This window comes from Pseudoliparis swirei, chromosome 22, assembly GCF_029220125.1.
Source record: "Pseudoliparis swirei isolate HS2019 ecotype Mariana Trench chromosome 22, NWPU_hadal_v1, whole genome shotgun sequence".
Classification (NCBI taxonomy): Eukaryota; Metazoa; Chordata; class Actinopteri; order Perciformes; family Liparidae; genus Pseudoliparis; species Pseudoliparis swirei.
Window position 1 is genome coordinate 19,930,880 of NC_079409.1, and position 72,089 is coordinate 20,002,968.

Below are 72,089 nucleotides of genomic sequence, written 5' to 3' on the forward strand. Positions count from 1 at the left end.
TGCCTCACACTTAAACTTGGAAAACAATATTAATTCTAATAATTTTCTGGAGGTTTTAATTGCTGGCGTCAAATTGAACCCAAAGGGTAAAATATGTTAGTAAATATAAAGGTAACAGGAGGGTGAAACATTGAATCGGGTCAAAATGACCCAAAGGCGGGGGGAGGGTATAATATTGATTCGGGTCAAAATGACCCGAAGGCAACACAAGGGTTAAGCACGATTCAAACGTCTCTTCTGGAAATGAAACTTTTGTTGTTGTTGCGTCTCTTTTAGGCCTTAAGGATTATGGACATTTTGTACACACAATATACTTTGGTTGAACTTTGTTGTGGGCATTCGTGGAGCTAAGAGGGTAAACCACGATGACCCTGGCCTAAACTTCTGACGACATGCTTCTTAACGGGCCTGGATGAGGTTCACTGAACACTTCTCATGCTCCCCAAAAAAACTCAGCCCCGTTTGGGGATGAGCCAACTTGTGGACCAGGGACGTCTATGTGTACAGATTGTAGCAAATTTGTAATATTGGGCTTTACAAAATAAACTGAATTGAAAAATGTATCCGGAATGAGTTGAAACCTCCTTTGTACACAAGTGATTGTCCAGCCGTACGGACTCGCCCAGGAGCAAGAGTCCTTTAGGATTGAGGTCGGCATGATTTCACTCATGACACAAACTCTGAATGGCAGAGCAGTATCATTTCTTGCCGTCGTCGTCGATAAGATAATAGTTTAGCAATGACTCACGACTTCTCAAACGCGCGTTAGAAGGACACGAAGGTCCAACAATAATCATGATCCGACGATTTGATTCCACACCAAACTTTTAGATGGTAAGCGATGAGCAGGACCTTTCAGGGAAGACACTTTTCTCACTGATATGAAATATGGAAAAGTATTAAAACGTTACAGCAGAACAAAAGTGTGCACAGTGGCCATGATGCAACAGTTGATTTACACCATTTTAAATCAAAGCGCTACTATAACTCTGAAGTGTTGCGTCTGTTTTGCCTAAACATCTTAACTATAATGCAAAAAATATGTTCAACGAGTTGTAAAATAAAAGCAGGCCTTGTTAAATTCCCAGACTTCATTAAATGTGACGACTGATTCTGTCATGTTTTTTTAGCCACAGTGACCAGTGAAGGAAAGGTCACTTTAAAATCTGAAGTGACGCAAATCAACAAACCTAAATGTTTTTACCAAATCGGATTACTTTATTTTCCTTAAAAACCAGAGATCAACTATATTAATACAATATGGGTTAGTGAAGGGCAAACTAAACACAGATTAGAGTAGAGCTAGACACATTGGATTAAAAAAATGTAACAGCACAGAAAGGCAAATGCAATAAAGTCAATCAAACACGCTGACAGTTCTTTTCCCCCCACCGCATCCAACACTTATTAAACAGGAAGTCAAATGATGTGCACGCCGTCGGGTGGGCCATGGAGAGCGGATCAGAGGCGCCGTAACAGTCTTTGCGCTGGAAGACACTGCGGGACATGGAGCCCATCTGGATACTGCTTCTTGATTGGATGGTCAACGACGTGTCTTTTCCTGGCTGCTCTCCGCCGATTTGATAAATGAAGAAGAGGAGCGAGAGCGTGGAGTTCAGGGACGCCAGAGGTTGGCTCTGGAGGAGGAGAGAGGTTCAGTAAGTGGAAGGGAACAACTTGGCAGTCCACAGTGGACGAGGAGGGAGAAGGAGAGCTGGATGGAGATGCAGGGAGGATGAGATTTAATTAAATATTTGATTCAAGCCTCCTTCCATCTTATTATACCATAACATATCTCCAGTGCCAGAGAGCACCATGTGGTTATGCTATTAAATTGGGCCTATCCATGACATGTCGGCCCTGTGAACACAACAGTCAGTCGTTGGTGGTCTGATTACAGGTCAGCGGCTCTAACCACAGGTGTAAATACACCAGAAGCAGATGCTTCAGCCTGCTGAGGCTTGACGTTGGGTGCCAGTTGGTCTCTCCTGCTGTGCCAGCGGGCATCTGAACTAAAAGGGTTGTTGGCGCTAGAAGAGTCAGACGAGGCCTGTTTTGTATAAACGCTCAAAATTATTGATGTGCTTCTGAATCCATAATCGCAAGGCTTAGGCTTACAACCAACAATTTATATATATATATATATATATATAATACATTTAAAACAAATATATATAAAAATAATATATATATATATTAAAAATCTATATATATTTATAAAACTCGATATAAAAATAAAAATCTATATACATTTATAATTTTTTTAAATAAAAATACACATACAAAAATACAAATTCACTTAGTCTATAAAGTCAAAAACATTGGAAATGGCCATTCTATTTTCTAAAGCACCGGGTTGACACATTTATACAGAAACAATGATTGATTTGCGTTTCTTTCTTTATACTTCTGTATATTATTACCGGCAGGAGAAACAGAACGTTGCCCCACATGATTCCAATATGTAGAATTAATAAGTTTTGAAGCAACAGTTTTCATTGTTGTTGTAGCTTCTACGCAAATTGCTCCTGTAATCTTTTTCAGCTCTATGATGAAGTGCAAATGTGCATCTCAAATAAAACCCCACGCGGTTATATATATATATGTCTAGCATATATTACATTAGACAGCTAGGTAAGTAAAAGAGTGTGTCGGAAAAAAGATATGAAATGCAATTTAATTTTCTCTGTAATGATGGTTATTGCTCATGGCAGGTCATTAATTGTTTCCATCTCTTCATAACTACATTACTGTAATATGTAATGCAGATGATATGGTTATGGTTGACAGGCCCTAATATACATTAAGTGTTGGAAAATTACTTAATTCCTCTCTTCAAAAGGAGGTTGTCAGATCTTTCCTACCCGACAAGGTTCAGTAGTTGATCATCTTCTTAATCGCATCAAAGCACTTCCACTTGTCTGGGATGTAGAAGGGCTCAAAGATGTGGGGGAAGGGGGTGTCGTACCCACAGACCCGGCTGATGGGAGCCTCCAGGTTCAGGAAGCACTGCTCCTGCAGGGAGGAAACAAACAGATGAGGACAAATACTCCCATCACTGGTCGACTGCCGTCATATCCAACCACTATCAGTAAAAAAAAAAAGAAAGAAAAAGAAGGTATAAGAGATATTGATTGGGAGAAAACAAATGCAATAGTTACTTCAGAACTTATCAAATTATTTTGTATTGCCGTATCTGACTTGTATGCTTCAAGTCAGAAGGGTTCATTCGGGCTCCTCGGAGCAGACCAGCGCTCCGGCAAAAACAAGCCACGACTCGTGTCTCTCTATTGACCTTTGACCTCTCCCCGTGGAGACGCAGCCGAACCACTCAAACTGGGACAAACCCCCTAATGAGTTAAATGGACGCACTTGAGCTGAAGTACCCTCTCAGAGGAAACTGACCTGCAACCAGACCGAAAGCATCGGAGGCGACTCAGAGGACGTTACGCGGCTCTTTCTTCGCCGGTCGGTCTCGTTTGCTGCGACACCGACGGCATCACACACACACACACACACACACGCACACTCGGCCGCTCGTGAAATCCCACATTACAAACCCAGCAGAAACGCTGCCATGGACTCCGTTTGGCGTCGCGGGAAACGCATGGGTCACACTGCGCGTTTCATGTCTTACGCAACACCCGGCAGAATCCAGGGGCATGTCAAACTTGACGGGGAGCTTTTGGTTTCCAGTCTGTAAAAATACAACAAATCAAGAGAGAGAGAGAGGGAGAGAGAGAGAGAGAGAGAGATATGGAGGGAAGGAGAGAGAGACGGAGGGAGGGAAAGAGAGAAAGGGAGAGAGAATGAAAGAAGAGAGGGAGGGATAGAGAAAGGGATAGAGAGAAAGAAAGCAAAAGAGAGAGAGAGAGGGAAAGAGAGATATGGAGGGAGGGAGAGAGAGAAAGGGAGAGAGAAAGAAAGAAGAGAGAGAGAGGGATAGAGAGAGAAAGAGATTGGGAGCGAGAGAGAGAGAGAGGGAGGGAGGGAGAGAGAGCAAAATAGAGAGAGAGAGGGAGATATGGAGGGAGGGAGAGAGACGGAGGGAGGGAAAGAGAGAAAGGGAGAGAGAAAGAAAGAAGAGAGAAAGGGATGGGGAGGGAGAGAGAGAAAGAGGGAGGGAGAGAGAGCAAAAGAGAGAGAGAGGGAAGAGAAAGAAAGGGAGATTGAAAGAGGGAGAGAAAAAGAGAGAGGAAAGAGAGAGGAAGGGAGAGAGGGAAGGATAGAGAAAGAGATAGGGAGCGAGAGAGAGAGAGGGAGGGAGGGAGATATGGAGGGAGGGAAAGAGAGAAAGAAAGAAGAGGGAGAAAGGGATGGGGAGGGAGAGAGAGAAAGAGGGAGGGAGGGAGAGAGAGTAAAAGAGAGAGAGAGAGGGAAAGAGAAAGAAAGGGAGATTGAAAGAGGGAGAGGAGAGAGGAAAGAGAGAGAGGGAAGGAGAGAGAAAGGGGGAGGGAGCGAGAGATAAATAAATAGAGGGTGGGAGAGAGGGAGGTAGAGAGAGAAAGAGAGAGGGAGAGAGGGAAAGAGAAAGAGAGAGAGGGAGGGAGTCGACATGGTCCTGTAAGAACTTTCCCGCCTGGTCTCGAGTTCGATGATTGAATTCAACGGATTCCCAGATCCACAATGATCAGGTCTGGATTCAGGAATCAATGACTTCATGAAACGGGAACCAGGCTAAGAGTCCAGAGCCATGCTGGTGGCTCCATGAGGCCGAATGAAGGTTACATTCATACAGGTGGGGGGTTTCTTGTCTATGAAAGTTGCTCAGTGGCGCACAGTTATTAAAATTGTTGATGGAAAAAAAAATCACTCAAAACCACGAATGTCAAACTCATGGGACCGCAAGACGAGAAGCAAAGGATAAAGTATTCATCATCTGGGAGCCATGACTTATGCCACATCGTATGACAATGCATTCAATAGATCTGGAGTAGAACATTGGTGATATATGAAGCAACCAACCATCATAGAGTTAAAATCACGTCTGTAATGCTTCGTCCTGGTCACATTCAATTCAATTCAGTTTATTTGTATAGCCCAATTTCACAAATTACAAATTTGTCTCGGAGTGCTTTACAATCTGTACACATAGACATCCCTGCCCCAAAACCTCACATCGGACCAGGAAAAACTCCCAAATAACCCTTCAGGGGGGAAAAAGGGAAGAAACCTGGAGGAGAGCAACAGAGGAGGATCCCTCTCCAGGATGGACAGAACAATAGATGTAATGTGTACAGAAGGACAGATTTAGAGTTAAAATACATTCAATGAATATGACAGAGTGTATGAATAGTTCATAGTAGGCATATTCCACGATGGAGACCTCCACGATCCATCAGGCAGATGGCGGTGGGGATGAGTGGGCGGAGTCTCAACAGTGGGCGGAGTCTGAACAGGACAGTGGCGTAGTCATGAGCAGGAATTCCACGACCCAGACGATCCATCAGGCAGATAGGATCTATGCCGTCTCATAGGGTCCGATGACCCCATGAGACGTGAAGTCAAAAGGACTCCGGGAGAAAGCAGAGTTAGTAAGGTGTGATTGAGAGATGAAAATTCATCCTTAAGGAGAGAAAAAGAGGAGATAGGTACTCAGTGCATCCTAAAACGTCCCCCGGCAGCTATAAGCCTATAGCAGCATATCAAGGGGCTGGACCAGGGCAAATCTGATTCAGCCCTAACTATAAGCTCTGTCAAAGAGGAAGGTCTTAAGTCTACTCTTAAACGAGGTGACTGTGTCTGCCTCCCGGACTGAAATTGGAAGCTGGTTCCATAAAAGAGGAGCTTGATAACTAAAGGCTCTGGCTCCCATTCTACTTTTTAAGATTCTAGGAACTACAAGTAGTCCCGCATTTAGTGAGCGTAGCTCTCTAGTGGGGCAATATGGTACTACAAGCTCCTTAAGATATGATGGTGCATCACCAATCAAGGCTTTGTAGGTTAAGAGAAGGATTTTAAAAGTGATTCTTGATTTTACTGGGAGCCAGTGCAGAGCAGCTAGTGCAGGAGTGATGTGATCTCTTTTCTTAGTTTTAGTGAGAACACGAGCTGCAGCATTCTGGATCAACTGGAGGGACCTAAGAGATTTATTAGAGCAGCCTGATAATAAGGAGTTGCAGTAATCCAGTCTCAAGTAACGAACGTGACCCAATTTCTCTGCATCTTTGTGAGACAAGATGTGCCTGATTTTTGAAATATTACGTAGATGAAAGAATGCAGTCCTTGAGATTTGCTTTACGTGGGAGTTAAAGGACAAGTCCCGATCAAAGATAACGCCAAGATTCTTTACAGTGGTGTTGGATGCCAGGGCAATGCCATCTATAGAATCCACATCACCAGATAATTGATCTCTGAGGTGCTCAGGGCCGATTAAAATTACTTCGGTTTTGTCTGAGTTTAACATCAAGAAGTTGCAGGTCATCCATGTTTTTATGTCTTTAAGACATGCTTGAATTTTACAGAGTTGGTTGCTCTCCTCTGGTTTTATCGATAAATATAGTTGAGTATCATCTGCATAACAATGAAAGTTTATGGAGTGTTTCCTGATAATATTGCCCAATATTGCATGTATAAGGTAAATAAAATTGGTCCAAGCACAGAACCTTGTGGAACTCCGTGCTTAACGTTGGTGGTTATCGAGGCGTCATCGTTTACAAATACAAACTGAGATCGATCTGATAAATAGGATTTAAACCAAATTAGTGCTGTGCCTGAAATGCCAATCGACTGCTCCAGTCTCTGTAACAGGATGTCATGGTCAATGGTGTCGAATGCAGCACTAAGGTCTAACAAGACCAGGACAGAGAGGAGTCCTTTATCTGCTGCCATTAAGAGGTCATTTGTAATTTTCACCAGTGCTGTCTCGGTGCTGTGGTGTTTTCTAAATCCTGATTGAAATTTCTCAAATAAACTATTATGATGTAGAAAGTCGCACAACTGATTTGCGACCACTTTCTCAAGGATCTTGGAGAGGAAGGGGAGGTTAGAGATCGGTCTGTAGTTAGCCAACACATGACTTCTATTCTTCCGTCCTTCCTGGAGAGGGATCCTCACTTTTTCCCCCCTGAAAGGGTTTTTTTCTATTTTCTGGGAGAGTTGTTTCTGATCCGATGTGAGGTCAAAGGTCAGGAATGTCGTATGGGAAGAGATTGTAAAGCCCTCTGAGGAAAATTCATAATTTGTGATATTGGACTAAATTAAATAAAATGAACTGAATTCAAATAGATAATTTGACATGCTCAAAGCGTGTGAACAGAAGCCCTCACCGGCGTCATCGGGTCGGTTCCGATGGACTCTGGCACTCTGGGAACTTTACAGTCAGCTTTACAGAATGCACCCTGAAGGAGACGAGTAGTTCAACCAACCCTCCTTTTCCTCTTCATTGCTCCGTTCCCTCCTTCCTTTGGGATTCTCTCCGACAGCAACCGACAACAACCGCTGTTCCGTTTATCCGTCATATCGACCTTGTGTCAAACCGTGTGCCTTTTAAATTAAGTTAATACGTTAAGTGAATAAGCCACTTAAGAAAAAAGGAGAAACGAGGTCCTGGCCTCCTGTCATATTGCACAAGTGGCCTCCGGGCAAAGCAATTATAACAGGGATTAACTATCCCGGTTTTGACATGCAGCGGATGAGCAAGGTATTTTTGACGTGGTCAACGTTGCTCCTCCCACTAGCCCAAAATAAAACAAGCTACGTTGTTGCAGTTTATTGACGATAATTGCCAATAAGAGGATCCTTGTCCGTCGAGATGACCGACATCATCTGCCCGTCTACAGACGACGAGTCAGACGGCACCTCCCTGGTGTGTCCTGTTGTCTGGGTCACATCTGTAATCTCCTCTAAATGCATCCACTGTGAAGTGGGAGGAAAGTACAGGAGTCCGACTGCCGGCCACCACAGCTGGACAGAGGACGGCCAGACAACTCAGATTCCACTCAAAATCGGTGTTTATCTTTTGGGGAAGTGCATCATTATACGTATTATACTTAAATGTCAGAATCAAAATATGTCAACCTGGCAGTGCCAAGGCGCTTTAAAAAAAATACTTCTGCAGCGGGGGCTTGAGTTGCCGTGTCTCTTGTCACGCAACAAATCACAGCTGGTCAGAAACAGCCACAGGTTTGGGGCTACAGGAAGTGACCCTTCCTATACCGGCTCAGAACGTCAGCGCATCCAAACAGCCCGACTTCAACCGAGACCAGTCTGAAGCCTACTATTTTCTTTTTTTGTACCTCTCTAAATGAAGATCACACGACACTCGTCACTTCTGAGAGTGAAGATAAGATATATTGGTGTGCCATTCCAATGCACACTAATATATCTTTTCCTATCTTCATAAATTATTCTAGATTATACTAAATTTCTTTCCCCCCGGGCACCCGCTGGTGCGATGTTGGACTTTTCATTTGCTGTATATATGCATCTATTAATGTATTATTAACTCGGTTCACTCTGTTTTCCTGCCGGTATCACTTATTTATATATAGATTTTAAAGCCCTCAGAGGAAGATTTAAGGATATTGGGTTATATAAAATATACTGAATTTTAAAAATAAATCATATTTTGTTACATTTGTTTCATGAAATAAAACTAATAAGTGAATCCCTTGCGTGCTGAGGTTTTAGAGACGGACTTAAACTCTACAAGTTATTTCATCCCTCACGTTTTTTCTTCTTCTTGCTGGTCTTCTTTAGCTTTACCATCTTTTATTCAAATCATTTGAATACTGGCTTTTTTTTGTGGAGACTTACATTAACAGAGTAACACAGCTATACCATATTCACCGCGGTGCCGTTTTAAGTTTCTCGATAGAAGCGTCTTACTAAAAAGTAGGGCTGTCAATCGATTAAAAAAAATTAACTAATTAATCGCACATTTTGAAATTCATTAATCGCGATTAAATTTTTTTCTTCTTCTTATCTTCTAAATGAACGAGTAATCCCTTCAGACAGCGTGCATTTTAGACACTTGTTTAATTGTATTCTTTTTTAAAGACCAAACTTCACACAGAGCTGTGTTTTCAAAGAGGCTCCTACCTATAAAGTGCCAGCGAGGTATTTAATATCGTGGATGATAAATTGTTTCTTCAGTGAAACATCAGATTAGTAAGAAAAGGTGTATTTGAGACACCATTGGTTCTGTCATCTTTAACATTGAACAGCAGCAGAACCAGTGGCCTTGGTAAACTGACTGACATTCAAATATGTAATGTTAACCCTCTGGAGGCTGGGGGCATGTTCTCGATTTTACAAAACAATGTAAATTCACCATTTAAAGTCTTTTGCATGCGACACATCCCAGTGTTTCCCCCACCATTCTATCAGGGTGAGGCCCCGCCCCCCTGTAATGTTCTCTATAGCGCCAGATTACAGCAGAAGTAATGTAAGGTTCTTTTCTTCAAGACGTCTTTGTTCTTTTATTAAACTAAACGTCTGTTGTTGGTCGTCTCTACAGCAGCATGTCATTCTGTCTCGACGTGTCGGTCACTCTTCTCGGCTCTCCGTCTCGCGCTCCGCAGAGCTCCATGCCGGCGTGTCTGCGCGCGCATCGGGGCGGCGCAACAACAAAAAAGTAACCTGCACCTTCCGCCCCGCGTCACCAACACGTCGCCCTCTGTTTCTCTGTGAATATCGAGGAGCAGACGGGAGGAAGGAGGCGGACTGCCGCGGCTTGACACTCAGAGGAGTGCAACAACTTCAACGCACACCGGAAGTAAACAAAGTTGCGTTAATTGCGCTAAAATATTTTAGTGCGTTAATCGCGGACAAATTAATCGCATAGATTAACGCGTTAACGCTGACAGCCCTACTAAAAAGCAATCCAATAAAAGTGAGGCAATAAAATGGCATTACAGAGAAGCCTTGTGTCGTATGCGAGCCATTTAAATTCAGCGCGGGAATAAAAGCCACTTGAGGGGTGATTAATGCTATTGCGGAAAACATGCCAAACCTAATTTGTATTTTTCTTTAGGGTTTAATATCATGAAATTCTGAAGGAATATAACAACGATCTCTCTCAACCAGGCCTTTATCTTCATAGCTCCATTTCCTCCTACCTTGTGGACTTCAGTCCAACCAAAGGGTGATTTTCTCCAACGGACACTGTACCAATGAAATTAAAGCCAAAAGTTTGACTTTTCCAATGTTCTCCAATCATTTCATGTGCTGACAATGGCCCGGGGGTCTATGAGGTGCAGTCAAAGTCAGTCGTCTTATTAAAAGTTGTTTTTAAAAGCTAGAGTGTCTGTGTCAAGAAAGGTTCCTTTGAGACGTACTGTAGCGTCACCCTTCAGTGAGCCTCGCGCTTTCAAACATGTTCTGCGTTTGAGCTCACGTAGCCTCCAGCAGGCAACAACGTGGCGACGATGTCATAGGTTCCCTTTGGTCATGATTCTGAGAAGAGGATATTAAATTAACTAAAAAGGGTCAGATTCCTTTCACATGAACTCACTAAAACAGTGCAGTCCTGTTCAAAAGATAATTTAAATATGTATGGCATGCTCTAACGAAAAGGAACAGGTGAGTTCAGTGTGGAGGCAAAAACACTTGGGAATGTTTAGGTTGAACAGGAGTGTGCTTGAATAGAGTGGGCCTGGAGCTAATCTGAACATCATCTTCATTTGAATGTATGGCAGGTCCACGCAACAATACATATTTCAAGGGTTCGTCTTATCAGATCAAGATCAACACATTCCTGTGATTTTGCTTGGGTGCAGGCTTGACTTAATGAGTTATGGGACTGTTTAACTGGCCCCTGGGTATTAGTCTAGGGTATACATGTAATAGTGGACATTTCTGATGGAAACTGAAGAGAAAAATGTATATATTCTGTAGTGTGATGAGCCTCCATCGGGGTACTAGTGCAGGTCGATTCTCAGTCTTCATTCAGAACACATTGGAGTGACATACAAGTAAGAAAAGGCTGAGTGAATGGAGCTTTAGGCTACTGGCAACTGATGGATTGAGCAGCAGCAGCAGACCCCATTATATAATAAAAATAATAATAATACTTAAAAATTTGTATTGCGCCTTTCTTAACACTCAAAGACGCTTTCCATTAGGCATAGACAAACAGAACTAAATAAAAAGACGAGGAGCAAACAAAACAAACAGAACATTTTGGGTAAAAAGAAGAAGAAATAAACTGGAGAAGCTATGTGGAATGAGTCATGTCGGCAAGGGTAGGGTTCAGGGTGAAGGCGAGTTTGAAGAGACGGATTTTGAGGGCTTGCTTGAATGATGATAGGGTGGGAGCATGACGGATGTGGATGGGCAGGGCATTCCAGAGTGGGGGGTGCAGCAGCTGAGAAGGCCCCGTCACCCCAGGTCCGGCACTTGGTCCTGATGGTCTTCAGAGAGTGTTTGTACTGGCGGGCCTGAGGCAACGGGTTGGGGCTTGGAGGGGGAGGAGGTCTGAAAGGTAGGGAGGAGCCAGGTGGTTTAGGGCTTTGTCCATCCTGAATTGGACTGCGATCCAGTGAAGGCTGCGTAGGACCGGGGTGATGTGTTTATAGCGGCGGGTGGAGGTGAGCGGCAGAGTTCTGAACATACTGAAGTTTGAGGATTTTTGGAAGGGGGTGACTATGTAGCCATCAATGCCGAGAGGGAAGGTCTGGGCTGAGCAAGTGAGGGAGTTAGGTCCGATGAGTATTTCAGATTTATTGCAGTAGAGTTTGATAAAATTCAGTTGCATCCATAATTTTACATCAGTGAGACAGGTGGTGAGAGTGGAGTGGGTGACTGAGGTGATGGTAGAGTCAGGTGTCGTCAGCGTAGCAGCGAAAGTCAAGACCATGGCGACGGATGATTTGTCCAAGGGGAAGGATGTAAATGATGAAGAGTAGGGGACCAAGCACAGAACCTTGGGGGACACCGTGGGTGACTGGGGAGGTGGAGGATTTACAGTTGTTTAAGGCAATGAATTGATGTCGGTCTGAGAGATAGGTGAACCAGGAAAGGGCTGTGCGAGTTACGCCAAGGGAGAACTGGAGACGTGAGAGGAGGGTGGAGTGGTTGATAAAGTCGAAGGCGGCACTGAGGTCAAGGAGGATGAGGATGGTGAGGAAGCCAGAGTCAGCAGAGCGAAGTATGCCGTTTGTGATTTTCAGTAGGGCGGTTTCTGCACCGTTTTGAACGGAAGCCGGATCGGAAGGGTTCTGAACACCCCCCTGTGTGATCCTCCTGTGTGCTTGGATCCTGACTCCCGACCCGCCAGGCCAGGTGGTCAGGTGTGGGACACCTCCAATCCCTCTCCCTCACCCAGAACACAGGATCCCCAGGGTTGCGCCTCCCTCCCCCTACTGTACACACATGTGTGTGTGTGGGTGTGTTCAGCTCAATCACCCAATCAATGACATTGATGACATGGTGGTGTGGGGCCTGATCTCCACGGGCGAGAAGGCCACTGGCTGGTGCCGGGACAACAGCCCATCATGAATGTCACCAAACTAAGGAGCTGTTAGGAAGGTACAACAACAGAGGACGACTCACACTGGATTAACGGGACTACTGTGGAGAGAGGGTGAGAGTAAATACCTAAGGGTCCACACACGGAGGATCTGGTGAGAAAGGCAAGGCAGCGCCTCTACACCTCAGGGCAGCTGAGAAATTTTAAAGGTTTCCAGAGGATCCTTCAGTTCTAGCTGTAGAGTAGAGACCTGACCTGGTTTGGCAACTGCTCCGCTCAGGACAGGAAAGGCTTGCAGAGTAGTGTGCGTTGGCTAAGCACTATTGGAACTACACTCCCACCCTGCAGGACTTGTACACAGGGAGGTGCAGACAGAGCCGCAGGATGGATCATGGGAGGATCCACCCCAACAACAGACTGTTTCAGCTGCTGCGGTCAGGCAGGCGCCTCCGTAGTCACGCTGCAGAACAGAAGAGAGAGCGGGAGTTTTTTTCTTTCCATCAGGATTGAACTCCGACTCACCTCACCAGGACCCCCACCCCACACACTGCCTCTCTTTCTAGGCAATCGTCTAGTTTATGGAGATTGGAGGTGGGACTTGAGTTGTGATGCCACAGCTCTCTCAAGGACTTTGGACAGGAAGGGGAAGTTGGAGATGGGCTGGTAGTTGTTGGGGTTGTCAGGGACAACACCAGTTTTTTTTCAGCATGGGGGTGACATCAGCGAGCTGGAGTGTGGTGGTATGAGACCAGAAGACAGTGTGGAGTTGATCTTTGTGATGAGAGGGGAGAATGAGGGCATGCAGGCCTTGACTAAGGAAGACGGAAGGGGGTATGGAGGAGAGGTCAGTTTCCGTGATTGAATTGAAGGATGTGAGTGAGTGGATTGGACGTAAGGGAGGATCATGTTGAGGGCTGGGGGGTGGTAGTAGAGGAGGAGGGGGCAGCCAGCTGGTTGTGTAGTGCAATTATTTTGTTGTGGTGAAGGAGGTGGAGATTGTGTCAATGGGCTTGAGGAGTTTGTTGATGGTGGATAAAAGCATTATGGGGTTGTTGGAGCCAGATTGGATAATGGAGGAGCAGTGAGAGGAGCGAGCGGTGTTGAGGGAATCTCTATATTGCCGTTGGTGCAGTTCGAAGGCATCAAGAAAAACAGTGAGTCCAGTTTTCTTTGCAAGACGTTCAGGTTGACAGCCCTGCACTTTGAGGTGGTGAAGTTGGTCAGTGTACCAGGCGGCGGAATGGGTGAAGACCAGTTTGGATTTTATGGGGGCGAAGATGTCAAGACAGGAGTGCATCATAGTAATTGACCAGGGCCGTGGGGGAGGCAGAGAGGGTGGCAGCCAAGGTAGAGGAGAACGAGGGGGGGGGTTGATGGACTTGATGTTCCAGAATGTTATGGTGCAACTCTGCTCAACATGGGGGGGGGGGGGATGTCTATACCCAAGGTGATAGCCAGGTGGTCAGAGATGTTGAGGTCGATACTGGTTCAATGGCTGATGGTAATGCCAGAGGTGCAGACGAGGTCAAGTGCGTGTCCTTTTTTATGATTGGGAAAGTCGACATGTTGGGTGACGTTTGAAGTGGTCAAAGATGTCCAGGAGTTCTGATGAGTGGACGTGGATGTTGAAGTCACAGAGCAGCAGCTTGGATGGAGAGATGGCGCAGAGTTGTGTGAGAAATTCAAACAGATCATCCGTCTGTTTCTCAGAAGGGTTTATTGTGATCTGTAGGTCCAGGGGTAGGCGGTTGTCTTCAAAGCTATCGGTTTTAATAGGTTGCAATGGCTTTGGCAATACAAAAATATAAGCTCTTTATTATCCGTGAAGGCATTTAAGCCAGAGAACATCTTCAGCGAACAGAAACTGTAGAAAAGTACCACGACTCAGCGGGGCGTGCTGGGTTGGATGTCGGACTCTGTCGTTTTAAATTAAACTCAAATGACGGAAAGCGATTGCAGTGGATTTAGAGCCAGCCGATCCAAGAGCTTCACAGGATCCTCAGAGACAATGCCATATGATTAAATGCAATATAATATTTACATAAACTGTTTTTCCTTAGCTAGCAAACTACCATCTTCAGTATATTTTATTGTACACTCATTGTGCCATTTGCACTTTGAAAAACGACTGTTCAAAGCAGCTAAAACCTTCTTGTAATGTAACACCCTATAGTTGCAATTGCACAGCAGTTCATTATTACTTTGACAACCAATGACTTGTTCTTCTTTCTTTTTTTGAAAGCCAAGTGATCAGCCAAAGTGCGAAACTGAATATACTGGAGTTGGGTCTCTCGTTGTTTGGAGTTCAGAGAAGGAGGGTGAGTCACCATTTCTGTCTGTTCATCCCTAAGGTCCATGAAAGCATTATTATCTTTCACCACGTCTCGTCCATTCTCCGTCGGGACATCCGCCAAACACTCAGGACAGGGCTAGCTAATGACACATTATTATATCACTCACACTGAAGCCAGAGCAAACTTGCCAAGCCCAACTAAACTCCCTTATGCTCTTCATAGAAAAGAAAAGAAACTACCATGACTGAATCTCCCAGGGAAGAGCCTGAGGTGATTAGCGAGTAGGTAAAGCCACTCTCTCTCAAATGAATAGACTGGAGCGCTCAGACAACTGTGCCTCGACGATACGGGTTTACTGACAACACGTTTCTCTTTTTGGGAGACTGTACTCGTAAACAAGGAGGCGTGGTAAAAGTCAGACTAATTCAGCAGTGGTTGTTAAAAGCTCTCTCACTCTCTGTGCATGCTCGAAGCAACATTTTGACGAGCTGATATTTTGAACTACTCCTTTAGGTAATCTTTTTTGTCAAATTGCTGCAAATTATCGAAATTAAAAGTGCCATTTTGTATTAAGCCAAAAAGTAATCTCATTCATGCCAGATTTAGAATGTCATTGTTCAATTGTTGTGCATTTCAATCACGTAAAAAAAAAAACTGCAACATTTACATTAACTGTGTTTTATGTTGCACGTTATTACCTAATGAAAGATTCCCAGATTAAAAAACGGCGTTAAATATGCAGTTTTTTCCCGCAGCTGTTGACATGATAACTGGGTCAGTTGTCATGGTAATGCAACTCACTTTCTGGCTCAGTCAGTCAGACTCTGCTCTTGACAGTCTGAAAAGACTGCAGAGTTGACCAGAGCACACCCATTAGCTTACGGCTTGAAGGACAGGGTTCGGCTGCTTACGGAAGATGGATATCCATCACTGACCGATGGCACTTACACTGTGGTATGTTGCTGTTGTCTGAAAAAAAAAAAATGGGTCATAAAGGTTATACCATTTGAAGATTTAATAGAGGGAGACTCAAAAAAGCCAGGTCTCTTGTTGCACATTTTTGTTTCAATAAATAGAATAAGTTAGAGTTTTGTCCTCAATTCAATTCAGTTTATTTTGTATAGCCCAATATCAAAAATTACAAATCATCCTCAGTGGGCTTTACAATATGTACACGACATCCCTGACCTTTGACCTCACATCAGATCAGGAAAAACTCCCAAGAAATAGAAAAAAATCCTTTCGGGGGGGAAAAAAAGGGAAGAAACCTTCAGGAGAGCAACAGAGGAGGAGGATCCCTCTCCAGGATCCTCTTCATCTCTTATTAGACAATAACAGCAATGGTACAGTATTAGTAAGTAATGGCTGCAGGTATGAGGGATGACTTCTTAGATCGGTTTCTCTGACCCAGAGGAAAGGGTGAGAGGCGACTGATGTTCTCTGTGTGTGTGTTTGTGTACATAGTACAGCCCTTGGTCCTTTTTGCACTTTGTGGTGGCTGCTTGGTTTGACCGCGATAACAATAGATTCCAAGTTTCTTGGCGCTGTACGTCTGTTTAAGGCGGTCACTCGTCAACCTTTCATGCCACATGCATGCGAGAAGGCTTCGGGGTTCAGCCGTCAACTTCAGAGGAGAACGAGGCTCTGAGAATACCAGGTGTGTTCATCTGGACAGCATTGGCACAATGATATTGACTGATATGATTAATGATATTAAATGATCCCAGATGGCTTATTGATAAGTAATGATGTAGTCCCATGAGCTGGTAACTTGCTGCCATAAAGCATTTATAACCGTTAATGGCACTAAACACATCACTTAAGAGGGAATTACAGGCTACCGTCACACTCTGCATTGAGTGAGCAAACCAGAACAAGCATATTCCTTCACCGTTGACATCTGTAATATAACGTAGGGTTTAATAGTGCGACCGAGGCCTTGCAGGTCAAGCTGCATCCTTTTAAAAACACACAACTATGAACCAGTCGGGAGGTTTTTCTTTGCAGAGAGTATATCCACATCCCCTGAGGCCATGTGAAAAACTGCAGATCAAGGGAACCAGTGAGCACACCAACGACTTACATCACCCGTACACAATGTGGAAACATGGAGATGAGGGAGATGAGTCACTGATCCTTTAAGACCTCACTGACGGGGGAGAGAGAGCAACATCTGACTGCCAGTAGACGTGGAGCGGGTCAGTGGACTTCACCTCTTCAACTCGAGTACATGAACATAAACAAGGACACCGCTCCAGGTAACACACAGTGGATTCAATTAGTCCGGTGACGGGTATAAAAAGAGGTTGGAGAGACGTGCAGGAACCCCCCCCCCCCTACATAGTGAAGCCTAGTATGTCACCAAGCAAAAACAAGATATAATTAAGATGATGGGAAGAGGAAGACTTTTCATTAAGTCATGCATCACATTTGGCTCAGAATTTGTCGTCATCAGCGGTCTCTGGCATGTGTTGCTTACAGTGGCCAATATTTCGTAAACCTTATATGGATGGTTAAGACCCGCTGTATCAACACTCTCATATGAGAAGTATAAACTCACAAAGGTTCCTCTGTGCAGCTAAGTGGACCAGTCACACTCCTCTAGTGTACGGTCATCTTTTTGGATCGTTAGCTTTTTTGCTGACTTCTTTTTCACTCCATTATCGCCGATGGCTGCGGACCAGCAAGTAGCAAAGAGCCTCTCCTGCTCCGGGGCAGGAGTCGATATGACATAGTAAGACACATCACCCTCAGATAGACATGAGAGAGGACTGCATGTTGTTGCAATGGAATCAGTTGGACTGCTGAGTCCCATTTTAATGTCGTCTTTTTTAAATTGGTACCATTCAAAATGATGCAGTTACCTACTTTTCACCAAATTTCCATGAAACATTTAGTGAAATCTGCGTATAGACGAGTTTATTAATGCCACAAATGAATGAGACAATAGTTTGATGAAAATACAAATTTATATCAATGTTTATTCTTTTAATCAAACTGCGTAAATGAAAATATGAATATAACAAATGTCGATGACTTTTCCAGAACTTTGGGAAATTTAAATTGTTTTAAGGACTTTTCTAGTCATGACTTTTCCAGGTTTTCCATGACTGTACAAACTCTGCTAGAAGCATGTGCATCATGTCTATGGGTTCAGATTTGATGGAGTTACAACTCTAAGAATTATGATTACTTTTATTTTTATTTTTTTAATACTGCCTTTCCCATGTCCCTTTCGACTCACTAAGAATCTCCCGCTGTGCCTCCCTACCCCAGGGAGACGCACCTCGCCGTTTTAAAGCTTTGGGGCACTCGGTGCAAGGCTCTGAGAAGCTTTATTACAAAGTGAGACTTTTATTGCTAAAACTATTGCAACCATTTAAGACCGATAGCTTTGAAGACAACCGCCTCCCCCTTGGGGAGCAACAGATCCCAATAAACCCTCGTGAAACCGTGTGTTCCGAGACAGACGGCCCGCACTTACCTGCACTGAAGAGCTGATTTCAGCAGCGAAGCCTCCGGTTATTGGCGCTTCGTGGCTGATGAGCAAGCGTCCGGTTTTTACCACCGACTGAAAAACAAAGACACAGCGATGATTAAAGAAAAGTTCGGCGTTCCCACATTTTTCATTGCTTCAAAGCAGCAGCACCTATAAATCATGTGGCTGACATTATCCGCACAAAAATAAAAACAGGGCAAGTGGGCCAATTCATGCACATCAAAAGTTCAGACACGAAATTGTTGGCGGCGCCTGCACCGCTCAGACGAGTGTCACTCAAATGTATTCTCATATTCTGACAGCTACCTGGGACCGGTTGCCCAATAAGAACGGCTGCTGTGTTATTATGCTATATCTGCATGCTACCCTCAGGCTGCATGCATGTCTGGCTGTGTCGCTGTGTGTGTGTGTGTTGTGTGTGTGCATTTATAAAACGGATCCTAAGAGTATGAGTTGGAGAGCTGATGTCGGCTGGTCCGCGGCGCCAACGGGACAATCATGGACATTAGAGGTCTCAACCTCCCAGGCATTTTGCGTTTGGCTTTTCTGCAACGTGCCATTACGGCAGGAGGATGCCTCTCGCTGCTCCGCCCGTTATCTACCGCAGCATGAAACCAATACTGGACTATAATCTCATCCACTTGCCACTGGTCCAGACCAAGGCTATGTCTGGTCTGTCCAACTCCAGCAAGCCTCTCCTCTGGTCAGTTGTTGGATTTCCATTTGTTCCCGGCAATAAATTGGGTAAACACCTCGGGAACTCAAATTAGAATTATTACCGATAGCGATGTACTTACGATGTAATTCCGTGGCCTATGTTTAATTTGCGTTCGTCTCCCACTGAAATAACGGCACTAAAGCATACGGTCTTCATGCGCACACAGCGGGGTAAACATCGGGTAGCTGTCCATGCACTCAAGCCACCTAACCCACTGAAAACACGCATCACATGGCAATATGACACTGGAAATCCGGCCAGACATCGTCTCTGCCTCCAACGGGACCACATGGAACGTGTTGACATTGCTGAGGTTCCCGGGTTTGGCCGAGAGGCACAACATACAAGCTCTACACACCACGATCACACATCGAGTCGGCACCGTGTCACTCCAGGGAACCAATACGTGATGCAATGAAAGCACGTTGTTTGGCTGTGTCTGACATGGATGGTTTTTTTAATAACTTTTTATTTCACACACACACACACACACACACACACACACACACACACACACACACACACACACACACACACACACACACACACACACACACACACACACACACACACACACACACACACACACACACACACACACACACACACACACACACTTAAAGGGTTTTTCCATGAAACATTATTACTTGTGTCCGTATGCAGGAGCTGACCAGTTGAGGTGAATGAGTTCAGTGTGCAAAAAAAAAAGAGAGGAAAAAAAAGAGAAAATCACTGATTACATGACACCTTCAGGAATGTGGATGTTAACATCAACACTGGAAGACAACAGCAGCGGTTGACACTCGGCAAGGAGTGAGGAGGAATCAAGCGAGGGGTTGAGAGCAGGGCGATGTCTTGATACGACATGTTGCCACAGCGCCATGACTCATACAGGTGGGGTGCTGGCCAATCCTCACCCGGCCCCGATGCTGAACTCAGTCCTCATCGTACAGACGCTCTCCCCGCCAAAGACTGTCAACATGACTTCCAGCATCACCCTGACGTCCCTGTGGGTCATCTCCCTCAGGGGAGACCCATCGCACTACTCTCTGCATCAGGGTCGCATTCTTTAGAAGCTTGACACACAAGGAGCCCGCCATCGTTTGGCCAATACTGTGCGGGTAGAATTTCAGACTCTTTGAGGCCTGGGGAAAGCTTGTGAACCAGTTAATGGACTTGACCCAAAACCCAGCTGCTTAAACCAAAGTGACAGTCTCTGGCACCAGTAAGTAGGCTCAGTAGTGAACTTTAAAGAGTCTGTACATGCACGTCCTTTCGCATAACTCAAGATATTCTGGGGGGCTTAAGGACGTGCAGTGGAACGTTTGATGCACTGTGGAAATGTTCAATTAAAAAAAAAGACATTTCCTCACTCTTATAATGAAATCCAATGCATTGAATTGATTGCTACGGTAAACATGCTGTGTTCAACTACACGCAAGAAACAAAAGAAACTAGAATGGGCACTCGGTAGAGCGCATACCTTCGCATATCACAAGATTGGGCATTGAATTATGAACATTTTGGCATTATTTGCATGCCAATTGGATATAAATTGACCACGCTATGGTAAAAAGAAGATGTTGACCTTTTCATGACCTTGACCTTTGACCCAATCGATCCCAAAATCTAATCAAATGGTCCCCGGATAATAACCAATCATCCCACCAAATTTCATGCGATTCAGTTTAATACTTTTTTACTTATGCGAATAACACGCATTCAAATAAATAAATAAATGGCGATCAAAACATTACCTTCCGCATTTTCAATGCGAAGGTAAAGATGCACTCGCACAAGACTTTTTGCATCTCTGACAAGAGACGAACTTCTACATGTTCAAATGTGGCTGCACTCTTAAACACAGTCGCCTCAGGTTGACGGAACCATCCCCCTCATTGTTCGGTCTGAACCTTTATTCGGGACTCAGAACAGGGACCAAGAAGTTACTGAGCGACGGAGCCAACACAAGTACATTGGTCGCCGTACGGAGATGATCCATTAGATGCATCCAAGGAGAGAAATGATGCGTCTCGAGGGAGAACAGAAGAATTACAGATGTCGTGAATCTTCCAATGCAACCTTGTATACAAAAAAGTAGATGAGTCGATTATTTTTCTGGAGGAAACTTCGATCCTTCGATGTGTGCAGCAAGATGTTGGAGATGTTCTACCAGTCTGTTGGACCAGTGCTCTGAGATGTTGGAGATGTTCTACCAGTCTGTTGGACCAGTGCTCTAAGATGTTGGAGATGTTCTACCAGTCTGTTGTGACCAGTGCTCTGAGATGTTGGAGATGTTCTACCAGTCTGTTGGACCAGTGCTCTGAGATGTTCTACCAGTCATACATCCAAACGTCATGAGCAACATGGAGCTCGTCCTCCTGCACTCACTACCTGTCCTCACCCACTTCAGATTGGTCTCGTCCACCATCAGGCTCCTTCTGTCCTGTTCTTCGTGACTCCGATCGTTGCTCCATGCTGTGCTTCGTCTCATCATCATCATCAACATCAACAATCGTTCCTCCCTTTGCTCCTCCCTCCATCCATCCATTCCTACATTTGACCCTTCTATGCTCCCCACTACGCATCCTCACCACTCAAGAGGCCAGCGGCCGATGACCTTGCATGACCTCAGGGGCTGAGCCGTCACTCGCCCAAGGCATACACACTCTCAAGTGCAGATGTGCACGCAGCCACACATGCACGCATATGCGTTCTCGAGAGCAGACCCACAATGCCTTTCATACATGGCGCGCTGGGGATTGATTGATTTACATTTTCGGATGGTGACAGCGAGTTACTTTCACAGGTCGCTCCCTGCTGCTGATGTTCTTTTGGTATTTTGGCATTGAAGTGTCATCTTAGCAAAAAAAGGAAGACGCACACATGTAGAGCAAAAAAGACAAAACAAGTATAGAACATAGAAAACACTAATTCATTGTAGAGTGTACGGACTGCGGGGATGAGAAGTGAATAAAAACAGTCCATAATTCAGGCTAAACTGGGCTGCGGTGCCGAGTCCCATAATGTCCTTTAAAAAAACAAACGCACACACAGGACTCTTTCCAGGATAAGTTGCCAACACTTATTTGTTGGAGATGTATTTTTACGACACCAAATTAAAAATAGCGGTGATGACGAAATCTAAATCTGCTCGTACCGTGAAGGTGCACACACACATGCATAGTGTAGCTATGCAAGGCCGTAAGTGCCTTCCCATATCGTATCCGGGGCCGTCCATCAAAACTCAACACGGGGAGGAAGTTTAAGCTCTGCGCCGCCACCGAGGAGTCGTCCTCGCCGCTGGATCCGCCGCCGTTGCTCCCTTTTCTGCCGACCCTGTAATTGCGCGGTCGCCACAGGGTCCCGACACCATGTGATCACCGTGACAAATGAGAGCCGGGATGGGCCTCGACGACTTGCTGGGGCCTTTTTTTTATTTTTTTAAAGTGGCACTCTGCGATTAGCGGAGAGGGGAGGGGGGTGAGTAATCGGCCAACCGTAGGCCCGGTGAAAATCACAGTGCTGCGAGGGAAGCGGGAGGAAACACAAACACTCACTGCCATACAATCACTCGCTCTCTCCCACGACAGAGGGAAGGAAAGTGAGAACCAGTGACCGAAAAAAAGAGGATGAAAGAGCAGAGGGGAGCAGTAAGGGTAGAACAGCCTGGGCTCTGGGCGGAGGGCCAAGTCCTCCCCCAGAGGAGCCGGGACGCCAGAGGAGACCTCAGACAGAAATAACTCCCAACATCCCATAAAGTCCCATTAAAACCAATTCATCTCAATTACTCCCCGTCACACGCACACACACACACACACACTCTCTCTACCTTTATGCCCTGCAACCACAGTGCAGCACTGACTGCGTCGCTGTGTACACAGACGCACAACTGCTGCTGCACACACTCTGACGTGGTGACAGCTCTGCAGCAGACAGTAAAATCATTAAATGACGTTCGAGATGTCACATAAAGTGGTCCCGCGTACGTAAAAGTGATGAATGACAACATATGCGAGGCTAACCTACACATACAGGAGTGATACGCGAGTTGACCCCGTGTGTCGGGCGGATTGGGAGAACATTTTACAGGTTTGGGGCGGTTAGTTTTTTTTTTTACGATTACTTATAGTGCTATAAACTAAAGTCACGTGAAAAGTCTGTTAAAGTCTGATAAACTGTGAGAAATGGAACAAAAGAATAATAAAGGAGCCAAATCAGCAGCAGGAGGGGGTTATGGAAATAAAAGCTAATACTTCGCATTACAGTAGTGCTTTATAGTGGGAGTAGGGTTGCCACAATACCAAAATTAGAACTTCGATAAGATACCTGCCATAAATATCCCGATACGATACTGGTATTTCTATTATCTATAATAGTAATATATAAACCATCTGCATGGTTCCCCATTGACCAGCTTGTTCAAAACCTAACAAATTAGTATTAGCCTGCAGCAAGATATTAATGAAACCTACACGGTGCCATCACAGCATTGATCATGCTCGGCGACGTCGGCCTCGTGTCTGCATCTGACCAGATGAATACAGAGTTCCTTCCACAAGTATGAGCAATTGTGGACGTGTCGGCGTCCTCGTGACTTCAGACGCCACCTTTTCCACTCGGGTCGATATCGGCCTGCAGGCCGACGTCGATGATCTCAATCTGCCCACGCCACTGGCTCAACTAACCCGCTCCAGTGGAAAAAACAACATGCGTTCCAATCAAATGTCTCTTTTTTTTGCTTCTGCCACTATCATCACCATCATCATTATTATTATTGCCATGTGGTACCGCAAATTGTCTTTGGCCATCATCAACTCATGAGAAAAATGGATTTTCAGCCCATTTTCAACAGTGTTTGGTAATTAATCTCATCTGCTTGATCGGTACGGGAGACCTGGGTGAGCGGCACGGTGCGCTGGTCTGGTGATCACTGGCTCGTGGGTCCCAGACAACAGAACAACCACGGTAATATCAACAACGCGTCCCACTCCTCGGTGTCCGTGATGGGCCTGTGTGATTCTGACACTGGGAAGAATTTGAGAGATCTCCAGTGCCTGGCGGTGGAATGTGAGCGACTGCCAGGAGGACGACTGGAAAAGAAGTCAGCAGCAGACAGTCGGGGAGGGAGTGTGGGGGATCCGAGGAGACGGGCTGGGGAGATTACTCGTCCTCAAAAAGTTGGGGTGAACCACAAATGGGCTTCATCGACCCCAAACTCTGTGATGTACACATCTAATGTCGGTAAACGACTGGAAACCCAAGTGCCGTTTAAAGGTTTTATTGGTTATGCAGTGTTTGCATTATGCCTTAGTGACACCGGGAGAGACCGAAAGAGGAGCTGGACCCATCACGGACCGAGGGGAGGAAAAACAACCAGGAGTCATTTTCCACCATCGAAACGCTCCTGCACAACACATGACAGAGTTATGACACACACACACACACACAGGCCAAAAGGCACATATGCCCCCCACCCCCACCCCTTGCCCCTAGAAGCCCCCTCCATGACTTCATTCTTTAACCTCCTGCTGGTCTGGTCCAAAGAGCTCAGTGTTAACATCCTAATTACAGTCGTGGGCTACAATAATAAGAACGCAGGCAGCGAGGCCCAAAACCGAACCGCTGGCCACTTTCTTCCCCGGCCATTTTTCGTTTTTGCTTTAGATTGTTTCCAGTGAGAGTGTGTGTGTTTGTGTGTGTGTGACAGTGGGCCAAAGATATTAGGAGTGTTGTGGTGGGCCAGATACTGCCGGAGTACCTGCAACGCATGCAGGTACTCCGCCAGTATCTGGTGCACAGCAGGGATTCCCATCATATCCAAGAGATATTGTTTCCTTTTAATTTCCAACATCCTACAGATGTGGAATTCTCACTTGTTGAATTTGCAGGCGTTGGACGTGCGAATGGCCAACTCCGACGTGCTCATGCCTAATTCATACTTCTGCGGGCGGAAAAAAGCTTCTGCCGAGCCGCAGAGATGGATTTCACAACAACCGCCATGTTATTAATGCGAGGCAGAAGAGCTCCTCTTTGTCATCCTACTCTTCCATCATTTCTTTCCAGTCCTGGATTTGTGCCGGAGACAAACGTGTACGGATTTGATGAATCTCGCCAATCAAATAAACCAAAGAGAGCTCAACAAAAGGATTTGAAACCCACAGGTCCAAATCAAAAACAAATGACATGCTACCGCTGTGCTAGGGAATCCTAGCGTGAGCAGAGGATGCCCACCCAGAATGCATTGCACACAGCCGCAGGAAGGAGCATGAGACATTATGGTCGCTCACCGATGAACACGGGACGGCTGGCCCTCAACTTAACTTCCTCTTCCCTCTGTCTTATTAGCTGCTCAGATCCTTCAGTGGTTCAACCGATGCCAGACAAACTACACGATCTTTGCATTGGATCGTATCCTCGGAAATGGCTGCCGATGTCTTTCCTCGGTGCTTTAATGGGACGGGCAACACCGGCTGATGAAGGTGTAGTTTTATTATTTCCTTCGCATTGAAAATGCGGAAGGTAATGTTTTGATCGCCGTGTATTTGTATGCGTGCGTGCGTGTGTATTATTCGCATAAGTAAAAAAGTATTAAACCGAATCGCATGAAATTTGGTGGGATGATTGGTTATTATCCGGGGACCATTTGATTAGATTTTGGGATCGATCGGGTCAAAGGTCAAGGTCATGAAAAGGTCAAAATCTTATTTGTACCATAGCGCGGTCAATTTGTATCCAATTGGCATGAAACTAAAGCCAAAATGTCCACATGGCATCAAGTCATGAAAAAGGTCAACATCTTCTTGAATCGCATGAAATTTGGTGGGATGATTGGTTATTATCCAGGGACCATTTGTTTAGATTTTGGGATCGATCATGTCAAAATCTTCTTTCTATCCAATTGGCAGCAACTAATGCCAAAATGTTCATAATTCAATGGCCAATTCTGTGATATGCGAAGGTATGCTCTCTACCGAGTGCCCGTTCTAGTTTATTTATTTATTTATCACAATAAATATATATATAATGAATAAATATATATTTATTTTTTCATATTTATTTTGATTTTACAAGTAAACAAGACAGGACTTTAAGGATACAATACAAAAGGGAAAGGATAAATAAAACAGGAAATAGTAACAAAAAACTGTAAATAAAAAAATAAAAATTAGAAGAAAAAAACACAACAAATAACACATACTCACATCACCAGTCGGACATAAGTACATCTTTAAGGTTACATCATCAAATCGAGTCAGCAGCGGTACCAGTGTTTTCAATCTGTCCATCCCGGAGGGGTCCACCATGTCCCAGACTGGTTTCCATATTTTGACAAATCCCCTGACATTGTCATGGAGGGTGTGGGTCAACTTTTCCAGAGGGCGAACTTCCTAAATCCCCTCGTACCAATCATACGTAGAAGAGTTATCTTTAGAAATACAGAATTTGAGAATAGTCTTTCGTGCAATATACAAGAGTATTCCCATTGGTTTAGCATCGTCGTTACTCCTTGCACTGCTCACTTTAGCCGACGGTGTCGTTGAAGCACAGCCCCAGAGGAGGCCGACCGGAGATGGAATAAGAAAAGAGACCGTGAGCGGGTACCTTCCACAGACCGCTGTTGGAGGAGCGTGAAGTAACCGAGGAGCTGTGAGACGAGCTCAGATGAGTTCAGGTATCACATTATCGACACAAAACCGGGACATTCCAAATGATTGGATTTTAAAAAAACGTGACTTTATTTAATGCCAATAAAACAATACAAAACTAGAACGGGCACTCGGTAGAGCGCATACCTTCGCCGCACCTTTTTTGGTACTTGGCATGAGAGTGTGGGGAGCTTGATGTCATGTGAACATTTTGGCATTAGTTGCATGCAAATTGGATAAAAATTGACCGCGCTATGGTAAAAATCAGATTTTGACCTTTTTATGACCTTGACTTTTGACCCGATCAATCCCAAAATCTAATCAAATGGTCCCCGGATAATAACCAATCATCCCACCAAATTTCATGCGATTCGGTTTAATACTTTTTGAGTTATGCGAGGAACACGCATACAAATAAATAAATAAATGGCGATCAAAACATAACCTTCCGCATTTTCAATGCGAAGGTAATGATGAATTATGTCCGTGGTCTTTTTCATATTAATTCAGATGCAACACTAAAAAGGCATGGCGGGTCATCTTTAAAACATTTAGATATTTTTGATGAAATACATCCTAATAGCAATCAATTAATCCTCTCCGCTGGAATGAATGGACGGCAATGCAAGCTACTATAATTTGGAATGAGATGTCAACACTGGGTTGGGTTTTTTAGGTTGATTGAAAATCAAAAGATCGTATTTCATGTTTCATACTAGTTGTTTTTTTTGATTCACAGACTGCACTCATTAAAGTAACGGGTCATTCTCTCAGGTGTCCGTCTTCATTGCTTTAACAACTGCGTTCTTCCGATGGGGGTCGTCTCACATAATTGCATAATTCTCAGCAATTATTGCAGTATAACAATAAACAGGAAACAATACAAATTGGATCAGACACACTAGGTTTAAAACTCATTTTGCTTGCCATGACTACGGTCCAGATGGTTCTGCTGTTGCCTTGCTCTTATTTGAATAACACGGTCTAGATTTCAGTGAAAACCAGAAACGGGCCGGTCCGAGGTCATCATCTGGATGCCACCTGTTGGTAGCCATAATTAGCCGCTCAACCAATATCATAATGGCATAGCTCAAGGCTCTTCTTTCTTCCTGGGAAATGAGGGGGGGGAAAAATGGACCGGCAGTCATTCCAACTATATGCCCGTCAATGCAACGGTCCAAGCGGAGCGGTGCCGGGAACAAGGAGGAGGAGCGGCGATGTCGCCAGGGCCAGATTATGTCACGGGACGTCGCCGTTATCTTCCCTGAAGGGAGAGGGCTGGATCTCCGCTGGCCGAGCACAATCGGTGAACAAGTTCAAAAGTTGTGCGTTTCAGCCACAGAAGTGTCGTCACATGTTAATGAAAAGCTGCTGTGTGCATGTTCACGTGCCACATGCAAACCTGGACGGGGGCTCCGGAGCAGAGTCGGGCCAGGAGGCTCGTTACATTTCCATGTGGCCGTTCAGAAACCTGGTTTCACTGGAGAAGCTCCACATGTTGTCATAATTCAACGCGATAGGAGCTGAAACCCGATGATAATTAGATTGCTATAAGGTCGACGGCAAAGCAGAGCGAAGTAGTGGGGAAAGTATCCAGAGACTTTTCTCTGGCTACTTAATCAGTGCAACAATTTAAAAATAAATGTCATCAAACTTGACCAATTGACAAAAAAAAGTAATACTTCAAGTTGTGGAAACCTAGCTGACATCATAAGTTACTCTAAAACAAACTCTCGATGTTTAGCATTAAAGAATTGGGGAAATCGTAAAAGAAAAACACTGGTAGATTTTTTTTTTTAAAGGCAAATTTATCATCTTGAAAAGCTCTCTTAACTTAAATAAATAATGTTGACACTTGTCGATAAAATTCTCAAAAACACATGCGGCGAGCTTTAGAAGAGTGAGGTTGGGGGTAAAATTCATCGTGGTTGTTGGACCACTTTATCGGTCGTACGGATGTAAAATTATGGTTTGAAGTTTTTTTTTCATTATCAAAAGATTCCATCTGAGAACGCCTGAATCACTTTTTACATAAATACAGACGATCAAATATGTTCCAAAGTGCCATCTTGTTAAAGTTCCAAATGGTTTGGTCGTAAATGTTTTGGGAATATTTTCCCATCGGCCTCGCGGCGCTCCGCCGAAATCTCTTAATGGCAACCTGGTGTGACCGATCGTCCGCCGCGTATCATTATGGCAGTCGGTCATAAACAATAACAGCCGCGGCCGGAGAGGCTAAAACAACAGGTTGGACTTGACATCGAGCGTGAGGCGCCGGCCGCTTCCACCTCAGCGCACGGCAAACAAACACGCCGGCGCGCTCCGTGTCCGGCCCGACTCCCGCCGAGCATTCTGTTTGCCAGCCGTCTGGGACACACACACATTACAGCTCGGACCCATTACGAGAAAGTGAGCGGGTCGAGCGGAGCCGTGATAAGAAGGTCTTATCTGTGCCGCGTGTCAACAGACTCCAGAGCACTCCGAGCATGCAGACAGTGCAACCGGCATCGCTTCCAAGAATCGGAACAGATGCTGCACAGTCCCCTCTTAGAGCCCCCCCCCCTCTATAAACCACCCCATTAAATCCATTGAAGAGCGTGGCGGCGTTTGTTTGATTGCGTACGTGATTGACGCGCTGTGGCGCAGGGATACGATCGGAGATGTTCGTCATCCACCTTCTCGAGCCTGCAGGGGAAGAGCATTCGATACTCGAGACAGATACACACACACACACACTTACTGTAAATATTGTGTTGTTTTTTATTTGTAAATAGTGTGTACTTGTTGCCCTTGCACATTCCTGCTGAGCATTGCCACTTTCATTTCACTGCACACCCTGTGTGTGTATGTGACAAATAAAACATCTTGAATCTTGAATCTTGAGATCTTTTGATTGCTGCCAACTTTTAAAAAATCCTTGGAGTGAGATTTTGTCGGGGGTGACCAAAATGTTGCCGCGCACGCAGCCACACACGTTGGTGGCTCAAATATCAGGACATTTGATTAAATTTGGCATTGTACCCATGTTGTACCCTGTATTCTGGCCTGGCAAAGGTCTTTTACGAGGCATCTTTGCTACCTTAAAGAATTAAAATGTTTTCAATAACTCTACTCTCATTTACAAAAACATGCCTATTCTAGGTTTAAGGTTTAAGGTTTTTTATTTGCCATCTGTGCCTAGACCAGCAGTCCAGACACATCGGAATTATTGTTGCAGGGTTCTCCGAGTCAAGAGGTACAAAACAACACACTATAATAACAGTAACGGTAACAATAATAGAAATATGAAACATATCTCAAAAAAAAAAAAACACCGTACAAAAAACACTGTACATAGTGTGGTAATGTGTATGTATGCAATATTTACAGTATAAACAGTAATAAGTATGTAAGTAGGCTAGTGCTGTACCTGGCTTGTAAAAGGAAAGAAGGAGGGGGAGGGGACAGTGATATGGGGATATTGCACATGTTCAGATGTTGGGGGAAGGTTGTGTGGGGCTATTGCACTGATTGTAGTGTTGCACATTTTTCACAGTTTCAAGGAGTGCCTCTTTCTCAGTAGCTGTGTTGTGCCATCAGTCTGACTGTGGCAGGGAAGAAGCGTGTCCTATGGGTGACGATGCTGTCCGCTCTGCTGTGTCTCAGGTTGTACGTGCAGTGTTTGTGTCTGAGCAGAGAGTGAGCTGGATGAAGTGAGTCTCCAATGATTCCCTCTGCTCTTTTCCGACAGCGCTGCACATACATAGAGTCCATGGACGGAAGTTGTGTCCCTGTGATCCTCTCCGCGGTCCTTATGACTCTTTGCAGAGCCTTCCTCTCTGCCTGTGTGGTGTTTCCATACCACACAGTGATGCCTGCGGTGAGGATGCTCTCTATCAGTCCTCTATAGGCCTGGGTGAGAGGGCGATGGTTCAGACCAGCTTTCCTGAGCATCCTGATGAAATAAAGCCTTTTCTGGGCCTTTTTCACCGTGGCTGTGGTGTGAAGAGTCCAGCTCAGGTCAGATGTCACCTGCATTCCCAGGAATCTGTACCCGTCAGCCCACTCCACCTCAGTCCCTTTGATGATGAGAGGCTGTAGAGGGGGAGGGTTCTTCCTGAAGTCCAGTATTATTTCCTTGGTCTTGTTTGTGTTGAGGTCGTTCTCCTCTCCATAGACCAGGATGTTGTTCACCAGGGTCCTGTAGTCCGACTCATCCCCGCTCCCCTTGATGAGCCCCAGGACGGTGGTGTCATCGGCGTATTTGATGAGGATGGTGTTGTCCTGGGTGGAGGTGCAGTCATGGGTGTACAGGGTGAATAGTTTGGGGCTCAGGCAGCAGCCCTGTGGGGATCCTGTGCTGACTGTGAGCTCGGTAGACACCCGTCCTCCCATTCTCACCACCTGGGCTCTTTCTGTCAGAAAGTCCAGAATCCAGTTGCAGGTTGGAGTTGGGACGCCGAGGTCTGTCAGCTTCTTGATTAGTTTTCCCGGGCGGATGGTATTAAAGGCAGAACTATAGTCCAGGAAAAGCATTCTGGCATATGTTCTGCGGCTTTCCAGGTGTTGCAGAGTGTGGTGTAGAGCTATTGCTACCGCGTCATCCACTGATCGGTTGGGGCGGTATGCAAACTGGAGGGGGTCGACATTGTCCGGGACCATGTGGTTGATGTGGGCGAGGACCAGTTTTTCTAGGCACTTCATGGCGACTGGTGTGAGTGCCACTGGCCTGAAGTCATTTAAGGTGGGTGTGTCTGGTTTTTTGGGGACTGGTATGATGATGGAGGATTTAAAGATACGGGGAACTACAGCCTGAGATAGTGACAGGTTAAAGATGTCAGCATACACTCCGGCTAGTTGTTCCCCACAGACATTTAGGACTTTGGGGGGAACTCCATCAGGTCCCACAGCCTTGTAGGGGTTTACCCTCTTCAGGGCCTTCAGGACCTGTGTGTGAGTCACCTGAAAGGCAAAGTCCATGGGGTCACAGGGGGCTTTTGAGGGTGTGTCCGTATTCAGCCTGTCGAACCTGGCATAAAAGTAGTTGAGGCTGTCTGGAAGGGTGGGATCACGGGGGTCTGTGGTTGTTGTGGTTTTCTTGCAGTTAGTGACAGACTGGATCCCCTGCCACATCCTCGCGTGTTGTGGTTGAGATAGTAGCCTTCAAGTTTTTGGGAGTAAGCCCTCTTTGCTGCTCTGATGGACTTCTGCAGCTCGCACTGGCTCTCATATACTCCTCTTGGTCTCCTGACTTGAAGGCGTCCCGTCTCTTCCTGATGTTATTTTTTATGTCTCCATTAAACCAGGGTTTTTGGTTGGGGAACATACGCACAGTCCTGGGAGGTGCACATAGGGACGTACACCAGCTGATGTAGTCACTCACAGTCTCTGTGTATTCGTGGATGTCGTTGGTGGCCACTTTGAAGGTGCTCCAGTCTGTGGCCTCAAAGCAGCCCTGAAGGCTAGCCTGTGCCCCATCAGTCCAGGTGTTAAAGGTTCTGACGAGTACTGGCTTTGTCTTGAGCCTTTTGTTGTAGACTGGTTTGAGCCGGATTGCCATGTGGTCAGACTTTCCAAAATGGGGTTTTGGTTCAGCTGAGAAGGCATTCCTGATGTTGCTGTAGCATTGGTCCAGTGTTTTATTTCCCCTGGTGGGGAAGGTCACAAACTGATGCAGTTTGGGCATATTTTTCCGGAGATTGCAGTGATTAAAATCTCCCAGAATAATGACAGCAGCGTCGGGATATGTGTTTTCATGCTCACTGATCATGTCGTGTAGCTCCTTCTGTGCAGCCTCCTCCTTAGCGGAGGGGGGGATATACACAACACTCACAATGATACATTGCAGTTCTCTGGGCAAATAAAATGGTCTTAGCCTCAAAGTCAGATACTCCACATGTTCAGAGCAAGATGTTGATATGATCTTACTGTCGGTACACCAGGATTTTTTGACGAGTGCGGCCGTTCCTCCTCCGCGAGTCTTTCCGCTTTCCACAGCGCATCGGTCCTCTCTGAAGACCGTGTAGCCATCTGGTGTAATTGCCTCGTCGGGTGTTTTCTCCCCCAGCCAGGTTTCACAGAAACACAGTATGGAGCAATCCCGAATGTCCTTCTGCATGGAAATCCGAGCATGTAGCTCTATTCTATTTATGTTAAATTCGTTATAATACATCTTACTTGTTCAAAGTGCTGTTTTGAATTTTTTTGAGAGGGTCCTTTTCCTAGGCCTGCAAATAAAGTGATAAATGCTATGTGGGCAGCCTTAACAAACAATGCTCTGATGTTTTGAGCATGCAGGATACCAAGAGGTTAACACGATGCTCTCCTGCTGCTTGTTATGACAGCTGAGTTTACATCACCACACAAAATCACACGCACAAACACATTATTTCAAGATTTAAAGTTTAACCCTTGTGTTGCCTTCGGGTCAATTTGACCCGATTCAATGTTTCACCCTCCTGTCGCCTTCGGGTCAATATGACCCGATTCAATGTTTCACCCTCCTGTTACCTTTATATTTACTAACATATTTTACCCTTGAGGTCAAATATGGCGCCGCGAAAGGTCGCCTCGGTGTGTTGGTGCGCGATGTTTTTTATTGTTTTCGTTTTAAATACTGTTTTCTGCTGGGATTCCCAGAGCTCTTTCACCAGAGAAGAGCTCTTGAACATCAGGGGAACAACTCCAGCGGATTTACTTCCAACGTTTTTAACTTCTGTGGAGTTACTGGACATTTTTGTAAAAGGTGTGCTCACCTTCGCCCACGCGGTGAGACGCCGGCGGAGAGGGAAACGCTCAGGGCGCTTTGCGGCTACGGAAACGGGATCTCGTACAGCGCTGCCGGGCATATTTCTCCAACGTCCGCTCACTGTGCAACAAACTGGACGAACTCCAGCTGCTGGTGGGGAGAGACAGAGACTTCTCCTCATCCTCCGCCCTGTGTTTCACGGAATCATGGCTTAGTGGCTCGATACCAGACTCTGCGCCCAGCTCGCTGGCTTCCAGCTGTTCCGAGCGGACCGGGTCACGGAGCTCTCCGGTAAAAAAGGGTGGAGGAATCTGCTTTACCTCAACAACGGCTGGTGCAACGACGTAACGGTGATTCTACAGCACTGTTCGCCGGACCTGGAATCTTTATCATTCACTGCAAACCCTTCTACTCCCACGTGAGTTCGCTTCATTCATCCTGGCCGGAGTTTACATGCGCGCAGGGGAACGTGCACGAGGCACAGCGGACCCTCGCCGAACAGATACGGTGTGTGGAGCGGACCTTCCCGGACTCTTTAGTTATTGTACTGGGATTTTAACAAAGGAAACCTCAGCCACGAACTCCTAAATATAGACAGTTAATTAAATGCCCTACCAGAGAGAAGAGCATTCTGGACCACTGCTACACAACAATCAGCAGGGCCTATCACGCCGTCCCTCGAGCTGCACTGGGAAACTCTGACCACGTCATGGTTCATCTGATTCCTCATACAGGCAGAGACTAAAGCTCTGCAAACCTGTGGTGAGGAAGTTCAAGAAGTGGACCAGTGAGGCTCTGGAGGATCTACGGGCGTGCTTTGACTGTACTGACTGGGATGTCTTCAGGACTGCTACCAACAGCCTGGATGAGTACACAGAGGCTGTAACTTCCTACATCAGCTTCTGTGAGGACAGCTGTATTCCATCCAGCTCCAGGGTGAGTTATAACAACGACAAACCCTGGTTCACAGCGGAGCTCAGGAAGCTAAGACTGCAGAAGGACCAGGCATTCAGGAGTGGGGACAAGGACCTGTACACAGAGTCCAAATACAGGTTTAGCAAGGCGGTGAGAGATGCTAACGACTGTACTCTGAGAAACTGCAACAGCAGCTCTCAGCAAACGACTCTGCTTCTGTCTGGAGAGGGCTCAGGCAGATCACCAACTACAAGCCCAAATCACCCCACTCCATGAACAATGTGCTTCTGGCAGACGAGCTAAATGAGTTCTACTGCCGCTTTGAAAGACAATGGAGCAGTCCTGAGACAATCCCCCACAGCCCCACCAACAAGCCACAGACCATCAGCCCACCCTCCCCCAGCCCATCAGGGGCTCACACCTCTGGAGCACCCTCCATCAACTCAGCGACGCCTCGTCATCCTGGAGAGAGCCGTCAACAGGCTGTTTAAAAGCAGAACCCCCAGCAGCGGGCCCGGACTCCGCCGCTCCCTCCACCCTGAAGCACTGTGCTGACCAGCTGTCTCCGGTGTTCACCGACATCTTCAACACCTCCCTGGAGACATGCCACGTTCCAGCCTGCTTCAAGGCCTCCACCATCATCGCCGTCCCCACAAAACCCAAGATCACAGGACTCAATGACTACAGGCCCGTCGCCTGACCTCTGTGGTCATGAAGTCCTTTGAACGCTTGGTCCTGTCACACCTCAAGACCATCACCGACCCACTCCTGGACCCCCTACAGTTCGCCCACAGAGCCAACAGGTCTGCAGACGATGCAGTCAACATGGCCCTTCACTACATCCTCCAGCATCTGGACTCCCGAGGAACCTACGCCAGGATCCTGTTTGTGGACTTCAGCTCTGCCTTCAATTCCATCATCCCGTCCCTGCTGCAGGACAAGCTCTCCCAGCTGCACGTGCCCGACTCCACCTGCAGGTGGATCACAGACTTCCTGACCGACAGGAAGCAGCACGTGAGGCTGGGGAAACACGCCTCAGGCTCCCGGACCACCAGCCCGGGTTCGCCCCAAGGCTGTGTTCTCTCCCCTCTGCTGTTCTCCCTGTACACCAACAGCTGCACCTCCAGTCACCAGTCCGTCAAGCTCCTAAAGTTCGCGGATGACACCACCCTCATTGGACTCATCTCTGGCGGGACGAGACCGCCTACAGGTGGGAGACTGACCACCTGGTGACCTGGTGCAGCCAGAACAACCTGGAGCTCAACGCTCTGAAGACAGTGGAGATGGTTGTGGATTTCAGGAGGAATGCAGCCCCACCCGCCCTCTCATCCTGTGTGACTCTGCCGACGCTGTGGAGTCCTACCGCTTCCTGGGCTCCATCATCTCCCAGGACCTCAAGTGGGAGCTGAACATCGGCTCCATCTCCAAGAAGGCCCAGCAGAGGATGTTCTTCCTGAGGCAGCTGAGGAAATTCAACCTGCCAGGGAAGATGATGGTACAGTTCTACACGGCCATCGTTGAGTCCATCATCTGCTCCTCCATCACCGCCTGGCACCCTGCAGCCACAGCCAAAGACAAGTGCAGGCTGCAGAGCATCATCCGCCGGCCGAGAGGGTTATCGGCTGCAATCTGCCTTCCTCCAGGTCCTGTTCACTTCCAGGTCACTGAAGCGGGCCAGAAAGATTGTCGCCGACCCTCCCACCCTGGACACTCCCTGTTCGAGTCCCTCCTCGGGAGGAGGCTGCGTCCATCATGACCACGACCTCCCGCCACACCAATAGCTTTTTCCGACGGCGGTCGGGCTCATCAATGGACCCCGGGACTGACTGACTGTCACCCCCAGGACTACCACCTCTTCTTCCACCTTCCTCTCTCCTCCTTCTTCCCGCTCCTTCCTCTTCCTCCTCCTCCCTCTTCCTCCCACTCCTCCTCCCTCCTTGCGTTGATTGTTGTTTGTCATGTCCAAATGTTGCACCTTCCACCAAAAAAAATTCCTCGTTTGTTTGTGAAAACATTCATTCTTTGGCAATAAACCTGTTTCTGATTCTGATTCTGAATATGACCCCAGCTATTAAAATCTCCAGAAAATTATTAGAATTAATATTGTTTTCCAAGTTTAAGTGTGAGGTACTTTATGTTTGTTTGTTGACTCCCGAAAGAACACCGACATTAAACATTGAATCGGGTCAAATTGACCCGAAGGCGACAGGAGGGTTAAATATTGAATCGGGTCAAAATGACCCGAAGGCAACACAAGGGTTAAGAGAGTGAGAACTTAATTGAACCACATGTCATTAACAGGGCTCTCAAGTTTTGAAGACAGGCAAGAGTGACATATCTATCCAGGATGCTTTATTTTCATTGGTTGCTGGATTAAATCTTACCCAGATACAACAGATATATTTTTTTCTGATTGGCTATTGTGTAGCCCAATTCTTTTTTTTGATTGGCTGATAAGTGGCACCTCACAGCAGAACTCCAGGGGAGCGCTTGATTCCGCCACGGTGAGGGCAGCGCGGCCAGCTCATGTTGGCGTGCTGCGGCACATTAAAAGCAAGAGTTTTTTCAGCGTGAGAAATACGATGTGTGGCGGGAGTGCGTGACGTAAGACCGAAATGCGTGACTGTCACGCTCAATGCGTGACACTTGAGAGCCCTGCATTAACACACCGTAGTCTCTGCTCGTTGTGTCCGTTTGAAAATCTTCTTCTGTTGCTAACTTCGGGACTCTTTGGGGTAAATTGGATGTCTATGCAGCGAATAGGTTTATAGATGCGCTCCTTAGTGCCATCTATCGTCGCGGAGTTTGAAAAGGAACCAACGCGCCTCGGCCCAAAATCTGAATTTCTTTTGCCGTGAGATATTGGTTGTGTGGCGTGAGAGCGTGTGAAAACATGCAAAAGCGTGTGTCACACGGCGAAACCGTGAGTGTTGGTAGCTCTGCTATAAAAATCTTTTATGGGCGCAGATGGGACTTAAAAACTCTCAGGCTAGCACAGACTCGCTCGGAGAACGTGCTCCGACGTTCTTTCTGCGGCTCTAAAGTAACACAATATCTGAGTCCAATAACACAGAGAGAGTGAAAAAGGCAGAGATAAAAAAAATAAAAAGACAAGACTGAGCTTTGTGCCTCGTGAGTAACTAAGAGATACCGACACAGGCTGTAAAACGGATTATTTTTACCACTCTTAACAGCAACAGACACTTTTATAATAAGTATAAGGGACGTAAAGTTGAACATTTAACTACATCGTAGTAATAAAAAGAAACAAAAGTACGCTTTTCAACTCTATTGGAAGGTTGTTGCACAATAATGCACAAACGCAGGGATTGTAGCTCACATTCAGCAACACATTGATCAAGATGGATTAAGAGTGGTCCCCTTGTCGTGTGTGGACCCTTTTAGGACCTCAATACCAAGAGATAGTTGTAATGCAACATACAAATGTATAACCGATGACTAAACTATATCTATTAGTGGGATGCAGCAGCTCACGTGCACAGGCTTACACTTTGAGTAAACTTATCATGGTTGCCGTCTCAACAATGTTTATTATACACATTGCATAACTACTTCATGCATGCCGTCAGCGCAGTTATCAGCATGCGTCAGAAATCCATTTCGTCAAATAGAAATGCTGCAACACAAATGATGGGAAAGCATCGCACACCAACAAACTTTGCTGATTATTCTCCATTGCCAGTAACCTTTTCAGTTAACTCGTCTGTGATGGCAACCAAATGTATTCATCAGATCACGATTATCGACTTGGATTTTCATCAAAAGCTTTAAAATTGAGAATTGGGTTGGTGAAATCTCTAGCGGAGCCGGGGATCAAACCACCGATCCTTTGATGAAGGACGAACCGCTCTACAGACGTCGTCAAGCGCACAAGGACTTGGAGCCCTTCTGCGGGGTTTCATCGGCCAACTGATGCCAGTGGGTTCGTCTTTTACAGGCACCGTTTTAACTAGAACGGGCACTCGGTAGAGCGCATACCTTCGTCACATTTTGGCATTAGTTGCATGCCAATTGGATACAAATTTACCGCGCTATGGTAAAAAGAAGATTTTGACCTTTTCATGACCTTGACCTTGACCCGATTGATCCCAAAATCTAATCAAATGGTCCCCAGATAATAACCAATCATCCCACCAAATGTCATTCGATTAGGTTTAATACTTTTGGAGTTATGCGAGTAACACGCATACAAATAAATAAATAAATGGCGATCAAAACATAACCTTCCACATTTTCAATGCGAAGGTAAAAAGGGCTTTAAAGGGCAGGTGTGCTTGCTGGTGGACACGGCAGTCACACAGTCGAGAAGCTACTGTAGCTGGAGACCCGCTGAGGGGAAAATAAGAAGCTTTCCAGGTTTTGTTTTTTTCAAAGCCTAGCGGAACCAGTATGTGTGGTGCGGTGGGAAATGCTGTCTCCACGGCCAAATAACCCAATGATGGTATAAGAGACCGGCCATTGTGAGCCACGCTGATACTTCACAGGCTGTATCTGGAATGTGGGAGAAAAAAAAACCCGAGAATGAGGCTGAATGAGCAACGACGGGCTGAACCAATAATGAGAGCAGAGATGTTTTCGTACTCTTACAAACGGCGGTACACACACACGGTACGAGCGGACGGAAATGTTGACTAGCCGGCCGTCTGATCAACAGGAAGTGATGCAGACCACTCAGTGAGGACTCCAGCAGCTCTCACGGGGACTCGGTCCAAACACGCATCATCTGCATCCGAGACATTGGTCTGGCAGAGGTAAACCGGCCATTTCGTCCATCCCATAAAGAACATTTTAAGACCATTGCATTTCCTGGATCGCTCGGCTCTAGACGGCGGGGCAAAAGAAAAAACGCTCACATTTTTACAGCAATTTCTGCCCAGGACTCCCTTGAACGGGAGGGCTGAATATATTTAGATCCAAGTATAGCTGGAGGCTGCCAGAAGGGATTCTTCAGGAAGCAGAAAGATGGCAGAGCGCTGCCCTAATGATCTCCCATGCTGAAAGTCCATCATTCATTTTACTCACAAACAGTGCTTATGGAATTTTAATTTTAATTGGCTGCCAGCAGCCGGGTGTGTGTGTGTGTGTGTGAGGCCCAACTCCCCGTCTGCATAGGTCCCTTCAGTTGATCCAGAATGCTGCAGCTCGTGTTCTCACTAAAACTAAGAAAAGAGATCACATCACTCCTGCACTAGCTGCTCTGCACTGGCTCCCAGTAAAATCAAGAATCACTTTTAAAATTCTTCTCTTAACGTACAAAGCCTTGATTGGTGATGCACCATAATATCTTAAGGGGCTTGGAGTACCATATTGCCCCACTAGAGAGCTACGCTCACTAAATGCGGGACTACTTGTAGTTCCTAGAGTCTTAACAAGTAGAATGGGAGCCAGAGCCTTTAGTTATCAAGCTCCTCTTTTATGGAACCAGCTTCCAATTTCAGTCCGGGAGGCAGACACAGTCACCTCATTTAAGAGTCGACTTAAGACCTTCCTCTTTGACAGAGCTTATAGTTAGGGCTGAATCAGGTTCACCTGGTCCAGCCCCTTGATATGCTGCTATAGGCTTATAGCTGCCGGGGGACGTTTTAGGATGCACTGAGCACCTATCTCCTCTTTTTTCTCTCCTTAGGGATGAATTTTCATCTCTCAATCACACGTTACTAACTCTGCTTTCTCCCCGGAGTCCTTGTGACTTCACGTCTCATGGGGTCATCGGACCCTATGAGACGGCATAGATCCTATCTGCCTGATGGATCGTCGAGGTCTGGGTCGTGGAATTCCTGCTACGCCACTGTCCTGTTGAGACTCCGCCCACTCCTCTTCTCTACCGCCATCTGCCTGATGGATCGTGGAGGTCTCCATCGTGGAATATGCCGACTATGAACTATTCATACACTCTGTCATATTCATTGAATGTATTTTAACTCTAAATCTGTCCTTCTGTACACATTGGGCGGCTGTAGCTCAGTGGGGTAAGGGGGTCGTCCTGCAACCCCAAGGTTGTCGGTTCGATCCCGGCTCTCCCCATTAGTAGCAAGTCGAAGTGTCCTTGAGCAAGGCACTGAACCCCCAGTTGCTTCCCGGGCACATCACTGCAGCCCACTGCTCCTGAATAACTAAGGATGGGTTAAATACAGAGAACTAATTTCCCCTTGGGGATTAATAAAGTATATATCTTATCTCTTACATCTATTGCACCTGTCCATCCTGAAGAGGGATCCTCCTCTGTTGCTCTCCTGAAGGTTTCTTCCCTTTTTTTTTTCCCCTGAAGGGTTATTTGGGAGTTTTTCCTGATCCGATGTGAGGTTTTGGGGCAGGGATGTCCATGTGTACAGAATGTAAAGCACTCCGAGACAAATTTGTAATTTGTGAAATTGGGCGATCCAAATTAACTGAATTGAATTGAATCTGTCGGACGGTTAATAAGCAGGAAGAAGAACGTAAAAAAAAAAATTACATATTTGTTTTTACAGAAGACACGTGCTTACTGGAAAAAAGACTCAACACCAGGTGTCCAACCTTTTGGCTTAAGAAGTTGACACAGCGGTTAGGCTCCTCCCTTTCTGCCGCTCAGAATAGCTCTGAGAATACATCCATCAGCAGATGGATCATTTCCATCAAAAGGCTCCAAAAGCTCCTTATGTACTCACCCAGAAGGCATGTCGGCTGTACTAAGAGTTATACACCTACGCTTGCTATGACATGCAGAGCTGAACATCTCCTGGCAGTACTCTGATGTATTACGGTCCTCTATCATCAGTGATGAGAAAAGGCGTGGCCTATATTGAGCTACGACAAGGCCCGAGAAATACTAACATGCCGACAACTGACGACCCTGACGCACGCATACTTCAGTAATGAGACAATGCTGAGCGGCGAAGGGTACAAATACAAGATCAATGTAGTATTGGTCCCGTTGGTGCTGCATATGGATACTCCACCTAGAGGAGTTCTGCATGGTGGGTTGCTGGATGACAAAGCACTGACGGTCTGAGCATCGGCTGCAGCCACAGTACCAACCAGATGGCATGTCAGCCGTTGTATGAACACGTCCGTCTCTACAGTCGGTGTAGTATGAACAGAAAGTGTCCAGAGGCATCATAAATACACTGTATGAATAAAGCAGATTGCAACTTACAATTCTTTCATCTGCCAACTATTTTCCCCCGTTGACCGATTCATTGATTAAATTAGCTTGTTCGTCCAAAACAAGAAGGTATTCAATTTTAAAATATATGAAAACGGATCCTTAGGTAATCTGAACATTTGAGGGTCTGGAAGTAAAAAAATTAAATAAAATTTTTGCATGATAATTCACACAGCAAATTGATCATCAACACAATCTGTTTTGTATTCCCATTTCTGTCCATCAATTGAATAATTGTCAGGGTTCTTACACATTTTGACCAATGGATTTCCATGACTTTAAACCAAATTTCCATGACCAAACGAACGAAATGAAATCTCGGTATAAACGTGAAAAATGTAGAGAATGTGGCGTATTGAGAGCGTAAGCCGGCTTATACTTTAAGCGTCTTTCTTTAAAAAACATATTAATTATTTCAAACTCTGCCTAAATAAACACGTGATAACACATTTCCATGACTTTTCCAAAACTTTTATGATTTAAGTTTTTTCCACGACTTTTCCAGGCCTGGAAATGACCATCTTAAAATTCCATGACTTTTCCAGGTTTTTCATGACCGTACGAACCCTGAATTGTTTCTGATCCAAATTGTTCCACCATATTGTAAATATGAACCTGAAAGCCCAAAACGAACCCTTCTGTAACAGGTAACACACGTAGATTGATTCTTAAGGTGTCAGCCGCACAGGCAAAGTTGATGCCAAAGCGTTGCAATGGAACAATGGCAGACCTGTCTGCCTCTGGACTCCAGCGGTTAGCTCAGCGCTTTGCTTTCAGCCCCTTCAGTGCATCAAAGGAACGGAGCCTCCTCTCGATTCCTTGAGCATCAAACCGGTGTCGAATCAGACGGCTTTCTTTGTGTCGACACGTCGACCCCTGGAAGCTCGACAGCACCGAGCGACCGCGTCGGTTTTCATTCAGACTAACGCTCGCCTGGATACATGTCGATACACTTCGGATTAATTAAAAAGATAACCTTCCTTAAAGTGTAGACCTGTGCATTAGCGCGGGGTAATTTACCCTGGCATTGGTTGTAGCTCCATGAAAATGTCTCGTTTCTCTGCTCAGACAAAAAGGTGGGGGGGAAACACTAAACACCCTGGTGGGATATCAGCTTAATGCAACAGTGACTTAACTGCCAAAAAAAAGTGAAAGAACGCACGGGATGTGAGTGAGTTCATGCATGTGTGTGTGTGTGTGTGTGTAGAAAGTGGTTTGTGTGTTTGACATGAGGGCATTTGGTTGGAGGAAACGACGAGGAGAGATGTTGTTGACAAGCGCGAGGTGGCCGGCTGGCATCGGGCCCACTGAGCAGCACATAAACACGCTATTCAATTTCATGGCAGTGGTTTTAATGGGGGAACTACAAGGAAGAAGACGACTTTAAAAAAAAAAATGAAATCACCACAGTCACTTGAGATGTCCCCTCTCGGAGCAAACGATCTGGAGCCGACTGACTCGGAGTCCCTCGGCGGCGGCACGGTGCTAGTCAAGTCTCTGCCGTCCGTTCCAACCGTCTCCCTCTTAAATTACTGCTCTCCCGCCGCAATTTTATCCTGCGCTGTAAATGCTGGTTATACGATTTGCTTGGCAGCCGGCGCGGCGTGGTGCTGGCAGCCGCCGTCTGGAGGTTTCACCAGAGGAGCATGAGAATTGGACTTGACAGAATGTGACACATTTGCGGGCCATTGAAAAAAAAATAAAAGAAGTAGAAGAAAAAAGCGCCGTCTGAGTGGAGAGGATGTATATGTGACTGGGAAGCTCCTCGACGTTCGGTTTGGTTTTCATATACAAAGAACTTTTTCAAAACGCCAGACTTTCGCCTGCTGTTTTTAAGTCTACTCGCCAATGGTGACCAGGAGAGACGCCGCCATGCCCCCTAAACTGTCCTGCTTTGTGCTCCTTTCACCCTATCAAACATAAATAAAGGAGGACTAACTACTGGAAACTCTCTTTAATCCCCCCCCCCCCGCCCCAAATTAAATGTTTTGTTTTTGTGAGTGCCATAGCGTGCATCAAGCCGAGGAGACATAAACTAGGTGTCAAGTCTTACCAGCAGTGGAAGGAATCTGGTTTCAAGCACTGCAGAGCACCACAGAGTCCTGCCTCGGAGCCACAAGAAAAGTCTTCCAATCAACAACAGCTGCCCCATGGCAACATTAATTACACCAAATCAGGATTTAATTGATCTCTGGGAGTCTAATGGCTGAAGATGGCGACTCAGTATGCGACCAAACCCCCACAGAGACAAAACCAATGCTCTAAAAACACATTTCTATCATCATTTGTTTTTAACCCTCTGGGGTCTTTTTCTCAAAGATGTTTATTTATTTTTTAAATAAAAGTGTTGGTCTTTCGCTCTACGGTGACCAAACGTGAGAGGACCGGAGATAAAAATGCAACTGAGATATTACTTCATACTACCGATCAAGCATCATGGGATTCATGCAAATGAAAATTACAAATAACTAATATATATATATAACTAAATATATATATATATATATATACACACATTTATATAAATAAATATTATATATATATGTATGTGTCTGATTTTTAAGAACAGTTTTCCAAACAAGAACAGAAAATGTCCAGAATATATAAAAACAAACTATTTACTGGCTGTAAACGTCAGTGTTCTTCCAAAGCGTAACATAGGTGGGTTAGTGATATCATTGGTTAGTTTCACACTACATATTAACGGCCACACGATTCCACACATCACGCACGATCTCGTGGAAAGGAGGACACGGCAGTAGACCGTCTACAGACTCCGGCAACATCCAAACCATATTTCTGTGCCGTTTTACCCAGATACATGAGTTAACCGTTGAGTAAACACCGTAGGACAAGCCGCCTCCAGGGGGTTAAACATGCAACAGTAGGAATTTAAAAAGTCGAAAGACTCTGAGCCTTTCTTGGATGCTTTGGTGCTGAGGTGGCAGTGTTTGTGATTGCGTGTTCTTCCTACCTTACAAATGGTTTCGACGTCCCAGGGCAGGATGGTCTGGAGGTCGATGAGCTCGCAAGACACGCCCAGTTTCTCCTGAGCCATGTTGGCCACCTCCCTCATCACGTGGATCTAAATGGAAGAAAAGAATACCGTTATATTTAAGGATTTCATGCAACATTTAATGTGCATTATATGCATTTCGATTCTAATAGCCACTAAAATATCCAGTGTGATGGATAACCTCCAGATGCTGCAGAGCTGTGACATTTATTAGAGTCAAAATGCCCAAAACACAAACAAGCAATTATGTAGTTGTGCCCTCAATGACATGCAGAATTGCTGCAAAATGACTCCACAGATATGTGTGTGTGCATAATAAATAGATACTAAATAACTTTGACTGTAAAAAAAAAAAGATATACAAATGTGCTGTTCAAATTGGTACGCCGTAACGTAACATTAGATACTTTTTAAATGCTTCCCAGGTACGCAGGGAGGACAAAAATAATAACCATAAAGCAACACTTTGTTATTGTGCTTGCTGCTGGGGAACGCATAGCCTGTTGCAGATTAGAGCTTAATAAACTAGATAAACTAAGCTAAACATGGCATGCAAGTTATTCCCAGTATTAAATACTTTGCGTCCTGGAGTTCATGAAGTCCATATTTACTGGCAGGCATTATTGTTGCTTCTAAAAAAGAACAATCACCGAGATGAGTCCGAATCATGAAGCCAACACAAACTCAATAACTATGGATTTATCAAGAAATGGTGCTGCCGTTACATTATTTCCAGCTGATGAAGACGATCTTCCCGAGGAAGAAATCATTGACGGAGGGGCTGTTGAGGCTACGGGGGGAAAAGCGATCACAAACTGCGGACTGGGCACTCATCCTTTAACTCCGATCTGTGAGTTGTTTTCTTGACTCTCATCCGACAGACGAGGTGTGAGAGAAGAGTGCCAGAGCCGTGCTGTCTACTACTTCACTGGATCCCCCGTTTCCTTTCCATCCACCCTTCAACAACAATACGGGCTTTGATGGAGAACCTTTTCCTTCAATGCCCTGCGGCCCCCCCCTCCCGTGTTGCCGGGTGCATTGCGGCCTGGATAAGCCCCTTAAAGTGGTCCAGGTTCAATGGAAGTCGGGGATGACACCCGCCGAGCCGCGGGAAATAAAATCTTGGGCATGAAAAGACGGGCGACAATGGGAAGTGTGAACACACAAAGAGAGACGAGAGCAGCCTTGGTGACGCGGATGAGACCCCCTCCATGGTGGTGGATTTAAAGTTAATCCACTGGTTGTCTCTGTAGCTATAAAACGGCATTTAATGGAGAGGAGACCAGGCTCCTTTTTTCCCCGTGGCCATGGAAAATGATCCAAAGTTAGACGACAGTGTAATGCGGTCAGTGATGCACCAGAAGGCCTACCTGTGTCCCCCAGGCAACCACGGTGACATCACTTCCTTCCTGTAGGACCTCGGCCTGCGAGAGGGGGAGGATGTAGGGCTCCACTGGGACCTGCTCCACTGAGGGGACACACACACACACACACAGGGTTCATACACATGTTGACCAATACATTTCCAGGACTTTTGGGGAAAACTCTGTATACATGAAGAAGTGAGAACATTTAGTATTTAAACAAACAATGAGAATTTCAAAGCATACAGTATATAACCTTAAATGACACAAATGAATAAGAGACAATAGTTTGATTAAAAGAATAAACATTTATGTCTTTTCAGTTACGGTGCGTTCACTTGCAGCGTGAGTGTGAAAGAGTTGTATGCCGACTTGTATTTTTTTCGGCATATTCATTATTTAAAACTCAGTGTAAAATGCACATTAATATAATACATTTCCAGGACTTTTCCAAAAAGTTTTTTTATTTTTAGGACTTCCAGGCCTGAACATTTTTTTTTTTTACAAATCTCATGACTTTTCCAGGTTTTCCATGACCGTACGAACCCTGACACACACACACAAGTATTCCATCAGTACTTTACGAGCAAACAAAATTCCATGCAAGCTCACATGCAAAACCCACCGCGGTGCACGCTGAGCACCCCGTGGGTTTCCTGTAAAATATTCAGATCTCGAACTGACCGAGTCCTAAATGATAGACTAGATGACAAAGTGGTGAAGTGACAGACCGCCAAAGAACACAATTCCCACTCTAGAACACTAAATTTGGCCCATTACAAATGCTTTTTCTTTTCCAGAACCTCATCGCCCACCAGAGACAGAGACGACTTCTACCGGCGCAATCTGATGCACGACACAACCTAATGATATCGGCTGCCAGCCGCGAGCCCCTAAACCCTGATCAGCCCCGACAACAAAACACTGGTGGGATGGGATATCAATCAGAAGAGTGGCCACATGAACGGGACCCGGGCCCAAAGAGGGAGGCCTTGCAGCCAGCCCCTCTCTTTGATCCACAGTGCATGGAAGTATATGGTTCCAATAACAGTCAACAATGTCTTGGAAAACCAAAGCCCGCTCATGGAAATCATTACAATACAAAAAAAAAAATCTAAACATGGTGCTTATTAGCGCTATTCATAGCGCCAAGACAACAAATTATCACTACGGGCATTGTTTCAAGCATCTTTGAATCTCATTCATCGTTATGGCGTTGGCGGCAAAACACACAGAGCATCATGGGAGCTTAAAGACTTTTTTACATGGCAGCGCACGGAGGCAAATTTACAATTCAGCAGAGAGTAATTTCCCCCCGGGCAGACGATGGGCTCCGAGACCGTTCTGGAAATCTTGAATGATTTTTCGAAAACCGTAAAAAAAAAAGGAAAAATAAAAATTGCCCATGCGGACGACGATATTAAAACAACATCGAGGGCTTCAGTGAGTCATACTCTCAGCTTCCAGACGAGACGGACTGGAATAATACCATTTTGCAGAATGTTAACATTGAATTATGAAAACGTGGGTTACGGTAGAATAACAATAATAACGCAAAACAGTGGCCATGATGGGACAAACGTGTGGTTTCTATCCTCTTCTAGAAAAGGAGTTAAAAGCATGACTTCATCATCCAGGAAGAGCTCGTTAAGAGGCGTGTGGACCTGGCTCGCTCTGCACCTTAAATCAACTCCTGAGACGTGACCAGCACCACGACCCACTCTTACATCGCGTGCCCCATCTCATCACTTCCTGAGAGGCCAGTAAATCAAGATCAGCATCAACCGAGCGCCAACACGAACATCAACACCGCCAACGACTCGCGCCGGCTCTCGGCCGCCACCCCGGCCAACCACATCAGTCCGAGGCGTCCTTCTAAAAAAAAGGCTTCATATTATCATACCGTGCTCCCACAGCGCTGTGCGTTCCTCACAAATGGACCGATCGAATGTCCGGCTCGCTCTTTCCCGGCCTCTGAATCAGACGCGGCTTTGACCACAGCTGTGAGGCATTAAAGACGTTAATAATACGCTTACGGCAATCGGCCATCGTGCTTTTCCTATGTGCTCTATTTGCCACACTTTGTGTTTTGCAACAGTAGAAGATCTAAAAAGGCACAACGCCATCTATAACCATGTATGTTTATGGCTTTTAAAAGGCCTGGTCACACAGGCATTTCAAATTGCAGATATTTTGAAGCTAAATAAATGTTATTCCAACGCAGGCACTGCAATACGCATTTGCTCGCAGGAGCAAAGTAATTACTTTGATTCGCTGGTGAGTGCTCACCCACAGCGAGCCGTCTCTACGGCGCTGACCTTTCAGGGAACGGAGAGCCAGACAACAACAAAAGATCCAGTCTTTATCAACCTTCTCTGGAGTATAAAGGAACAGTTTGCAGACAGTCGTGGTACCAAGACATCTCACTACGATGGAAGGAGTCTGTCTGCCTGTCCATGCCATCCACTTGGTGGATGTATTATTGATGAGGACACGAGGGCGTGAGAGCTATTCGGGAGATCTTTAGTATTCTGGTGGTGCTTCATGGGTATTGAGAGAGGGCCCTTCTGATTGGCTGCTCTGCAAAGCTCACTCCAATACAGACAGTCCTGAGATCTATCTCTGTCATATTCATTGAATGTGTTTATGTAGCTCTGGTCACATGACATCTTTTGCTTCCGTCCATCCTTGAGAGGGATCCTCCTCTGTTGCTCTCCTGAAGGTTTCTTCACTTTTTTCCCTGTGAAAGGTTTTTTTTCTTGGAAGTTTTACCTGATCCGATGTGTGAGGTCAAAGGTCAGGGATGTTGTATAGATTGTAAAGCTCTCTGAGGAGAATTTGTAATAAGAATTGAATTGACAATGTCCCTAGTCTGTGACTTTAGCTTTTTCATGCTGAAAGCTATGAGCACATATTTGGTAAACACTGATGCTTTTAGGCGATTCTTTGCGGAGAAACTAAAGTGTTTTTCAGATATTTCTGCCAAAAAAATCGCAACAATGTTATTTGACGAAGAATTTCTTGAGACACGAACGGCCCGAGCTCGGATCGAGTGGACTCAAGATTCACATTTCTCGTGCACTGGTGCTTACCTGCTGCTCTGTACAGGATCTTGGGCTCAAAGAAGATGCAGGGGTTCTGGTCAGCGATGCAGGCGAGCAGCAGCCCCTTGGCCTGCACTGGACTACGAGGGATTACCACCTGGGGGGCACATGGCGGGCTTTATGAGACCACGGTTAAAACAATCACACTTTCACCACTCTGTATGAAAATGAAACCAACTTGGAGGTTTATAATGTTTTAACTCCCTCATATCCCATTTCATAGTGCGGCAGTTAGACAGGGTTCATACACATTCAGACCAACGGATTTCCATGACCAAACATTGTGAAATGTCGTACATGATGAAAAAAAAGTGGGAAAAAATGTATTTAAACCACTGGTTCTCAAACTGTTTCTGTCTTGCCCCACTTCGGAAAGGGAAAGATGTTCACGCCCCTTTTTGTGACTTCTAATATTTTGAAATCACTTTCAATTATACCAGATTGATCCATCAGACAAAAAAATACATTTTCAATAACTTTATTAGAATACAAATACAGTTCCATCTGTGCAAAAACTAACTGATATTTGGCAAAAATATCTTATTTTGGCTGCAATTACCCTGTTTTGCACTAGATAGATAGATATATACTTTATTAATCCCCAAGGGGAACGAAAAAACAAACTAACAAAACGTACACGGACTAAAGAGTCAAGATAACAATAAACTTCAACCTGTGAAAAACTAAGACAAAACAAGTAAAAATATTTGGCAATAAAAGGTTTTACACTGCATATCTTTTCAAAACAATAATGTCCTCTTTTTAGAACGGGGTTGCAGGCTTGATACGGCCACTCTCAATAAAGCTCAATGTTGAGCTCTTGTTTTGAAGGGCAATAATAGGAGAGCCGAGCTCTCGGAGATTCTTGACAAATCGGCAATAATCTCGACGTAACCTGTTAACGCTGTAATTTAAACGTTTACACAAAAGTACAGGCATTCCACTCTTAATTCAGGGATTAAAGGCCTTCCTGGTATGTGGGTCAGAATGGGGCCGACCCGTCGGTCCGTGTGGTGGGACGGACAAATATTAACATTCATCAACATGTTTATGACTCGCAGAGGATTTACTGGAGCTGTAAACCATACGGTCGCTCTCAGGCTCTGGTGTGTGCGTGCGTGTGTGTGTGTGTGAGATACTTTGATGTATGCTTAGTTTTTTTTCTTCAGGAAGACAATTTATACCTCGACATTCACACTTATTAACTTCGAGCACATCTCAATGAAACCATCAGCGTTCAGGGGAAGCTGAATCCTGCATCACATCTCTATGAGAAGTCATTAATCTTTCTCTCGCTCGACGTCTCACGAGCCTGAAGCTGGCAGGTGTGTTTAGCGTCGAGCGTGGAGTTTACACACAACTATATTTATGTGGCTGGAGGGTTATTTTCTCCAGTTGCCACTTCAACCACGCTGTCCCCGGGGGATCCGTCTCTAAACATCGTTTGTCTCATTCCAGTCCCCGGAGCTTCAGGCTGAAGGGGGAAGCAACAAATCAGTTTTTTAAGAACTTCGATGTGGTTAAGATGGAGCAGAAAACAGCTGGTGGACTAAATCAAACGGTTGTCTCCAGATAAGATTAGTTGACGTGGCCGTTTCGAAAAAAAAATCATGTTTGCACAAATATTATTTTTTAAACAATTAAATTAGAAAAGAAAAGAAAAAAAATAATGAATTAGAAAAACAATTAAATGAAATTATAAAATCTAAGAAAAAAAATATTAAATTAAATTATAAAATATAATTATTTATTATTATTATTATATTAGAAAAAAATATTGTTATTAAATGAAATTATAAAATAGAAGTTATTATTAAATAAAATTATAAAATATAAGAAAACTAATTATTATTAAATGTAATTATTAGAATATATAATAATTATATTTTATTATTATTAAATGTAATTATTAGAAAATAGAAGGAATCTAAATTCTTATTATTAAATTCTATTAAATAATCTTTTAAAATTATAATAACTCTATAATAATTCCATGAAAAAAAGGGACGCAAAAACAAAAAGAGAATCTGTGAAGCACCAACATGGCGCTGCTGACCTTGATGCCGGGGCAGTGGGCGAAGAAGGCCTCTGGGCTCTGGGAGTGGTAGAGCGACCCGTGGCCCACGCAGCCCCACGGCGCTCGGATGGTGAGGTTGCCGCAGTTGAACAAGTTGCCGGACCGGTAGCGGTACTTGGCCGCTTCGTTGACGATCTGAAAGGACACAACCACACACGTTATTAGTTATGAGTTATGAGGAGAAGAAACAATCCCGACCCCGATGGGACACATTATGAGGCCCTTTCCAGTCTATTGAGCAAAAAGCCCCCTTGAAGATCGAGCACGAATGAAGACCACACCTGTGGATACTTCATGTGTTCATCACTCTCTCTGCTGGTCCTCAAGTGCCAGTCTTGGTTACTTTAAAGGAAAAGTAAGGTCACTCTGATATGACATCATCTAGCGTGTGAGAGAACTACATCTAAAAACCATGTAGATGGAGTATTCCTAGCCTTATCACGGACATCAATTGTGTTCAGTGGTTTTCCCCACTCGTGTATTTCATCTCTCCTTTAGGGATTCATATTTGGTTTGGATTTTTGCCAATGCAGTCGTTATCATGCTTGTAGATGCAAACAGGATGTAGATGTTTTGGTTTGTTTTCATAGGTCAGAGGAGATTTGAATGTGGCGAGTTTGAGGTATAATCTGAGGTTTCTAGGGGCTCCTTTGTGTTGGATTTCTTCCTCGAGCCATCGGAGAGAAAGAGATGTCAAAGTGGTCTGATCACCAGTAAGTGGATGATGTCTGTTCCTCCAGGTTTTCCAAGTTATGACTTATGAGGATTTTGATGCACAAGGCCGGCTTTAGGAGTTACGTCAGCGTACTTTCCACCATAATAACCCTAGAACAAAAATACAGCCGATGTGCCAGTGCAGAGAGAGAAGCTGGAGCACTTAATCATTAGAAAGAGCAGAAGACTCATATGAGCTACATTTAAACTTTTAGGTGTGACTTTGCAACATATGTAAAATAGGGCTGCAACAACGAATGGATAAAAATCAATTATTAGAATAGTTGGCAACGGATTTATATTATCCATTCGTTGTGTCGCGCGATTATTACAACACTCAATAAGTCACGTAGATGTTTCAGTATAAAAAAGAAAATAAATGTTGACCACAGCAAAAACAAAAAGAGCAGAACGGAGGTAGAGGACAGACCAGAATGAGTTGACGTCGTGACGTTGGTGAATCTAACTGGCTGCTGCTCTAGGAGTGTTGGAAGAGACATGCAGACGTAGTCGGTGAAATTCACTGAGCTGCGTGAGCCTCCGGGTGATGTTATGTATAAAATAGATATGATACAATTGGTTTGAACCGACACACGAGGGCGTTAGATGTTCTGACGTTTGTGGGACGTCCACAATAAGTATAAAGCAGAACGAGTGGTTTGTTTTTCCGTGGTGGATGGCAGAAATGAACTGTTTTCACGGAGTAAAGACACAGAGATAAGCCCCGCCCCCTCTAAGGTGCGAATGAACCCCAAATAGTCAGGAGAGTAAACTCGCAGAGGAAAGCCTCGTCAGTTCCTTTTTTTAATAAAGGCTTGGAAATTAATGTTTTTTTAATTTATTTTTTAAGATTCATTGAAAAAATAAACAGATTAATCGATTATTAAAACTAGAACGGGCACTCGGTAGAGCGCATACCTTCGCATATCACAAGATTGGGCATTGAATTATGAACATTTTGGCATTAGTTGCATGCCAATTGGACACAAATGTATCGTGCTATGGTAAAAAAAATATGTTGACCTTTCCATGACCTTGACCTTTGACCCGATTGATCCCAAAAACTAATCAACTGGTCCCCGGATAATAAACAATCATCCCACCAAATTTCATGCGATTCGGTTCAATACTTTTTGAGTTCTGCGAAAGATTTTGACCTGTTCATGACCTTTGACCCGATCGATCCCAAAATCTAATCAACTGGTCCCCGGATAATAAACAATCATCCCACCAAATTTCATGCGAGTCGGTTCAATACTTTTTGAGTTTTGCGAATAACACGCATACAAATAAATAAATAAATGGCGATCAAAACATAACCTTCCGGCATTTTCAATGCGAAGGTAATAATCATTAGTTGCAGCCCTAGTGTAAAACAATATCTCGGGACATCTCATCTGTCCATCAATAGTTCTCGTGTTGCACTGCAGGTCACTGACCTGAGAGCTGAAAAGATTGATTTGATTATTGAATACTTGGTTTTCACATTTTAAGCAAAAAAGGAAAATACTGAATGTGAAGAATTTTCTGTGACGCTCTTTAGATTGCTGACATTTAAAGACGTCGTTTAAAGACTATAAGCGGCAACTTCTCCTTTTTTCGACAAGACCAAATCGTCAGACTGCTCATTAGCTGGCGCCCGACTCACCTGGTCGAAGGCAGGATAGATGTAGTCGGCGAACTGGATCTCGGCAATGGCCGTTGCGCCAGCAACCGCTGCACCGATACCAAATCCCACAATGCCCTGCTCACAGAGGGGAGTGTTGAAGACTCTGTCCTTACCTAGGGGGAGACAGCGGTGGAGAACACTTGTTAAGTCAACGAAATATAAGTGGAAGTGGACCGTGACGACTGGGATCACCAAGCGGCACGTCGTGTTACAGTATGTGGCTGTGAAGACCACAGCTGAAGAGGGTGTCAGAGGACGAGCGGCTCGTTTACTTAAAAACAGAACAAGGCCCTCGCCGCACACTTAAGGACATTTCAAAGAAAATAAAAATAAACCTCTTACTCAAACACCCACAATCAACAGAGAAAGAAAATAATAAAATTCCATCCTCCCTCAAAAAAAGAGCTGCAAGATTGGGACTCTAAATTTGGGTCGAGTGTTATTTTTTTGCTCTAGTGTCATTTTCTAATCCAGTTCTCTTTCTGTTGCTGGGATGATTTCGTCCCTTCGGTGAAACTCCAGACGCGTAATGAACGATTAAGCGATTAAAAATAACGTCATTCGACTCAAATACGCGGCTCCGCATCAAAGTGACAGCACGCAATGCTGCTGTAATGTCATGTTTGTAAGTCGCTTTGGATAAAAGCGTCAGCTAAATGACATGTAATGTAGTGTGTGTGTGTGTGCCATCAAAGCAATGAGAAATAAATCAAGTCATTACAAACACAAGTGCGTGACAGCGCCTGTTGGGTTGATGATTGCGCCTCTGTTCTCCATATTTTCATAGTAAAAAATAAATTAAAAACGCCCGATTGACTTTTCTAGCGAGTGTCATCTGCCAACGTTGCTTTTGGTCGACACCCATCGGCGCCAAGGAGGTCGATCTGCGGCGGTTCGTTTCCGGCAGTCGGCGTCGGGATCACCGGCTAGATGCTTCCGCCATTCGTATAGCGTCCGCCCTGCATTAACCCCTGCCATGTATTATGGATGAAGGTGTGCATCCCTTTCAGGAGCGAGGGGGGGGGGGGGGGGGGCAGTGGAACAAGATTTGCGCTCGCCATTGTCCACAAGGATGAGATGGAAAATAATGATCCCTCTCCAAAAGGTCAACACGTCTGACGTCAATGAAAAAAAAAAAAAAGGAGAAGCCAGCTACTGTGGGCTGCTTCCGACACACACACATCAAGAATTAACTGAAAATTAATTCAAAACAGGAAATGGATACCGATGCTGCGGGGGGACCAAAATACTCATTTACAAGACACTTTTAAGTGACGTTGCCTGTGTTCTATGCTTTATTTATTCTTATTTATTTTTAAACGTCTTGTTTTAAATGTCCCGTCTTAATGTTTTTATACATGCTTTTTTACCTGTCGCTGCTGTACCGACTGATGAGTCGCCAACTTCATTACGTTGTATGTTTTTGCAATGACAATAAACATCCTTACCTTGTTGACAGAGGTAATAGAATTTGTGTACCATAATAAACAAGAATATAACAATTAAATACCCTCATCGCAGAGTCTCTCTTCAATCAATCTGAAGACACACGGGGATGCAAAATGGTTGCTCCCAGATTTACTGAACGCTAAAATAATTTGAGTCAGAATGGAATAGATAGAAGAAAAAATGTGGTTCCAACCACTTTTGGATCGATATACATTTCTATCGGAAACAGCAGAGTCTTTTGTCCTTTCGGCTCACAAAATAAAATGTATTGTTCACCGTCTGACTCAACTTACAGAATTAGGACTGCACAGATACCAGCGTTGGGCATCAGGTCCAATACAATGAAACCGCACCTGATATCGCCACGGCAACGTGAGCCCGACTTCTCGTCACTTGAGCTCGAGAAGCCGCCAAGCCGTAAGCAGAACCTGACGCACTAACAGGTTCTATACATTACTGCAGAGCGGTGGCCAACAGGAGGTTTCACTCGGATGAAGTCACGATACGGCTGAGACTGTAGCGGTGTGTGTGTGCAGTTGATCCGTTACTGTACTGTTGACAGTTCCCGTGTCTTGCTTGTTGATTGGAGGGAAGGGGGTCAGGCCAAAGTCCAGCTCGGGCGCACTTAAGGCGGGCTGACCTTTAGGGGACCAGAGTCACTCCTTTAGGTGAAGCCGCTCCGAGTTTTGCTCAGCTTTTTTCTTTTTTTTAAATCTTTAATATTTTTCTGTCACCGTTTCGGATCGCAACAGTTCATTATTAACATCCCTAATCCGGAGCGCTAGGTTTTATATCAGGATAACGCTATACGCAGCGGCATCATCATCATGTTCAATGCAAATGATACAAATAAAACATGTTTTATTTTATTAAGTACTCATATTAATACAAATATTCCCGCGAGGCATATTAACGGGAACACTGGATGGGCCCAACGCACTCCTGGAGCAACGACTCAAGCAACGTTTGAGCACCAGAGTGAGAGTAGGAGTTTCCAGAAACACATTCTCTATCAGCTCTGCTGTGTCTCGGGTTGGGCTCCTCGGCTCCAGAGGACAAAAGAGCACTAACGGGTCCTTCTGGTCCTGAAGGTGAACAGTGAAAAGTAATAATGACCTCAAGAAAGAGGAAGTAGACAGGTTTCGTTTTTCCGCGGTCCTCTGCTGCCACATAGTGGCGAGTTCGTGTCAATGCAGGCTGAGGAAGGAGCTCTTACCGTACTTGTCTCTCAGACCCACTGTGCACCGGAACACTCCGCCGAACGCCACGTCTTCCCCAAAGATGACTGAGGAGGGGGAACACAACACGGGCAGTCAGATCATGTCAAGCTCTCTTCTGCAGCATTTGACAACATAATATGGAAGAAGAGACAAGTCAAATGTTTAATAAGTCACAATATGGAAGAAAAACTAAACTAGGATTCATTTTAGCCAAGAGAACTGATCGAGCTACGATCCTAGTCTTCATAAAGAACTTCTCGCAATTTCATCTTAACTTTATCCTACTTTTTTTTCTCCACGTACGCGGAAGTTTCCATGACGGAGATGGACGAAAGAATACGATGTCACAAAAGGTGATGCTGCACTGCAACGGTGGATCCCGCATACATAAAGCTGCTTATGAAGAACCATCCATCGGTTTCTGCCAATATCAGGATGCAGTCTAACAACAAGCCATCTTATCAAGGGCCTGACGCTCTACGGAGGCATCCAAATAAACAGAAGGTTACACTCCACACTGAACTCATTATATACAGAGACAAATTAATGTTCAACGAGTGCAGCTTTTACGCTGTTTGACATATTAAAAGATGTTCGTATAAATATACAATCCATTGGTGACAAAAGTAGGCTTGGATAAGCGCAAACTATTGGGACATGGCATTAAGACCGGACTCGGCCAATCGTAAAATGTGTTGGTACCCAGGAGAAAGATTAATATGTAAAGCAGCACCTGCCACCTAACAACAAATCTGTTTGTACAAGTAGTTCTTGCATGAGGCCCATCGTGTCGAGTAACACCAAGGACTCACTACGATGACAATGCAAAGAAGTTGATGGCCCCACAGATGGTTCCATCAAGTTCCATTATAGTAGTTAAATGAAAAGTTCACCTTCTTGTATAGGTCTTAACTGTCTTCTGAAATAAAGGGTTTCCAGTCTGTTCTCCTCCGTTGAGCCTCTGACGACTACGAGTGACGATGGAGTTGTGGGCGACACACTTTGCATCCTAAGCTTAGGTTTGCATACCTTAGTGAAGTTGTTATCAAATGGAGGTACGTGTACCCATATATATTAAACAAGTATCCATTTAAAAAATAATTTAAACATAGTTATTTTATAAATATTCCACTAAATATAAATGTTATGTTGTATATTCCATTCTAAATCAGACACTGATGGCCCAGCGCTATGTATTACGTTTATTTTATTACTAAAAATGCATTATACTAGTTAGGGTACTTGGCTGTCCATATATTTGACATGCGGGGAGGGGATGATGATGAACGAGGTCAGAGGGTCGACCCGTCACAGATTTCCATGGAACAGAAGCGATAGAAAGCCTACCTGCTGTTGGATCACTGGCGAGAGTGTTGTCCAACGCACTCGTGACCGACTGGAACAAGTTCATCTTCTCGGTGGGCCCTAAAAGGTTTGAAGAAACAGAAACAAAAAAACATGCATCAATACCGGAAACAATTCATTATGTTTTGCAATCAGACAAAATGTCCACTGTGGAACACAAACCGGTTATTGCAGGAAAAGGAACAGGTGAAACTGGTACCGGGTTGTTTTACTGGATCCAGGAACAATGTTAGCAATTATTTAGAGTGCCAACATCCTGGTCGGAATTTAGCTGAAGACACACTGGGATGCTAAATAGTGATGAATACAACAATAATGTGGGTCCAAATGTAATAGATGCATTAGTAAATTGATAGAAAATTGGTTTCCAACCACTTTTGGTTCCATGTGCATTTCTTCTACTCCGCATGGATCTTTCGCAGAGCTCATTTCTTATAGGAAACATCTTAGTCTGTTGTCCTTTCTGCTCCAAAATGCATTAATTAATCATTGTCTGACTGTCATAATTAGGACTGCGCCGACACCAGCTCTGGGTATCGGGTCTGGTTCTGTGCTTGTGGGTCGTAAATAATACTACATTCAATGAAACCACAGCAACGTCAGCCCAACTTCTCGAGCCGCAAGGAGACCCTGAGGCACACCTGAGGTCCTTCAACTCCCTACAAGCACACTTACAACAACAACACACCATCTCTGACACAAACAAGAAACAAGTGAGGACAAATAAAACTATCCAGTTTCCGTTCCGGTTTGACAACCGCATACATGTCGTAATTACACCACCTGTCACCCCAACAGCTGTTTGACATCCAGCCAGTAGATGAACCTTTAGCGCTACATAGGTATTTCCTGTCGTGGGGGCTAACGTTAGCCGGCTAACGGCCACTCACCGTACTGTGTCGGCACGGGGTCAGGCTGGAAGGAGAAGTGCGCATGTCTTCGCTGTGTTTTTGTGGAGCTGGAGCTCGGCGACAGCTTCAGCAGAGCGGCTGTAAAGGGGCTGTGGGTGCCGGTGCCGACACCAGAGATGGAAAGTTTCGAGTTTGCCCCTCGGATGAAGAACCGTGCAGCGGCCGCCATCGCTGTTGTTGAAATAACGAACCAGGAAGGGCAAAGTGCGAAGATCGTCTATTAAAGCGGTGAGGTCGTCGCTATATAGGCTGTCTCGCGGTAATCCGGGCCACAGTTGACACGTGACACTCGGGGTTTCTCTCAACACTCTCAATTAAATACACACGTTTTATTTTAGCATAGGATTAAAAAACTTTAATGTTGCGTCATTCAACAATATTATTATGAACAATATATTTTAATATATTGCTGTGGGTTTCTCTTATTAGTGCTACGACTACCATTAGTACTCTTATTATATGCAGTGGTGGGCCTTTCACAACATGTTTAATCATGGGGGTGCTAGTGACTATTTTTTTGCTCCATCCCAATGCGCGCAGACCGGCGTCGGAGCTCTGCAGCGGAACATAGCAGAGAGGTTTTTTCAGCGTGAGGAATTCGACGTGTGGCGGGAGTGCGTGAGATAAGACCGAAATGCGTGAGTCTCACGCTCAATGCGTGAGACTTGAGAGCCCTGAGAGTGTGTAAATATTAGGGCTGTCAATCGATTTAAAAAAATTAACTAATTAATCGCACATTTTGAAATTCATTAATCACGATTAATCGCGATTAAAAGTTTTTTCTTTTCTTCTCAAGACTAAATCTTCGAAATCAGGGATTCCCAAAGTGATTCCCAAAGTGTGGCACCTGGGGGTGCGCGAGCTGCCTCTAGGGGGTGCGCGAGAGGAAAAATGTAATGGTGGTCTAATGGTGTAATAATTAATATTAAACATTCACAGGGCTCTCAAGTGTCATTTCGGTCTTAACTCACGCACTCCCGCCACACATCGTATTTCTTACGCTGAAAAAAATTCGGCTATTTAATGTTTGAATGCAGGGGTGCTCAATACGTCGATCGTGGTCGCCGCAGAGCTCCGACGCCGGTCCGCGCGCATCGGGACGGAGCAAAGAAAAAGTCACTCGCTCAAAAGTCACTCGCTCAACAACTCTTCACGGAGCAAAGAAAAAGTCACACTAGACCCGATCAAGCACAAAGGGCAGTTATCAGGGATAGGAAGGCTCAAGCAGAAGATGCGGCAAAGAAAGCTCTTGAAGGTAACAACCCCTGTGGGGTGTTGAAAGACTCAGAAACCCCCAGTCAGGTCCCAGAACCCATAAAGGATGTTGAAGAGGAGGTAGACGAGGGCACCAGCCAGCTCCTCTTGATGAAAGAGAACGCACTTCAAAGAGGTAGAGTGGAGCTTTTAGAAAAGGAGGCCAAACAAAATGAGGCTCTCCAGAAGGAGTCTTGTCTCAAGAATGTTGAAAAGATCAAGGAAAACAGAATTTCCACTCTCTGCAGCAAGAACAGGGTTCATCAGTCTGCAGAGGTCAATTCTCCCCGGACACAAAATAACCAAACCTCCTGGAGGAAACAGTGCCTGGTGCAGGAGAGCGCCCACCACAAGTAGCTCAGGAGCTCGTGGGGGTGAACAAGCTGGTAGACAGGCTACCCGGCCGAGAATTGAGCCCACTAAACCACAAAGGATACCTCACCAGTGCAAAGGAAGAACCATCCCCACTGAGGCCCCAGAACCCATAAAGGACGTCGAAGAGGAGGTAGACGAGGGCACCAGCCAGCTCCTCTCCAAAGAGAATGCGATTCTGAGAGGTCAAGTGGAGCTTTTAGAAACGGATGCCAAACTAAATGAGGCTCTCCAGAAGGAGTCTCGCCTCAAGAAAGTTGAAGAGATCAGTGACCTAGAGCTTCAACTCGAATTGAAGAAGGTCACTGAAGCTGAGACCGACCAAAAATTAAAGCAGTTGGAGGAGGCCCTTCAGCTGCAAAAGGAGAGCCAGTGGGAGCTCGAAATCAACCTGGCCCAGACCCTTCTGTTACTGAAGAAGAGCCAGGAAGACGCAGAAATGAACTTGGTGTCAGGACCCCGGAGTCTGGAAGAAAACCCGGGTCGCTGTAGTGGTAACCCACGGTTTACCCAGTGGGCAATTGAGGACCCAGATGCAGAGAGTACAGTCAAGAGTGTTTTATTTCCTCTCCGCCACAACGGAGTTTCACAAAATGTAAACGTGTCTTTAAAGCGGCAATAACGTGAACACAAGAGGTAGATCCAAAAAGGTATAATCCAAACGAAAGTGTCAAATCCAAAAGGGTATAATACCAACAACGAGTCAAAATCCAAAAATGGTATAATCCCAACAAGAGTCAAAATCCAAAAATGGTATAATCCCAACGAGTCCAAATCCAAAAAATGGTATAATCCAAACAAGAGTCAAAATCCACAGCACGGAAGAGTAGCGAACGTTACGAGAGGGTAACGAGGATCACTACGAATAATCAAACGTCGCGATGACGTGTCTAGCACACTGCCAGGTATTTATACCCTGGTCAAACAAAGTTAATTCAAGTGAAAACAGGTGTGGACCAGAAAGACTGACATAATGTCTTTCGGCCACCAGAGGTCGCCAAATGACCCCAGTGGCAAAAACAAAAGTCCCAAATCATGACAGTACCCCCCCTCTTAGGGGAGTCTCCTGACGACCCCTGGGCGATCAGGATGCTTGCGGTGAAAGTCACTGATGAGGGAGTTGTCAAAAATGTTCCGGGCCGGGACCCATGAGCGCTCCTCTGCGTTGTAACCCTCCCAGTCCACCAGGTACTGTAGCCCGCGCCCCGCCCGACGGGAGTCCAGCAACCGGCGAACTGTGAAGGCAGGCTGTCCACCCACGATGCGGGGGGTGGGAGGGGGCTTGGCAGCCGGGGCCAGAGGAGAGGACAGGAGGGGTCGCAGGAGGGAAACATGGAAAGAGGGGTTAATCCTCAGGGTGCGAGGAAGCTGGAGCTGGTAGGTCACCGGGTTGATCCTCCGGACGACCTTGAATGGACCAATAAACCGAGGCGCCAGCTTGGGACTCCACTCGCAAGGGAATATCCCGTGCGGACAACCACACCCTCTGTCCTGGACGGAAGGAAGGAGCAGGTCGCCGCGCCGTTGGCCTGGGACTGGTTGGTCTCGTGCGCACCAGGTTCTGCCGGGCCTTCTTCCAGGTCCGCCTACACCTTCTCATGAAGTGTTGAACAGAGGGCACCCCAACCTCCTCCTCCTGCTCTGCAAACAAGGGAGGCTGGAACCCAAACTGACATTGAAAAGGAGACATATTAGTAGCGGAAGACTGGAGGGTGTTGTGTGCATATTCTGCCCACGGAAGACAGGAGCTCCAGGAGGATGCGTTGTCTGCCCCCAGTGCCCTCAGGGTGGTCTCGAGCTCCTGATTCATCCTCTCCGTCTGTCCGTTCGACTGAGGATGGAAGCCGGAGGAGAGGCTGACCGTCGCCCCAATGCTCTTGCAGAAAGCCCGCCACACCCTGGAAGAAAACTGGGGACCACGGTCGGACACGATATCCAGTGGAAGACCAAACAGCCGAAATACATGGTTAAACACGAGTTTCGCGGTTTCAAGTGCGGACGGTAGCTTGGGTAATGGCACAAAGCGACAGGCTTTCGAAAACCTGTCTACAATGACAAGAATAACAGTGTTCCCCTCCGATACGGGGAGACCGGTCACAAAATCCATGGAAATGTGGGACCACGGTCGGTGTGGGATGGGAAGGGGATGTAGCAACCCCTGAGGCCGCTGGTGGGAGTTCTTGCTTCGTACACAGACGGAGCAGGCCCCGACAAAAGACTTAACATCCTCGGCCATGCCAGGCCACCAAAACCGTCTCTGCACGAACTCCAGTGTCCGTCGAGCCCCAGGGTGTGCTGTGATACGAGAAGCGTGGCCCCACTGGAGTACCTGTGATCGTACGCCTCGGGGAACGAAGAGGAGTCCAGGCCTCTCCGGACCTGGGGTGGGTTCGTCCCGTTGCGCCCTTCTGACCTTGGCCTCAATCCCCCAGCGGATGGATGCCACGATCCGGGAGAGAGGAATGACGGACCTCTCTTCCTTATCTTGGCTATCCGAGGGAAACTGTCGGGATAAGGCGTCGGGCTTGATGTTCTTCGACCCCGGGCGGTAGGAAAGGGTAAAGTCGAACCGACTAAAAAACAGGGACCATCGAGACTGTCGGGGGTTGAGGCGCTTGGCGACCTGGAGGTACTCAAGGTTCCGATGGTCCGTCCACACCAGGAACGGATGTTGAGCGCCCTCCAGCCAGTGCCTCCACTCCTCGAGCGCCAGCTTGACGGCCAGCAACTCCCGGTCACCCACGCTGCACGGGATTCTGCAGGACTCAGCCGGTGGGAGAAGAAAGCGCAGGGGTGGATCTTGTCATCCTGAGCCCTCTGAGAGAGTATAGCCCCAACCCCTACCTCAGAGGCATCCACCTCCACCGTGAAAGGCAGGGATGGGTCCGGAAGGACGAGAATGGGAGCCGAGGAGAACCTTCTCTTCAGTTCACAAAAGGCCTCCTCCGCCTTAGAGGTCCAGACGAAGGGACCCAGACCCTTCTTGGTAAGGGCGGAGATGGGCTCCGCAATAGAGCTAAAGCCTCGGATGAACCTCCTATAAAAATTTGCAAAACCCAGGAACTGCTGCACCCCCTTAATGGATCTAGGGACCTCCCAGTCCCTCACTGCCCTTGTCTTCTTTGGGTCCATCTCAATCTGGGCCTCCCTGATGATGTACCCCAGGAAGGTAACCTCAGGCCTGTGGAATTCGCACTTCTGGGGTTTCACAAAGAGATGGTTCTTAAGGAGTCTCTTGAGAACTTGTCGGACGTGTAGGCGATGTTCCTGCAGAGAACTGGAGAAAATCAAAATATCGTCCAGGTACACGAAAACGAAGTGATTAATCATGTCACGGAGACAGTCATTGATCAGGGCCTGGAACACGGCTGGAGCATTAGTTAGGCCGAAAGGCATCACCTGGTATTCGTAGTGCCCCGTCGGGGTGTTGAAGGCCGTTTTCCACTCGTCCCCCTTCCGGATGCGGACCAGGTGGTACGCATTTCGCAGGTCTAGCTTGGTAAAAATGCTTGCACCCTGGAGGAGGTCAAATGCTGTGGACATCAGTGGCAGGGGATAGCGATTACGGATGGTGATCTTGTTAAGGCTCCGGCAGTCGATACAGGGCCGCAGGGAACCATCCTTCTTGCCCACGAAGAAAAACCCCGCCCCGGCAGGGGACGTGGACGGACGGATGAACCCGGATGCTAGAGAGTCCCTGATGTAATCGTCCATGGCCCTCCTTTCTGGGCGGGAAAGAGAAAAAATCCGCCCTCTGGTTGGCATGGTACCTGGTTGTAGCTCGACTGAGCAGTCGTATGGCCGATGAGGTGGAAGAGAAGCGGCCCGGCTCTTGCTGAACACCTCCTGCAGATCCAGGTACTCTGCTGGCACCAGCGACAGTTCAGCAGGCTCAGGAGGCTTGGGAAAACAAAGCGGAGAATCAATGAAGAGACAGGTGGCGTGGCAGGTAGGACCCCATTCGAGGATGCGGCCCGTTACCCAGTCAAGATGGGGGTTGTGGCGGTTGAGCCACGGGAACCCCAAGACCACCGGAAACTCCGGAGAGTAGATCAGGTTTAGGGAGATCTCCTCACGATGATCTCCCAGTTGCAGCCTCACCCGTGATGTGACTTGGGTCACGCTGCCGTCTCCCAGTGCTCGCCCATCAAGGGCGGTGACATCAAGCGGTGCCTCAAGGGAGACCAGAGGGATCTTGAGCCTTAGTGCCAGACCCCGGTCTATGAAATTTCCCGCTGCCCCGGAGTCTACCAGAGCCTGGCATGAATGTTCATTCTTGCCCCAGGAGATGGAAATAGGGAGATACACCGCTTGGTCCGGAGGCTGGGAAGAAAAGGTTGCGCCCGTCACAACCCTTCCCTGGTTGGACGGACGACCCCTTTTCCCGAGAGCTCGGGACAAGAAGATATGCGGTGACCAGTCTCGCCGCAGTAAAGGCAAAGACCCTGACGCTTCCGCCGCTCCTTCTCTTTGGCCGACAGTCGGGCCCCGCCCAGCTGCATAGGCTCGGGATCTTCACTTGACCTGGATCTCCCAGAATCTGCTGGTAGTAGCCAGGAGACCCCCTGGTCCCGGCGACGCTCCCTCATACGGTTGTCCAATCGCACAGCGTGTGCAATCAGAGGTTCTAACTCTCTGGGGCAACCGATCGAAGCCAACCCGTCCTTCAGGGCGTCCGACAGCCCGTGGTGGAAGGCCGTTACCAGAGCCTTGTCGTTCCATTCACTCTCCTCTGCGAGAGTGCGGAACTCAATGGCATAGTCCGTAACGGAACGCTTGTCCTGCCGAATGGTCATTAGCAGCTTGGCAGTGTCTGGCCCGGTCGTGGACTGGTCAAAGACCAGTAACATCTCTTCCTGGAAATCCTTGAAGGAAGAGCATACTGAGCCCTGCTTCGCCCAGACTGCGGTAGCCCATTTCAAGGCCTTGTCTGTGAGAAGGGTAATGATGTACGCTATGCGGAAGCGGTCCGAGGAAAAGGCACGGGGTTGGAGCTCAAAGATCAGGTCGCACTGTGTGAGAAAACCTCGACAACCCCCCTTGCTGCCATCATAGCGCTGCGGCTGGGAGACCCGGGGTTCCACAGAGGAGTGTGGAACAGGAGCCTCAGGAGGATGCTGTGCTGCGCCTCTCTGGTCCAGTTGTTGCAGGTGCTGGGTGTGACGAAGTACGTCTTCCTGCTGGCGAGCAATATCCGCCTGCTGGCGAGTAGCCTCCCTCTGCTGGCGATCCTCTGCTTCCTTGTGGTGCACTAGTGCTTGTTCGTGCTGGTCAAGACGGGTGTTGCTTGACTGTAGGCTAAGGGATATAGCCTGGAGGGTCTGCTCCATTCTCTCCCATTGCTGGGACATGTGCTCTGCTAGGTCCATAATGATCGCGACGTTCTGTCAGGACCCCGGAGTCTGGAAGAAAACCCGGGTCGCTGTAGTGGTAACCCACGGTTTACCCAGTGGGCAATTGAGGACCCAGATGCAGAGAGTACAGTCAAGAGTGTTTTATTTCCTCTCCGCCACAACGGAGTTTCACAAAATGTAAACGTGTCTTTAAAGCGGCAATAACGTGAACACAAGAGGTAGATCCAAAAAGGTATAATCCAAACGAAAGTGTCAAATCCAAAAGGGTATAATACCAACAACGAGTCAAAATCCAAAAATGGTATAATCCCAACAAGAGTCAAAATCCAAAAATGGTATAATCCCAACGAGTCAAAATCCAAAAATGGTATAATCCAAACAAGAGTCAAAATCCAAAACACGGAAGAGTAGCGAACGTTACGAGAGGGTAACGAGGATCACTACGAATAATCAAACGTCGCGATGACGTGTCTAGCACACTGCCAGGTATTTATACCCTGGTCAAACAAAGTTAATTCAAGTGAAAACAGGTGTGGACCAGAAAGACTGACATAATGTCTTTCGGCCACCAGAGGTCGCCAAATGACCCCAGTGGCAAAAACAAAAGTCCCAAATCATGACACTTGGCTCACCAAAGAGAGACGAGCAATCAGCTGCAGGCTGCGCTGACCGAGTCATTGACTCAATCCAACAGTCAACAGCTCCAGTGGCAAGAAGAAAAGGGCCATCTTCTCCAGGCCATGAGCGAAATCAAAAGCAGCCTGGAGGAGATAAGAGTGGTCCAAAAGCCCAAAAAACTCTCTTTGCGGAAAAGAATCGTTCAGTTCTTCAGGCGAGCTGGAGGACAATAAACACGCTCGCCTTCCTGTGACGTGTGGAGTTTGCACATTCCATATTTTAGTTGGGTTTTTTACTCCGGTTGATCCGGTTCTCCCAACATAAAATATTTCAATGGAAACATTTCACAGGCGCACGGGGGTCGCGTGAACTGCCAGATGCGGCTCACACACGTAGTGTTCAGGTAACACTACGTGGGCCCAGAAGCAGAACGCACAGCCACGACTAAAGCTTTAAACAAGCCGCGTGAACCGGCTAGATGCCGGCTCACGCGGCTGAGAATGGAGGTTTTAGAAATGGAGGCCAAACTAAATGAGGCTCTCCAGAAGGAGTTTCGCCTGAAGAACGTCAAAGAGGTCAGTGACCTAGAGGAGGAAAAATGTCTCTCTTCAGTTTGTCAGGCGAGCTGGAGGACATGTAGTGTTCTGGTAACACTACGTGTGTGAACCGGTTAGATGCCGGCTCACACAAGTAGTTTTCTGGTAACACTACGTGTGTGAACCCAGATGCGCTCACACACGTAGTGTTCTGTAACACAACATGGACCCAGAAGCAGAACTCACAGCCACGACTAAAGTTTAGACAAGCCGCGTGAACCGGCTAGATGTCGGCTCACGCGGCTGAGAATGGAGGTTTTAGAAATGGAGGCCAAACTAAATGGCATGGGGACGGGCACAGGACTCTGGGGGTGACGGGACACGGAGCTGAAGTCGGCCGGGGAGACCGACCGACCGACACGAACACCGAGTGTTCTGGTAACACAACATGGACCCAAAAGCAGAACTCACAACCACGGTTAAAGCCTTAAACAAAACAAGGGTTTATTCAGAAAAATATACAGCTGTTAAGGAGAAATGGAGCTGGATTGGACACACACTACGAAGAAACACAACAGCAATAACAAAACAGGCACTGACATGGAAACCACAAGGCAAACGGGGTCGAGGACGACCCAAACACACCTGGAGAAGGAGCACAGAGCAGGAATTCAAGAAGAAGAGGCTGACGTGGAAACAGCTGGAGAGGATGGCTCAGGACAGACGAGGGTGGAAACAATTCATCAATGGCCTATGTTCCGAGAGGAATACAAAGGCCTAACTAACTAACATTAATAATAAGAGGAGGAGGAGAGGAGGAGGAGAGGAGGAGATGGAGAGGAGGAGATAGCCCCACCAGGCCACGGCAGAAACAGTGCAGGGAACGGGGCACAAGACTCTGGCGACGGTACACAGGGAACTGAAGTCGGCCGGGGCGGCGACGGTACACGGTGAACTGAAGTCGGCCGGGGCGGCGACGGTACACGGGGAACTGAAGTTGGCCGTGGCGGCGGTACACGGGGAACTGAAGTTGGCCGGGGCGGCGGTACACGGGGAACTGACATCCTTAGGTCTGGAAATAAAAATAAAGAATCAAAGCAAACCGATAGAAACGCCCCTCACACTGGCCGACCTGCAGCATCAGAAAAGAAAAAAAATCTCACTGCAAAGTTAACAGGTAGTAGGTTTTTGCTTTGGCATCTTCGGAGTGAGAAAGAAAAAGACAAAAAAGAAAGTACACTGTACAAATGGTCATTAAAATAGCCAATTTGCATTTTGGGACGCCAAAAGAAAAAGGCATGCTTTCAACAGATCGATGTCTACATGGGGGTAAAAACAATTCATTAAAAAATATATAGATATAAAAAGCAGTATATTCAAAATAGAAGCAGCTCACCATTTCAAGGTATTAAGTGCTTAGATGAAAGGTGGGACATGACACATGCAAAATTAAAAAACATCCAGTGAGGAGACAGAAAGACTTCAGAGGGAGGGCGACACGAACACCGAGTTGGTGTTTTTGCCAACCTAAAAAAAGTTTGAAAAGTTAACTTTTAAAGACGCTCGACAATCTAATGCATTGGAAGCTAGTGCGGCGGGGGCGGCGAAGGTACACTGGAAACTGAAGTCGGCCGGGGCGGGTTTCCCCTCGGGGGGGGGGGGGGGAGACCGACCGACACGAACACCGAGTGCTTTTGCCAACCTAAAAAAAAGTTGTAAAAGTTAACTTTTAAAGACGCTCGACAATTTCATGCATTGGAAGCTAGTGCGGCGAAGGTACACTGGAAACTGAAGTCGGCGGCGGGTTTCTGGGTGGGGGAGGACCGACGACCGACACGAACACCGAGTGTTCTGGTAACACAACATGGACCCAAAAGCAGAACTCACAACCACGGTTAAAGCCTTAAACAAAACAAGGGTTTATTAATAATAAGAGGAGGAGGAGAGGAGGAGAGGGAGAGGAGGAGGAGGAGGAGAGGAGGAGGAGGAGGAGGAGATGGAGAGGAGGAGATGGAGAGGAGGAGATAGCCCCACCAGGCCACGGCAGAAACAGTGCAGGAAACGGGTACAAGACTCCAGGCGACGTACACGGGAACTGAAGTCGGCCGGGCATGTTTCCTTGGGAAAGGCACTGGTAACGGTACTCCTGGTTTACTGGGATGGGGTTCGATACCCTGAAGTGTCGGAGAAGAACTTATTGTATTTCAATGAGTTCTTATTATTCTATTTTAGGAATGTTGCCCTTTTGGCTTTATATAAGATGAGGATTTCGTTCAAGCAGCTTTCCAAATATGTCACTGAGATCATCAGAAATTATTCGGCAATAAAGAACAGATTCATGGCAAAGCAGAGCACACAAGTTCTTGAAGGACTTGTTCAGGCCCAAAAAAGGAAATTGGTTTATGAATGACTTTAGATTAGATTAGTTTAGATTAGATAATCCTTTATTAATCCCAGTGGGGAAATCGCAGGATCACAGCAGCGGGTTAGATTAGATTAGGATTAGAGCATTAATAAAAAATAAAACAAAACACAATACCAATACTAAATACTAATACTAAAATACTATTAACCATATTAACCATATTTTAACCAATTTAACCATATCATATATAATGACAATGTTGATCTGTTGTAGCTCTGGCTGGTAGAAGGACGAGGAGCCAGGCGGCTGAAACTGGGGCTCGACCTCCCATGTAGCCCCAAAAAGACAAAAGGCACTGGTAACGGTACTCCTGGTTTACTGGGATGGGGTTCGATACCCTGAAGTGTCGGAGAAGAACCTATTGTATTTCAATGAGTTCTTATTATTCTATTTTAGGAATGTTGCCCTTTTGGGGGCTTTATCATATCCAAAAAGTTGTTAAATTTGACTTGCATATCAGGACTGGCGAAAAACAGCCAACTGTTTCTCTAATCTAGATATTAAAGAGTAGTTTGAAATCAGGACTGGAATGTGATGGATCAAGTTTAACAATATGTCATGGCAAGAAGTTTAACAAAAGTTTAACAAATGTAGCATAGAACCACATAGAACCTGAAGAGGTTCTGTTTGAGGAGGTTCTGTGTGAGGAGGTTCTGTATGAGGAGGTTCTGTGTGAGGAGGTTCTGTGTGAGGAGGTTCTGTGTGAAGAGGTTCTGTGTGAGGAGGTTCTGTGTGAAGAGGTTCTGTGTGAGGAGGTTCTGTGTGAGGTTATATGTGAGGAGGTTCTGTGTGAGGTTCTGTGTGAGGAGGTTCTGTATGAGGAGGTTCTATGTGAGGAGCTTCTGTGTAAGCATGTTCTATGTGAGGAGGTTCTGTGTGAAGAGGTTCTGTGTGAGGTTATATGTGAGGAGGTTCTGTGTGAGGTTCTGTGTGAGGAGGTTCTGTATGAGGAGGTTCTATGTGAGGAGCTTCTGTGTAAGCATGTTCTATGTGAGGAGGTTCTGTGTGAAGAGGTTCTGTGTGAGGTTATATGTGAGGAGGTTCTGTGTGAGGTTCTGTGTGAGGAGGTTCTGTATGAGGAGGTTCTGTGTGAGGAGGTTCTGTATGAGGAGGTTCTGTGTGAGCATGTTCTGTGAGGAGGTTCTGTGTGAGGAGGTTCTGTGTGAGCATGTTCTGTGAGGAGGTTCTCGGCTATTTAATGTTTGAATGCAGGGGTGCTCAATACGCCGATCGTGGTCGCCGCAGAGCTCCGACGCCGGTCCGCGCGCATCGGGACGGAGCAAAGAAAAAGTCACCCCCACGTCTTTGTTCTTTTATTAAACTAAACGTCTGTTATTGATCGTCTCTACAGCAGCATGTCATTCTGTCTCGACGTGTCGTTCTCTCTTCTCGGCTCTCCGTCCCGCGCGCCGCAGAGCTCCATGCCGGCGTGTCTGCGCGCGCATCGGGCGGAGCAAAGAAAAAAGTTACCTGCACCTTCGGCCCCGCGTCACCGACATGTCGCCCTCTGCTTCTCTGTGAATATGGAGGAGCAGACGGGAGGAAGGAGGCGGACTGCCGCGGTTTGACACTCAGAGGAGTGCAAAAACTTCAACGCACACCGGAAGTAAACAAAGTTGCGTTAATCGCGGCCAAATTAATCGCATAGATTAACGCGTTAACGCTGACAGCCCTAACATACAGGACTGTCTCAGAAAATTAGAATATTGTGATAAAGTTCTTTATTTTCTGTAATGCAATTAAAAAAACAAAAATGTCATGCATTCTGGATTCATTACAAATCAACTGAAATATTGCAAGCCTTTTATTCTTTTAATATTGCTGATTATGGCTTACAGCTTAAGAAAACTCTAAAATCCTATCTCATAAAATTTTAATATTTCCTCAGACCAAGTAAAAAAAAGATTTATAACAGCTGAGTGTTTGTCAAGGCTCAGGAAACCCTTGCAGGTGTTTCGAGTTAATTAGACAATTCAAGTGATTTGTTTAATACCCTACTAGTATACTTTTTCATGATATTCTAATATTTAGAGATAGGATATTTGAGTTTTCTTAAGCTGTAAACCATAATCAGCAATAAATCAGAATAAAAGGCTTGCAATATTTCAGTTGATTTGTAATGAATCCAGAATGCATGACATTTTTGTTTTTTTAATTGCATTACAGAAAATAAAGAACTTCATCACAATATTCTAATTTTCTGAGACAGTCCTGTATATACATTTAAATATATATATATATATGTAATATATGTATTATATATACTATATCTAATAACAGTATACTACATAAACATTGGGTGACATATAATATATGAATTATTATATATCATAATGTCTAATAAAAAGTAATAATACTGTAGCGACCCTGTGAAGTGGCTGTCAATCACAGTGTGGCACCCAGTGGCGGTTCGTCCATAGAAGGCGCTAGAGCGCCGCCCCTCTTAAAATTTTGAGATGAAAAAAAAAAAGACAAAAGAAAAAATCCTGTCAAAAAACATTATATGCCAAATCATTTAAATAGTAAATATACCGTGTTGACGCGCTAAATATGTGTGGGAGACCGTCAGCCTGTCAACAACCACTTAAGTTGATGTGAAAAAATATAATATATCGCCATTATCACGGAGAGAAGCCCCTCCCCTTTTTCGAGGCGCTGGTCTAACGTGTGTGTACGGCATCGATAAAACATTTCAGTCGTTTCGCCAAGGACGGCTTCTCATTGGCAGATGAAACGTGAATCTTGGGTCGCAAAAATGTGCGCCATGGCCACGCGATTGGACTATTCGGCAGATCAGAGACCCGTATGTTCCCTCAGCCCATAGAGCAGTGTTGCCAGGTCCGCGGTTTTCCTGCGGAATCGGGCTACTTTTAGGACCTAGGTGAAATAACTGTTTAGGGAAAACTGCTTTTAATGCTGGCATACTAAACATATGTTGTTACTTTGTAGATATTACAATACATTTGGCAATGATAGCAATGCTGTTGGACTTTAAAAGCAGTGTATATGGTTTGGCACGGGCATATTTTGAGTTCTGATATTGGGCTGGTTTTTGGGCTGGTTGTGTCACACAGACCTGGCAACCCTGCTGCCCAGAGCTCCACAGAGGTACCCGAGTAACATAGCTAGCAGAAGCTTTATGTTAGTATGGCGTCGGCGACTGAAAACTCTGTGGTATCTCTACACCAAACACCTTTCAATCGACGGTCAGATATTGACAAGAAGAGGCTGAAAGAGTTGGGACCTGAACATCCGGATTTAA

General features: G+C 45.9%; 1 protein-coding gene across 1 annotated transcript; it reads right to left on the minus strand.

Annotated features, from left to right (window-relative positions):
* Positions 1–1,195: 1,195 nt before the first annotated feature.
* bckdhb (branched chain keto acid dehydrogenase E1 subunit beta) lies at positions 1,196–58,477 on the minus strand. Its single transcript, XM_056443514.1, has 11 exons — positions 58,248–58,477; positions 57,340–57,417; positions 55,989–56,057; positions 53,303–53,436; positions 50,920–51,075; positions 48,852–48,960; positions 45,766–45,863; positions 44,354–44,464; positions 18,191–18,277; positions 2,865–3,015; positions 1,196–1,637 (listed from the first exon to the last, which is right to left on the minus strand). The coding sequence occupies exons 1-10, from the start codon at positions 58,435–58,437 to the stop codon at positions 2,875–2,877; spliced, it is 1,173 nt and encodes a 390-aa protein (XP_056299489.1). The 5' UTR covers positions 58,438–58,477; the 3' UTR covers positions 1,196–1,637; positions 2,865–2,874.
* Between the last annotated feature and the right edge of the window lie 13,612 nt (positions 58,478–72,089).

Bases quoted from the DNA above. Each gene is read 5' to 3' on its own strand.
- bckdhb (XM_056443514.1), bottom strand. From the start codon at position 58,437: ATGGCGGCCGCTGCACGGTTCTTCATCCGAGGGGCAAACTCGAAACTT. The intron at 48,961-50,919 runs GTCAGCAGCGCC...TGTGCCCCCCAG, and splicing joins CCCACTGCCCCGGCATCAAG to GTGGTAATCCCTCGTAGTCC. The intron at 18,278-44,353 runs GTAGGAAGAACA...TTTGTTTTTCAG, and splicing joins ACGTCGAAACCATTTGTAAG to TCGGTGGTAAAAACCGGACG.